We start from the raw sequence: 72,089 nt of genomic DNA on the forward strand, positions 1-72,089 counted from the left end.
AAAACCAATGATCGACAAGACGTTAAAAAAGAAGCTGTACTAGATGAAAGTGAAGAACTAGAAGAAGAAGACACTATACCTGAACACGAAGAAGAACATGAACAGGAACCAGAAGACCTATATCAAGACGAAAATGGACATACTGATGAAGAAGAACCTGGAATAAGAAACGAAAGATATAATCTTCGACAAAGAAACAACATAAAAAGACCCGTAAGATATGAAGACTATGATCTTAACGCACTTTTGACATACAATGAATGTATCAATGGAGATGAAAAAGAAAAATGGAAAATTGCAATAAATAATGAAAAAGAATCTCTGAAGAAAAATGAAACTTGGGAAATTGTTGACAGAAAAGACACTTTAGGAAAGCAAATTTTAACAACTCAATGGATTTTCAAAGTAAAAGATGATGGAACCTATAAGGCGAGACTTGTTGTTAAAGGATGTCAGCAAAAAGGGAAAATAGATTTCAAAGATACATTTAGTCCTGTAGTGGACAGTACTTCACTAAGATTACTTCTTGCTGTAGCAGCACAAGAAAACATGCATATACAAACATTTGACATAAAAACAGCATTTCTATATGGTCTAATGGAAGAAGACGTGTATATGTTGATACCAGAAGGTTTTTAAGAACAAGGTCAAGTCTGTAAACTAAATAAATCATTGTATGGTTTAAAACAGGCACCATGCTTGTAGAACAAGAAATTTACTTCATTTCTTAAAAGTCAAGGATTGACACAACTGAAGTCAGATCAGTGTATTTTTAAGAATCTCGATAACGATCTCTACTTAGCTATCCATGTAGATGATGGTATTTTGATTGGTAAAAATGAAGGAAAAATTGCAAACCTACTAAAGCAACTTGAAGATGAATTTGAGATGACGATCAGTCCAAATCCAACAGTTTATATAGGGATGGAGATCAAACGTAACAGGGACGGAATTTTAATCAGTCAAGAAAAGTATGCAAAACAAATTCTTGAAAGATTCAATATGAAGAACTGCAAAGAAGTAAAGACACCAATTAACCTGAAAGATAAAACTGAAACTATTCATGAAAATACTACTAAAGGAGCTTTTCCTTACAGAGAAGCAGTAGGAAGTCTGCTTTACCTCACTAACAAAACCAGACCTGATATGAGTTTTTCAGTCAGTTATGAAAGTAGACACTTGGAAAATCCTGACAAAAATGATATCCAAAATGTAAAGAGAACCCTTAGATATCTAAAAGGAACACAAACCAATGGAATAAGATTCTCTTCAATTAATAGTGACAAAATTGAGCTGAATGCTTATTGTGATTCTGATTTTGCAGGAGACACTCAAGACAGAAAAAGTATAAGTGGTTATGTAATAATGTTCGCAGGTGGACCTGTGACTTGGAGCTCAAGAAAACAGCCCATTGTAGCACTTTCAACAGCTGAAGCAGAATATATTTCCGCTGCTGAATGCTGCAAGGAACTAAAATATTTGAAAACTCTAATTAGTGAACTTACTAACAAGCCAGTGAAAATAACACTCAACATTGACAATCAAAGAGCGATGAAAATGATTCAATCTGGTCAAATGAACCGCAGAAGCAAACACATTGATGTACGCTATTTCTTCATAAGTGAACAATTTCATGAAGGTCTGTTTGCACTCCAATACTGTAGGTCTGATGAACAGTTGGGTGACATTTTCACAAAATCTCTTACTTACCCTAAATTTCAAAAGTTCAAAGAAATCCTCATTAAAAGTTTAGCCTAATTTTTAGTTGAAACTTAGAAATAAATAAGATGATGAGGTAAACAATGTACTGTAAATATTATTCATCAAATTAAATGGACAAAAAATAGACAATCTAATAAAAATAGTTTATTTTCAAATGTTAAAACTGTTTTTCAACTTTGTAAAACACGAACAATATTATTAACTAAGCTAGCAGTATGGGTTTACAAGAATCTAGCGTTGAGAAATATATAAAACAAATTTTTTCTTAAGGGGGAGTGTTAAATATAAAATAAAAATAAAATGTTTGTTTAAGCCTGCCTATACTAGAAAAAGAACAGCTGTAATGAACTTATTAGAATAACATTATAACAATTAAATGGTGTAAAACAAACTATTAGTAAAATGTGTTTAAGAAAGTTGTGTTAGTTTTGTGAATAATAATTTTGTTTAGTTGTAAAAAGTGAGTATTTATTTAAACATAAGAAGTAAGAAAAATTTTCATATGCCTCATAATTTTAACCTAGACCCACTCGTTTGGTGTATGTAAAGTTAGTTTTGAAAACATCCCAATTAAAATGTAATTAACAACACCTGTTACTTCAAAGTTAACAGCTTACCACAAGTTTACCACTAACTGAGAAGCATTCGTTCACCTACCCAATGCAACATGAACATTTTTGTGGCTTTTCTGGTGTTATTGAGTAAGTAGTCTGCTTTGTCTTACGATTTGGGTAAATGGAGTTATCTAGGATAAAACTATATATTATACTAGGTTTTGCCAAACAAAATAACAACAACATAGCGTATCAAACACAGTAAAACATTTACCAATAACGTAAAATCAGTTTATTTTGTTCATGTTCATACCTGTACATTTTGTTTTAGTCTTCTAATGATTTAAACCGTCTGGTACATTTAAGAAACGAAAAGTTGGGAGTTTATACTGATTGCTGTTGTTTTTTTTCTATTTTGATGCATTACTTCGCAGTATTTACATTTCGTTTAGTGTCTATACATTTTAAAGTTATTATAGTCGTGTTTATGCTTAACAATTTCTCTTATAGATTGTTATCGCTGTGTTTGTAAATCTGGTAGATCTTTTATACCATAGCTATTGTTTATGATTTGGTTCTGCTTAGGACAGTATGGGGTTAAAGAAATATTATTTTGGTGGATGAATTTTTGGTCGTGCTATTATTGATGTTAGATTAAAACAATGGCTGGAGTTGTGTTTTTTAGTCGTTGCATCGGCACATCTATTAGTGTAGCCGATATATTATTTGTTGCAGGAGTAGATATAATACCAGAATATGACCTCACTTTCGGTGTTTTAGAGTCACTTTTAGGGCACTTTTTATAGGGGGAAAATGAGAAAAATTAGTGGCTCATTTTTTTGGCCACTTTTTTAAAGACCAGGCTCTCGACCTATACACCCCTATATAAATTTTCTACTTTTTTAATATTAAAAAACACGTCTGGAATATGGCTAATTTTTTTGGCCACTTGTTTAAAGACCCGGCTCTCGGCACGCGAACTCGGGCGCGCTCTAGGCATGCTCTCGACCCATGGCGTGCTCCCGGTAGCGGGCGTGCTCTCGGCATGCTCTTGACCCATGGCGTGCTCCATGCTATGGTCGGGCTCCTGCCTCATGCTCCCGCTCCTGACTCTAATGAATGACTGAGTGTAACCCAATGACCCCAATCAAAACTAATTGTTAATTTTCTCTGCCTGTCTGGCGCCAGTCTGTCTGGGGCAGGTTTTTTGACAATTTTTGGGTATAAAAGGGGGAGATTCTATCGTATCCTCACTCACTTGGACCACCTCGCCCACCTGGACTACCTCGCCCGCCTGGACCACCTCGCCCGCCTGGACTACCTCGCCCGCCTGGACCACCTCGCCCGCCTGGACCACCTCACCCGCCTGGACCACCTCGCCCACCTGGACCACCTCGCCCGCCTGGACCACCTCACCCGCCTGGACCACCTCGCTTGCCTGGACCACCTCACCCGCCTGGACCACTTCACCCGCCTGGATCACCTCACCCGCCTGGACCACCTCACTCGCCTGGACCACCTCGCTCGCCTGGACCACTTTGCTCATCACCTGAATCTTCTTGTTTTAACATGTAAGCTAGACTAGTGTAGGCCTAATATATTGTCACGTGTCGGGTCATGGGATCAATTGGTTGCGTAATTGATGCTTGTACTCATACTCTGTATTTCTTTTAGTTTGAAGTTTAGTTTCTTTTAGTTCTTTTAGTTGAATTTAGTTTTGATTTAGAAAATTATAATTGCCAAATCTCATTGAGTGAAATTGTTTTGAATATTAAAATATAAAATTCAGATTCAAAATTTTTATTTTTATGAATCGAAATTTTTAAAATGTAATTTCTACTATATATAGAAGATGTCAACCTAGTTTTTTAGTTACATGTCAATTGTATGCTGCTTCTCTATCCAAAAAAAACAACCTTATTTTGTTATTACTATTTTTAAGCGAGTCAAAAATATATAAAAGTTATTTTTTAAAAACTTAGCTGAATTTGACTCACCTGGGGACTTTGAGTCAAAAATATATACAAGTTATTTTTTCAAAACTTAGCCGAATCTCAATCACTGGGGGACTTTGAGTCAAAAGTGTGTACAAGTTATTTTTTTAACACTTGGCCAAATTTAGACACCGAGGGACTTTGAGTCAAAAGTGTGTACAAGTTCTTTTTAAAAACTTAGCTGAAATTTAATCTGTATATAATTTTTTCATAGGTAGTCTTCTCTATATAACTAACCCTAACTCTGTATAAATGTAGACTCAGCATTCTGCTAAAAAGAGTTTTTATTTAAGATTTAGAATTTAGTTTTGATTTAGAAAATTACAATTGCCAAATATTATTGTATAAAATTGTTTTGAATATTAAAATTTAGAATTATGATTTGAATTATTACTTCTCATTAATTTAAATTGTAAAAATGTAATTTCTACTATATAGAAGATGCCAACCTATTTTTTAATTTCATATATAAAAATGAAGACCACATGTCAACATTGTTTCGCATCGCTCTCCAAAAAAAGCAACCTTATTCGCCACTACAAGTTAAAACATCAAATGAAGGTATGTAAACTGTGTGATTTAATCTGTGATAATAATGTGGCTCTAAAATCTCATATACACACAAGACACAAGACTTGTAATTTCTGTAAAAGAAATGTTGTTGGTCATTTTAAAAGACACGTAAATTCTTGTAACAAATGTCCATATACAATGATTAAATTTGTTGGTGAATCGATTAAAACTGAACTTAAAAGTACTCTTCAGTCTTGTCCTCTACCGATAAAATGGACTTTAGTAAGGAGAATCAAATTTATAAAATATACAATAGATCAAAATGGAAAATTAGTTAATGAGAAAGAATGTATTGCAGATTTCAGAAGCCTTACTATCCTAACCATTGAGAAGACAGATTTAAAGCCTCAAATTGAAAATGCTCTTTTAAAGATTGACGCTTCCATGCACAAATATCAAGCCGAAGGTAGTGGATGAATATATGACCACACTAAATATTGGCAGTTACACGTTTACAATTATAAGCCCCTAACTCCAACGTCATACATTCCCACACCAGAAAGCATTAAATTAACAAAAGCAGTTTTAAATATAAAAAATTCGGACAATAAATGCTTCCTTTGGTCAATTTTAGCAGCTTTATATCCAAGGAATGCTAAAAATGCTGAAAGGGTATCGAAATATGCACCCTATGAAAATCAGTTAAATATGACAAACATAAAGTATCCTGTTAAAATATCTGATATAAATAAATTTGAAAGCCAAAATAATATAAGTGTTAATGTATTTGGAGTTGAAGACCAACAATTTATATATCCATTAAAAACCACCAAACTAAATAGTAATATTCATATGGATTTATTATTATTACAAGAAGGTCGTAAATCATATTACTGTTTTATTCGTGATTTTAATAGGTTAATGCTGCGGTCTACAAAAGATAACAATAACGCCTCTTTCACACGAAGCGGCGCGCGCCGTACGGCGTCCGCCGCGTGGCGCTGCGCCGGACAAGCGTGTGTCTTCACACTAGTACGGTTTCGTGCGGCGCGCGCCGTACGGCACTCCTAAATATTTATTATTTTCTGTTCAGTTATGGCTTTTAAATGAATACTCCACTTAAAAGTTCAAATTAAATGAATAGGATAATTTTTAATATAATAAACTAGTGCACCTGTTGCTCGAATTTGAGCAATTGCAAAATATTAAAGGAGTTTTTTTACGAATAACTGTCACTATTTCCGTTGACGTGTGAGAGTCAACTCAAAGATAATGTAACCAACCACTCCACTCCAGTTATCGAAACTGGAAACGAACTCACCCTGAAAACGAACGCTCACTCCACTCCATCTATCGAAACTGAAAACGAAAACTCTTGTGTGTATCATGTGTGTACTATGAACAGCTGTAATTAATACAAATTATTCGTCCGTTTAACTAAACAAAATCTTGTCTTCATAAGATATACATTGGGATTTTGATGGCCTGAGGGGCAAAGCCCGAGGACTTTTACTACAGGAATTGGTGAAAGGGGGCGTGTACACAACAAATACTTAATTTTGACACATCGTTTGTAAAAATCGGTTCATTATTAACGGAGGAGTAGTATTTCGTAGAAATCACCTTCACGTATTATATATAAGTATTCGTCATATCTGAAAATTTGTATTCTAGAAGTAAAAAAAATGTTTCATTACGTATAAATTACTAAATTATTAATTTAATACTAAATATTCTCCTCTAGTTATTAAAGGAAAATTTTTGTTTTAATACTTTAAGTTGGTCGATTTGCATGGGATTAACATAAAAATGTATGTTTTGTAATAACTTTAAATATATTATTTTCCGATACAACGATATATAATTTCTTAATTAACTGTTGCACCCTCTTGGTCAGGTAGTTTGCCTAAAATGAGGCAGCGTAGGGGTTGGGCAAGGCCGCACTAGATATACCTATATCTAGTGCGGCCTTGGGTTGGGCCGTGCGGCGCGCGCCGGACATAGTGTGAAAGGACTCATATACTCCCATAGCCCTACGCCGGATCCGGCGGGCGCCGCACGGCGCGCGCCGCGTCGTGTGAAAGAGGCGTAAGAAGTATTTTTGCAAGTTTTGTTTACAACATTTTTACACCAAAGATAAATTAGAACGTCATATAACATATTGTAAGAACTTTGATACACAAAGAGTGGAAATGTCTAAACAAGATACATTACAATTTAAAAATTATAAATATCAACTTAAAGCCCCGTGTGTGATTTATGCTGATTTTGAGTGCTTTATAAACTCCAATATACATATTCCACCGGGATTTGCATTTGTCGTAGTAAAAGATTCTAAGATTATTTCTGAAGAGTTATATAGTGGTGCAAATGTTATGGATGTGCTTTTTGAAAGATTATTTGAGACTTATGATTTTATTAAAAGTCAAATGGCGATATATATTCCCCTTGTAATGACTCCTGAGCAAGAGGCATCTTTCCAAAACTCAACACATTGTCATATTTGTGAAAAGCCTCTATATTTTGATAGGGTACGAGAACATTGTCATTCAAATGGCCAATACCGTGGAGCTGCCTACAATGATTGTAATTTAAACTATAAAGTAACAAAGAAAATACCAGTATTCTTCCATAACTTAAAAAATTACGATGGACATTTAATAATGCAACACTTATGGAAAATATAATTGTAAATTAAATTGTATAGCCAAAGATATGGAAAAGTACATTTCATTCTCTGTTGATGATTTAGTATTTTTAGATTCCTATAACTTTCTGTCCCTTCCATTATACAAATTAGCTTCCAATTTAAATACATTTAGATTTATAGACAATCCACTACTACAACGCAAAGGCGTATTTCCCTATGAATATATGACAGGACCAGATAAGTTTGCAGAGTCTCTACCTCCAATTGAAAAATTTTACAGTACTCTAACTAAAGAGCATATCTCTTTAAACGAATATGAACATGCTAAAAATGTCTGGACCCATTTTAATATAAACAATTTATAAGAATATCATGATTTATATCTTAAAACAGATGTATTGCTACTGGCTGATGTGTTTGAGACATTTAGAGACCTGTGTTTAAAGGATTATAAACTTGACCCCGTACATATGTATTCACTTCCTGGATTAACATGGGAGGCCTGTCTTAGAATGACTGGTATAAAATTACAATTATTTCAAGATATTGACATGCATTTGTTCATAGAAAGTGCAATCAGAGGAGGAGTCAGTATGATTTACACACGTTACGCTAAAGCCAATAATAGATATATGGGCGAACATTATGATCCCAATCAAGAAAGTGTGTATTTAATATATTTAGATTGTAACTCACTATACTCCACAGCTATGTGTGAGACACTACCCGTGGATGGATTTCGTTGGACGAATGAGATAGACTACAAAAACAATCAAAATGATGAGTTTGGATATATTTTAGAAGTTGATTTAAAATATGATGATATGTGATATGATGGACTTTTACAAGGAAATAGAATGTGACTTGCACTATTTTGATACCTCTGGATATAGTAAAGACCATTTCTTATACTCTGATAAAAATAAAAAAGTCACTGGCAAGTTTAAAGACGAATTAGATGGTCATATTATGTATGAATATTGTGGTTTAAGACCAAAGTTATATTCTTATATTCCTTTAAAATGGTTATATGAAGAAGACAAGCAAGCTTTAGAGGTCAAAAAAGCTATAGGAGCTGATGGTGCTACAGTTAAACATCTCCTCAGACATCAACATTATTTAAACTGTCTTATAACTGGACAAAATTACTATGAGAATGTGACAAGAATTAAATCTACAAATCATCATCTTCAAACCTTAACTATGCATAAGAAAGTACTATCGTTTGACGATGACAAGAGGTTTATTCTGGAAGATGGCATCAATACTCTTGCGCTTGGTCATTATAAAATTGATCAAACATAAATCTATATTTGCCATTATTCTTTAACCTTTCTTTGTCTATTACGAAAAAGCCATATTTAGTTTTATCCCAACATTGATGACAGAGACTTCTAAATTGGTTAAATGAAAAATCATTACCAACATGATTGTTATATACGTGTTTTAAATTCAAATCATCTTGTTTAAATAATATTAGGAAATTTACATTATCACGTAAATGTTTGTGTACTTTGCTGTAAGATTGACACAAGTAAAAGCAGTTAATATTTTTATGTCGACCCATTGAGAAAATTTGTGTAATATTTGGACTATTTATGTCATCAAATACAACAACTGACTGTGATTCGACATCATTTGGTGTGATTTCACAGTCAGTAAACGTGTGTAATTTCACTTCGTCACACAAACTAAATATTTCAATCATTTTTTTATATTTTTCTTGTTCTAAAGATTTAGATATCAAATATAAGTTTGTAAATTTTAATCCTTCCTTTCTTACAAATAAATTATAAATTACAACCGTCTTCCCACTTCCACTTGGACCACAAATAACACATCGAATATTGGTAGGAAATAGACCCAACTTCTTTGGTATATTTTCCTTAGTATGTACTATTTTAAATTTGTGTTTTTGTTGAATAAAAGACATTTTTTATATAATAAAAATGGTAAAAAATGACAAGAAAACATGTAAAAAGGGCAAAGGTTTATTCCTAAAACCTTACAGGGGTCGAGGGTTATTGAATACTCTTATAAATAACCTTCCATTTAATTTGAAAATACCAACATATCAATACTGTGGACCTGGAACGAATATACGTCAGAATCTAGCTAAAAATGTACCTCCAAAAAATAAGTTAGACCCTTATTGTAAAGAGCATGACATATTCTACATGAATAATCCCGATACCGCTGTTCGGAACAAAGCAGACATGAGATTAGCAGACTTAGCTTGGACTAGAGTAACGGCGAATGGCGCAAATCTTGCTGAAGAGCTTCTGCTTATGGCGTAACAAATTTAATGAAGGCAAAGGCAAAAATGGGAATGGGATTAAAATTTAATAAAAAAGATGGACAACTACCAGCTGTTAGAGGTCGCAAAAGACGTGCCTCACTTCCGGGGGGTGTACCTAAAAAACGAGCTAAAAAATCTAACACCAAGAATAAAAGAGTGCGGAATAGTTAACTTAGACAGTTCATCTGGCACACATTGGACAGCATATCGTAAAAATAAAGATATTGTAATTTATTTTGACCCATTTGGAATCCAACCTCCAAAAGAAGTAATTAAATATTTTGAGGGACATAAAATCTTCTATACTACTGATCAAATACAAGATTTAAATAGTTCCATTTGTGGAATTTTATGTTTATCATTCATACAAATTTTGTTTATAAAAATGGATTCATTTACTATAACATTTTCGGGTACAGAGCCAGAGCTAAAGTCAGTGTTCTTTCCTCCCATAGAATTAAATGATGATTATGTAATTGGATTAGTAGATTTTCAAAGTTATAATTCTATATTTAATGTAAAAAACCTCTAAATACTTTAACATATTACAAAGTAGAGAAAACAACATTACCAAAGGGAGAGATCTTAGTTGATGATTTAAACCAGTTATTAGATGGTAAACTTAAAGTTATAATACATAAAAATGGAGAAGCATTAATTAATACTAAAGTCAAACTTTTATTCAAAGGGCTTATTCCAAAATTAAATCAACTTTAAGGCAACAAATTAACCATTGGAGAAGGTGATGATGTTTTCTATTATGGCCATAAAGCTCCAGTTACAATAGAAATTTCTGAAGGAACATATGAGGTGGTTGAGCTTGCAAAGGAAATTCAAAAGCAAATCCCAGACTTTTTCCTTACAGCTAATAATAAAACTATGAAAGCGACATTACTTTCTAGCCACGTGTTTGATTTTACCAAACCATGTTTAGGGTCTGTTTTATTGGGATTTAAAGGTGTTTCTACTCCTGGTGTTCAGTTTGAATCTACAAATAAAATAAACATTAATAATGTAAATGTCATTAGAGTAAAATGTAATATTGCAAACGGGTCCTATTTAAACGGAAACAAATCACACACCATACACAGCTTTTATCCAGAAGCTCCTCCTGGCTACAAAATTATCGAAGTTCCAAGAAATATTATATATTTTCCTGTAAATAAGAGAAGTTTAGATGTTGTTAGTATTACATTTGCCGATCAGCACGACAAGGCAATTGACTTTAACGGAGAAGAAACTACAATTACTTGTCATATAAAAAAGATATGAGAATTTATAAGAATTTATCCATAAGTGTACAAAATGCTAGGTTCCTAAAATCTATAGGACTAAAGTTAAAATTTTCTATTAATAAAAATGGAAGATTTTCTAGACGTTACAGGGAAATCCCAATTCGACGATAGTGTGGTTAAAATTACAAATCACTCATATGTTCCCCACAACACTTTAGCAATAAATAATTCTGATGAAATTCGAATATGTATTAATAATCAAGATTTGCTAACTCTCCCATGTAGGAGTTATCTGTATATTAAGGGAGAAATTGAAAATCATGAAAAAGGTCATTTTATAAATAATGCATTTGCATTCTTATTTGTTGAAATTAGATACGAAGTCGCAGGTAAAGAAATAGACATTGTAAGAAACCAAGGAATTTCTAGTCTTATGAAAATATTGAGCTCTTACAATAAAACCACTAAATTGTCAAATGTGGCATTTGATTCTGACACGAATTTAAAAGAGTTCCATAAAGGTGGCAAGTTTAGTACTTGTTTACCATTAGAGCTCTTAATGGGTGTATTTGAGGATTTTAATAAGGTACATGTCAAACAAGAATTGGTGTTGAAAAGATCGAAAATGATTTGAATTGTATTGTAACGAGCCAATTTTTTCAAGATACTTTTTTCCTTCCTCCTTAAACCTTACGACTCCTTTCCGCCGTCCCCAGTCAACTTCCGCCGCACCACACCACCTTCCGCCGCCCCATATATCCTTTCGCCACGGCCTCCGCCCATTTCCCTACCTCACGTCTCCTTTCCGCCGCCCCTAGTCAGCTTCCGCCGCCCCACATCGCATTCCGCGGCCCTACCTATCCTTCCGCCACGACTTCCGCCCATCTCCTTACCTTACGACTCCTTTCCACCGCCCAAGAGCACTTCCGCCGCTCCACATCTCCTTCCGCCACCCGAAACCATCGATACCAATACCATTATGCCAGTTCCTGATCCTATCCGCCGAACATAACCTCAATTTCAATCCCCATTTGTTTCTATGTTATCTTAGGAACCGTTCAGCTCTCCATGACAGCTGGGTTGCAACTGAGCAAAAACGCACTTCTGCGCATGCGCGACTTTCCCCCTCCAGGTGGACCAGATTTTCGCATAAAACCGCGGCAGCTGGGGACCTCAGTCTCTTTCGCTCCCGGGCAGTGGCCCAGGACACTTCATGGGAGGTGCACTCTCCTAAAATCCGTCCCTATTGCTAGAGCAATCCGAGCAATCCGTCCTTATTGCTAGAGCGATCCGAGCAATCCGTCCTTATTGCTAGAGCAATCCGAGCAATCCGTCCTTATTGCTAGAGCAATCCGAGCAATCCGTCCTTATTGCTAGAGCAATCCGAGCAATCCGTCCCTATTGCTAGAGAAATCCGAGCAATCCGTCCCACGTGATAGAGAAATCCCAGCAATCCAATTCTATCCTTTGGCTGTGATGAGTCAGGGCCATTTGGGAATCTGGTGATTCATTGCCAATATTCTGAGCCAATTCCAAATCCTTTTAACATCGACCCCTGGAATCAAAAACCCAGCTACGACTTTGCTATCAAGGACAAGTGTGCAAGCTGCAAATACGCTCCGTTCCGAAAGTAACGTCACAGTATATTAACAACCACTAGTGCTCCAGCCAGTGGCACTGCTGATACGATTCCCAAAATTACACTTAACTCTATTCAATGGGTCATGCCACATGTGATACCATCAGATGGAGAGAAGTTACAATTACAAAAGATGTTATTGCAAAATAAAAATTTGCAAATTGCATTTAGAAATTTGGAGCTGCATGAACTTTCTTCATATCCCAATACTACAAGACATACATGGTCAGTAAAGACATCTTCAAGTTTGGAGAAGCCTAGGTATATTATATTTGGTTTCCAAACAGCTAGGGATAGTAGTGCACGAAAAAGAACTGATGAATTTGATCACTGTAAATTAAAAAATCTCAAAGTATTTCTAAACTATGAATATTATCCTTATAGTGATTTAAATCTCGACTTTGAAAATGGAGATGTCTCTAAAGCTTATGAGATGTTTATGAGGTTTAGAGAGACTTACCATAATACTATCCCAGATCCTATGATTAGTAGGGCTGAGTTTATGAAGAAATATCCATTAATTGTAATAGACTGTTCTAGACAGAACGAAACAGTGAAGGAAGGAATTGTTGATATTAAATTAGAGATTGAAACTGCAGAAAATGTACCAGCAAATACATCTGCATATTGTTTGATAATACATGATAAAGTGTTTGAGTACAATCCTTTGTCAAATGAGATAAATAAAATGTAAGTAAAAGATGAAAAACATTCAACAAGAATTGGTTGACTCTGCAAATCAAATACGAGAGAAATATAGAGCTTTAAAACGGGGCAAGTTTCTAGAGGCTGAAGAGAGGTTTCAAACAATCCAACCTTTAATAGAGCCATTACAAGAATTAAAAAAAAATCGCCAAAACAGAGAGGCCTCGAATGGAGATTCTCCCAATGACTCCATCTAGAATACCAATAATACCAAGATTGCAACCATTACAGCAATCCACCCCACAGAAATTAGATTTTAGTCTTTTAGCATCAGACTATTTAGGAAATTACCTCAGTAAAAGTAGTATGACAGACACTACATATGGTATTAGACGAGAAGCAAATAAATTTTTTATTGGAAATAAGGAAGTTGATATTGCCAATGATGATGTTACAATTGCAAATAAAACCTACAAGGGAACAAAAGGTTTGTGGCAATTGTTAACTTTAAAAGAACCTGAGGATTATACTCCGGCTGATTTGCAAAATTATAAAGAAATTTTGGAAGCTACAAATGGACATTTAAAGAGTTACAAAGATGGTGCACCAATTTCAAGTAATAGACATACTAAATATCTTAATATAATTAAACCTCTATTTAAGTCTGTTGGTGAAGGTTTGAGACAAGTGACTGGTAATAAAATAGACTATATTTATTGGGATGATAATAATGAGCTTGTAGATAGATTAAGACTTCTTTGGCTAAGTCGCCAAGCCGGTAACTCAGGAGTGGATAATGAAATAGATTCCATTATTGAGGAATTGAGAGAAAGTGGAATTATTTATTAAATAAAAATATGTTTATAGATCAATTTTATCGTTTATATAATCCATATAATAAGCCTGCAGAACCCAGGGCTAGTAGTGAACCTACTTTAAATTTACAAGACGATAGTTGGAATTGTTTAAACTGTAAAATTGGTAATGTTAAAGATGGGGAGTTTGTAGATGATGTATCAATTTTGGGGCAGACATTAACTAGAAAAGGTGATGTCTTTTTACAAGGTAAAACTAAATATGAGTTTTTAGAATCCAAGAATAAAAATTGGAATGCTAAAAAACAAAAAATTACTAAAAAATTATTGGAAAGGGGTGAAAGTTTAGATGATGTGCCCACTTTACAACAGACTTTAATACGTAAAGATGGTGGTACATTTGTACAAGACAATAATAATTATGAATTTTCAGAATCAGAAAATGGTGTTTGGAATGCTAAGAAACGGAAAATTACTAATGTAGAAAAGGGTGAAAGTTTAAATGATGTGCCCACTTTACAACAGACTTTAATACGAAAAAATATGGTAAATTTGTACAAGACGATAATAATTATGAATTTTTAGAATCAGAGAATGGTGTTTGGAATGCTAAGAAACAAAAACTTAGCAATTTGATGGAAGGTACAGATAGTAAAGATGCTGTGAATGTTTCACAAGTTCCAAAAATGGAAGTAGGCTAATGGAATTTTAATAATAAAAGGTTAGTACGTGTTAAACCTGCCATTGATGACACTGACTGTGTTACAAAAGAACAGACTATAACTTATAATAAAAAAACTACATTGTTGGGATGCCAAAAATCAATTCATAAGAAATCTACCAGAGGGGGAACATTCGGATGATATTTGTCTAATGTCACAATCTATGCATTATGATGGATCAAAATTTGTATATGGAGAAAAAAATTTTAATTTGATGGAATGATTTATTAGTTGCTGACCCCACATCTTTGAGTGGATTTAAGTATATAGATAATAGACCATATACAGTATACCAGAAAACTATGTATTTAAAAGATTGGAAGATAATCTATTGATTGGGGCTAATGGTGATGTATTTAGAGTTACAGGAAAGGATGATGTTATAAAAAATGAATAAAATTGCATACGAACTTCATAAGCCTGCAAGAAAGAATTTCATTAGAAGGTCTTTTAAAGTATTGGGTATAAACGAAACCATACAAATAGATTTAATTGATATGCAAAACTATGCTAGAGAAAATTCTGGCAAATAAATATATTTTAACTTTAATAGATACATTTTCTAAAAAAGCTTATGCTGCTCCACTAAAGAATAAGACAGGGTTAGTGGTTACAGAAGCCATTAAAACCATTCTACCAAAGGGGGTTAAAAACATTCAATCTGAAAATGGAAAAGAATTTTTTAATCAATATTTTAGCAAACTAATAAAAAAATTAAATATTAATCACTATCACACTTTTTCTACAACTAAGGCTGCAATTGTGGAGAGGTTTCAGAGATCTTTAAAGAATTGGCTATATAGGGAATTTAGTGCTCAGGGGAGTTATAAATGGTTGGATTTACTTCCAAAGTTAATTCGAAAATATAATAATAAGGTGCATAGATCTATAGGAATGAAGCCTAACCAAGTGAGTATTAAGAATAGTAAATATGTGCATGAGAGGTTGACTTCTAAAGTAATGCAAGTTAAAAAGCCAAGATATAAGGTAGGTGATAATGTGAGAATTTCCAAGTATAAACATGTTTTTAGTAAAGGTTATACTCCAAATTGGACAGGAGAAATATTTACAATAGCAGAAGTTAAGAATACAAAGCCTGTGACTTATATCTTGAAAGATGAAAATGGCAATATAATCAGGGGAGGCTTCTATACAGAGGAGTTGTTAAAGACCAAGTATAAAGACATGTATTTGGTAGAGAAGGTAATTAGGAGAAAGGGTGATTCATTGTATGTCAAATGGCTTGGGTTCCCAAGTAGCCAGAACTCATGGATTTCCACTAAGGATGTCCAAGGGAGCGCGTCATAAGCCGGGAGCATGCCCGAGTTCGCGCACTAACCTCACATGATTTTGAAAATATACATGGGAATGGATGTGGATTTGAAATTTTAATGGAGTTTGAACATTTGTATGGGCTTGTATTGGACGAGAGCTAAATATAGCCGGTCTTTAAAAAAGTGGCTAAAAAAGCTCACCATTTCCAGACATGATTATTAGTATTAAAAAAGTAGAAAATTTATATAGGGGTGTATAGGTCGAGAGCTGGGTCTTAAAAAAAGTGGCCAAAAAAATGAGCCACTAATTTTTCTCATTTTTCTCCTATAAAAAGTGCCCTAAAAGTGCCTCTAAAACGCCGAAAGTGAGGTCATATTCTGGTATTATATCTACTTGCAGGGGGGCCTTGATTTTGTACATGTTTTTTAGTTTTCTATTAAATGTCCTTTTCTGGTTGTGCAATCGTAATTTGGTACTAATTATGGTAATTTAATAAATTGAGCTCCTGTATGTTTTATTGACTATTCTATAAGTAGCAACTCAGTGGCGGTGACTCAGATTGAAATGTTAGTCTTTGAGTCGAACATGGCTGGTTCGAGCTCTGTCCCTTTGCGCATGAGATTACCGTCATCATAAAAAGAAATAGTAGTGCTGTCTTCAGGGAAACTCGTTTAAACTTCAAAGAATATATGGGAATAAGCTATTATTACCGTAGTACTATTATTATCGTATTATTATCGTACTATTATTACCGTAACCTAAGTACTCATGGTAAGACCTGGACCCGGAACCGATTTATTTTTTTGTTTTGTGGTCCCGAGAGGCCGAAAACACCATCCGTTCAAATTCATATATATATATATGTGTGTGTGTGTGTGTGTGTGTGTCCGTTAGCATGTGACTCGAACAAATTGACTTGATCCACCAATGAGGCAAATGGAAATTCTCTTAGTCTGCTAGCACTTAGTCCGTGGCGGGGGTATTAAAATAATTGCCTCATTCATCGTATATAAAATTCTGTGTCGTCTACTATCTCTCCGTAAAACATTTTTCAAACACGAGTATTATGATATATTTTTAGTTTCTTAGTGCTCATCAGAAAAGAACTGAACTCTCCTTTTAGCGAATTTTCCATATAGGGAATAAGCTACTACCGTAGTACTCATGGTAATACCTGCACTCGAGACCAATTTACTTTTTCGTTTTGAGGTCCCTAAAGGGCAAAAACACCATCCGTTCAAATTCATATACAGTATATATATGTGTGTCCGTTAGCACGATAACTCGAGCAAAATTATCCGATTTTGATAAAATTTGGTACAAACGTGTAAACCTACAATTATTCGAACGAATTCGCAAACCAGCATGATCGGACTATGGGAACGGGGGTGTTTGGGGATTTTTTTACAAACTAATTGCGGTTGGTTTTGATTATTTCTAGTTTGTTGTCTTGTGGTTACAGTTCGTTTTAGTGTCTGTACAATATTGATTTATTATAGTCTTATTTTTGCTAAGCAATTTATATTATACATGTTTATCGCTGTGCTTGTGAATCTGGTAGCTCTTATTTGGATTGTTGCTTGTATTATTACTGTTTTTTTTTTGTTTTTTTAGGGAGAGGTGGGAAAATGCATTTATGCACACAGGTTGCTAGCCTGTAGTGTGGGACTCCAACGGGCTTAAGGCCCAGAGACTACCCACTAAAAACCTCCTCTGTATAGAGATTAGATTAATTAAAACAATGGCTGTAGTTGTGTCAAAAATCTATTCGTGTAGCTGATATATTGTTTATAGTTGGGGAGACCTGTGATTATGTTTTTTAAAATTTGTATTGAATGGTATTTTCTGGTTGTGCATTATTAATCATAATTAATATTACAAATGTGTATGTTTGTTTGTTTTTTGATTGTTTGAAGTTCGATCACGCAATAACTACTGGTCAGTTCGAGCTGAAAGTTTGGAGGAAGATAGTTTACGTTCCCGATTAACATATAGTTATACTCTTATCTCAAAGATAATTGAACTAACAGTAGTCTTAGATAGCTAAATTACTGTAATAAAAATCTCCGTGTAAAAGATTTTTGAAATATAAATAGTACATTTTTAGTTTCATCAGTACAACGGTATTGAACTGAACTTCCATTTGTATGATATATAGAGTGCGCTATAACGTGAAATAAACCAGTCGGGGATTGATAGGTTTGCCTTACATGCGATATGAATAACGTAAGGCCCAAGATCTGTGGTCAATCTATAAAGTGTGTTATATTAGTTTAAACAAAAATATTTACCTGATGAAAATCCCCTAATGACAATTTCTCGTTTTTCAGTGCTCACCGGGGCGGCCGTTTCAGGTTTGGATTGTCCCTTTCTCACTAAAGTGGTCACGCCACAATACGTCACGAACGTAGGAAATGCGGGGAATCAATGCCTCGAATGCCAGGGCCGCTTGCTTTCCTATACCAAAAGGATCTGCAATGAGGGCTTGGAGTGTGTCAAACAATTCCGTATTTATCCATATTACTTCTGTGAACCTAAGAAACGTTACTAAACGTGGTCAAGAGAAACTGGTGATGGTCAGTAGACCATTTTTACAGAAAAATGATAATTGCAAGAAAGTAAAACATATTTGAGTTTTTAACTGATCAGATCAAGCATTTTTATTTAATTTTACACCTTCTTTTTGTTATTGAGAACATCTCAACTGTTGTCTTAGACTCAATTATGACGTGTTTGAAATACAGTGAAGAAACCACGAATACTAGAAAAATACCGGTATGGATCATTTACATAAACAAATGACGTTGTTAACTGTCATTGAAATGTTTATGTTACGAGTGGTTTGTTAACAAAAATATTGTTCGTTGGTGTTTGCCTCCATACTATTTCACTTTAAAATGTAGATAGTTTGGTGGTTTTCCCCTACCGTGAAGGATCTGCGTTATCAGGAAATGTGTTATTTTGAACTAAACATCTCAAACACTTGCGTTTACTCAAGTTTTGTCGTAAATGCAATCTGTGTAAGTATTTAGTTTATGCAATGCAAATTTCAACTCATATTTGGTCTCTATAAAACTGTCAAATAAACTGCAGGGTGCAGCAGAAACCAAAGTCGACTCATACCATACCAACTATCCCCGTAGTACTGATGATTCAGAAACTTGGTCACTGACCAAAGAACCGAAAACCTTAATGCTGGGTTAGATAATAAAGTGCAGGGAAAATATACAGACCAGTTCCGGAGGTCGAAATAAAAAAGAATAGAGAGCTAAGAGAAATATGTTAACACCCAAACATAGGGATGCTTTCCAGAAGTAGGTAAAGCTTGGATGGACAGGCTGTGCATAAACTTTAAAAAATATATTCCAAGGAGTACCACACGATAGACGGGAAATATCAAGTTATGAAATTCATCCTCAGACTGGGATCTAAATTTTGAAGAGGCAGGTGATAGAAGAGAATCCTCATAACAGCTTCAGTGGTCACGGAGGTAAGATAAGGTAGAGTACAAAAGTAGCACAGTATGTAATTGGAGGTGGCATATAGCTACTCTACTCAAAACCAGTGTGAATCGGTCGCCAATCTCACTTCAAGATTTTTCAAATCGACTAAATAACTGATTTCAACCGATGACTGACTGATTTTGGTCTGCTAATTTAATGTATGAGGCTTAAATGAGTTTACGTTTGAAATATGCCAACCAAGAATGGGGAACAATATCTCGAAACCATGCCGTTCAGAAACACAATAAATATGACAAAGCAGCCGAAGACATCAGAGGAAGCTTCACACCATTAATATGTTCCACGGAAGGAGTCCCCCACAAAGAATATGAAGCGTTTCAGAGGAGAACAAGCGAAGCCCTGGCTGTAAAATGGAGAAAACCATACTCCCAAATTATCGGATGGTTGAGGATCCAAAGCCAGCTTTCCATCATTCGAGCAGTTTCGCTAAGGCTACGGGGAACTAGACGAAAAATTCGAAGCATTCAATTTGAAGATGGTGCCGCAATTCCCCCATTACTCTATTGAGCTTTCATTTTATTTTTTTAAACATTTATATTTGATTGAAAATCATAGTCATATGTTGAATTGTTTGAAATGTATAAATAAAGTTTTATTGTATTCTGTGTTTACGTTTGAAAAAATTAGGTTCCTTATGGACAATTTTTGCTTCTTCAAAATTCATACGATGATTTTCGGACCAGCAATGTTGAGCGATCTTAGATTTTTCCACTAAACCTTTTTTTGTGTTTTCTCTATGTTCTTTGATTCTAATGTTCAACGGTCTTTTTGTCTCGCCATAGTAAGGCCTGGAACAATCATTGCAATTTATTCTGTAAACACAGTTTTTAGTATCCTGAGTGTCATTTTTGGGTTTTGTTTTGACGAGACTCTGCCTAAGTGTGTTTTTGTCCTAAACGCAGTTTGCACATTAAATTTCCTAGCAACCCTTCTGATTTTTTCCGACAGCCCTGACACATACGGGATTGACATGTGGACAAGCTTTTCCTTGCGATTTTGTAAAGGTTCACGCGTAGCCCTATCTTTCTTGCATTTGTTTATAATGGATCGAGGGTATCCGTTACTAGCCAAATCCTGTTCTACTTTCTTTATTTCATCCTTTAACTCGATTGGAGCAAATGCTCTTAGCCCTGTCAAACAGAGAGTAAGCAACCCCCTCCTTGACAGAAATTTGGTGGTTTGATTGAAAGTTTAAATACTGCCCTGTGTGTGTGTCTTCTTTCTATGAACTGTTTTCTTCCTATAAAGACTGTTCAAATGTTTTTCTACGCACACATCCAAAAAGGGGAGTTTGTTTTGTGATTCCACCTCCATGGTTAGTTTTATGGAAGATGAAACGCTATTAAGGTGCTCTAAAAACTCATCCAATTTATCATCTCCATGAGGGAAACCCACGAAAGTGTCATCGACATATCTCCACCATATCTTCGTTTTGAGCCGAGCTGAAACCAATGCTTTTTGCTCAAACTCCTCCATAAAGATGTTGGCAAAGATAGGTGACAATGGTGACCCCATGGCCTCATCTTGACGGTATAATTTACCCTCTAATTTGAAATAGTTACACTGAGTACATAACTCCAAAAGTTCCATTATGACGTTAACAGGGAGTTTAGTTCTGTTTTCTAAATTATCGTCGTTTGTGAGAGGAGTCTCAATTATTTTTAGGGTTTCCGAAACGGGCACATTCGTAAACAGACTTTCAACATCGAAGCTGACCAGCTTGTCAGTATCAGCCAGTACGATAGATTTAGACTTTTCTACAAAATCCTTAGAGTTTTTGATAAACGAATCAGTGTTTCCTACTAAAGGCTTTAAAATCAAAATGTCCAGAAGGACTTTAGACAATTCCCTACAAGCAGAATCACGGGAGCTAACTATCAGTCTCAGTGGAACGGTAGGTTTATGGATCTTAGGTAACCCGTACATGTGTGGAATTTTGGAATGGTGTGGTGTTAACCGAGTCCTTGGTTTGTCGCTAAAAAACATTTGTGTTTTCTTAGAGTACTAGGGATTTTACGCTTAATGAAAATAATACAATTTGTAAACTATTCAGAAAAATAAAGCACTGTTATCTATCTATATATCTATCTAACAAAAAACCACTAAGTGGTAACACTTTCCCCGCCAAGTCAGCAATCCAATAAAGATAATAAATCATTACTTTTTCCGCCAAGAAAAACAATGTAATGTATGTAAGTTTGGCAACTTGGCGGCAGACTTTTGTTTGGTTTTTTTCATTAAAGTTACGATCGTGGATAATTTCACAAATCAACTTCTCTAATTAATTAGCCCAACTAAGTATAATAATTTCGAGGTAATCAGTTAATATAAAACCATCACTATTATGATTTTATGAAATGTGGCACAAATAAGGTAAAATTTTGTAAAATAAGCTCTCACCTAGCAATGTACTAATGGGAGAGATACTTGCTCAATGAAACTAGTTTTATGGTACTATATTTTTTAAAGTGATCGAGCAAAAGTCTGCCGCCAAGTTGCCAAACTTACATACATTACATTGTTTTTCTTGGCGGAAAAAGTAATGATTTATTATCTTTTTTGGATTGCTGACTTGGCGGGCAAAGTGTTACCACTTAGTGGTTTTTCGTTAGATTTTATTAATTTTTTTAGAAAATTAACCGTTAAAATGAAAATCCTCTTTTCTCTGATATATAGACCATGGCACAACTATATAGCCTACATCTCATTTAATTTCAATAATATTGTTTGTGTAGAACTAAATTCTACATTTTTGGTCTTATCTGCTTTAAACCGATTAAAAACTTTTTGGCACACGTACCAAAATTACTATTTAACAAACCCCCTGGGCTTAAGGGTTTGTTAAATAGTAATTTTGGTACGTGTGTCAAAAAGTTCATCAATGGTCATCTTGAACAACATAAAATGCGTTGGTGTTACATAAGTGTTCTGATAATTAAACCCGTATATCTAAAGACTAGGGTAATTTGAGCCCTTATTAGAGAAGTAAAAATGTAATCAAACAGATTAGGTTTGTTAGAAATAGCATAAGGCAAAACAAATATTGAAAAACTCATTTATCCTAAATTTACATATCACTTTTCAATTGCTTGTTTAACATACGTAGAGTGATTTTCCCGATTGTTTTATTTGTTTTAGTGTATGAAAACATAAAATAAACCTTAGTACTAGTTTCAAGTTCCTAGGTTTCATATGTTTTGATTAGTAGTATTAAACCGTTAAAAACGACGAGCTGCTGTACCAGTGTACCATCGGTACACTGCATTTTTCAATGGAAAGTATCGGGGAATATCACTGCTCTAAGTAATTTTATATAGTAAGTAGTTCAAATCATTCGGTATACCTGAAAAAAATACTTTATAAAAGTTTTAAAATAATTTGTCAGCTGTTCCTATGAATTTCTCTAACATTTAAATTAATTGAGATTCATTCGCAGCTGGTCCTTCTTTTGTTTTGATTTTAATCCCATGTTATTTAAATGGGCCAAAATCGTACTTTGAGGGCTTGCCAAGGGTCAATGCACCGACTTGAGACCCTCAAAAGGCACACTACACGTTAAGGGCTTTCAAACAACATAAAGAACATTAAAATTGAGCCAGTGATTTTAGTGCAGTAGAAATAATCGAAAATATAGCTTAAGGTGGAACTAATTGCAACACAAATGATTCTTGCTGTGAATGGTAGGTAGTATGCTTCTAATCAACATACTAAAAATATACATCCGTACTGTGGCGCAAAATACGTTTTTTGGCCGCCATCTTGAAAAAAGTGTCAAAATTTTAATATTCGTAAAAATAACTTTTTGGGTATCAAATTATAGGAAATTTAATGCTGAAAAATGTTATAATAGTGGTTATAAGCACTATTTAGAAATACGATCGTAGTACAAAACACCCCCGCCGCAGCAAACCTGCAGACTAAACGAATTTCCATTTGTCTTAATTGATTTTCAATTAAATCTGGTAATTCAGTTTTAAAAATCTTTGTACAACTAAATCTAGAGTTCTACTGGACCGATTCTATAACCTAATGGGTCATTGGAAAGGAATTAGTGTAGATTTTCAAATAATTATTTAAGTTTGATTTTTTAAGATTTGCTAGGTGAAACCCGTCAACGTCGACAATTAGCCTAGGTACTGTTGAGTTTGCAAGTAAGATCTTTTAACTATAAATTGATGATAGATAACTCCATTTTTAAACAATTTGGGTCGTTTATAATTTAGCAGTGTGCTTTAGGTACGTCCAATCTCAATAATCAATAATTCTAATGGAATCTGGTATTTCACTGAAGATTTTTAGATAAAAACATATAGGATAATGTAACTGCTGGAATACATTTTTAATTGAAGTAAAAATTGAAAAGAATCCAATTTAATTGTTTTCGTAGGGTTATACATTTGATAGATTAATTATGACAAATATGTGCTTGCATAGCTTTGAGACCAAAATCATGAAAATCGGTCTGGTAGAAGAGCCAAACGAACTCGAAAAAAACAAATTTAACTCCCGTAAGTAATGTACAGGGAGGCAGTTTGTGCATAGCTCAAAATATACGTCAAAATGAGTGCTGATGCTTAATAGCAAATCTATGGTGTGTCTATAGCTTTTAGTTTAAAGCCGAATTTACACTATGTAGCAAAACCTGCTATATAGCTTTTGCTATATAACATTGCTTTATAACTTTTGCTGTATGAAAAATTTACAAACAATTTTAGTGATTCTGGTGCTCGTGCTATATGTTATATGTAGCACAACCTCATTCGCATTCCATTGTAAACAAAGATCGCTGAGCAAAACCGTTCAGCGCTACATATAGCAGATGCTAGAGGAAAAATATATGTATATCATTGCTACATATGGCAATGTTAGATGTAGCACGTATTTCTTTTGATATTTACCGACTCCCGATGGATAGCACAATTTTAGCTATATATAGCAGGATCTGCTACATATAGCAGTGTTATATAGCACTTTTGTAAAGTTACTTTTTCTACTTCTAGCAAATGTTATATAACATTGCTAGATGTTACACAAATCTGCAATGTAGCAGGTTTAGCTACATAGTGTAAACCCGGCTTAAGGCCAAAATTATGAAAATCGGTCTTGTAGAAGAGCTAACCCGACTCGGAAAAGAAAAACCAATTATTTTTATAGATGGCAATAATTGATTTACCAGTATGCATAATCTAACCATTCGAAAAATGAGTTGATAATTTAACAGCTTATTGTTATATTGTTATTTAATTAAATTTTCTTTGATTAAATATTGTTGTTAACAATTTGCATTTGTGTTTAAAGTGTGTTTCTTATGTTAAGTGTGTGATTATAATGTTATGAGCTTAATATGTACCAAATATTAGTGAGTAAAGTGGTGTATGGATTTCATAACCATTATTTTACTAGAGACCGTTGCATTAATTTAACCACAATGGGCTCTGTTGCTAGTCTATTAAATAAATAACATTAAGTTTAACGAAACGAGTACCAACGTTTGCTGCTACAAGGAAACCAATTAAGTGTGTTTTTAGTAAAATATTAATTGTTTAGTATAAAATAAATAAATCTTCAAAGTTTTATCAAAATATATCCATAAACAAGGAAACTACAACTTTTTACCATATTCTCCATAAAAATAACATGGGGATTTTAAATTTCCAATTTTTTGAATTTTTCCCGTTACCAATAATCGTACAAAACCCCTTTGATATACTTAACTATTTGTTTTTTAAGCTCTTTAAAAAGGTCTAGAGAGAAATTGGGAAATTTTACGTTTTAAGGGTCAAAAATGAAAAAAACAAATTTTAAAAGTATAAAATAACTTATAAATAAAAAAACTTTTCAAATGCCACGTTTTTAAACGCACCTTTTTCGCCCATAGTGCATCACCGTTAACAGTATATTTTAAATTCAACCATTATATTCTTTGCCAGCATGAAATGTTCTATAATTTAATACCAAACCAGATTTTTTAACAATAATTTAAAATTTTACACTTTTTTAAATGGCGACCAAAAAACCGTATTTTGCGTAACAGTACAAATGTATATTTTTAGTATGTTTTTTAAAAGTGTATTACCTACCATTTCTAACTGGAATAATTTCTGTTGCAATTAGTTCCACCTCAAACCCTATTTCTACTGCACTATTTGGGCTGTAGGTCCGTCAACATTCAAGGAGAAGGAGAAGAAGGAGAACAAGGAAAATTTGTGAATTTTCAAACTAGTTTTTCTTGGCTCAAACACAACCGTTTTTTTTTTTTTGTTGAGAATGAGTGCCCCAATCCAGTAGATGAATAGTTATTTTAATAGCTTTTGTTTCTTCAGAGCTATAGACGAGTAAAAAAGCCACTTTGTCACGTCATGTATATATACACTGCAGCAGCTTGTACCGCTGGAGGACTTGGCCGGGCGGAACGCTGCCGCGTTCCTTAAGAGTCTTCCTTAGTGGTAGCCATGTTGGATTTCTTCCCCATAAGAACAATGTTAAACATTACATCATTTGTGGACACGTAAGGGCGTTATTTGTTAAGATATAGCTTTGAAATTTATAATTTGTATTTTTAACATAATAGACTCGTGACTGAGGTTTTTGAATTTCGAAAATCCATTTTCATTTCCTTTCAATAATTAGCTTAATTTTAAGCTAATTAATAATCAATTATTCATTATACAAATTAAAAATTGTGAAATAAAAAACGTCAATCTCTAGAGGACCGCAATTCCTTAAATTTAACTCCTTATCCATAATTATATGACCATTTGCTGATGAGATATTTGGACCCAAAGTTAACATTGTTCTTATGGGGAAGAAATCCAACATGGCTTCCACTAAGGAAGACTCTTAATCTGTCTATAGCCATATCCAACGGCTATAATAGCGGGCTTGTAGACAAACTTAACACATGATAGAGAGGTCAAACAAAAGGACGAACGTAAGAAGTACGTGTGTGTTGAATATTCCTACACACTACAAAATTGCCTATCCAAAGAGCTTCGTAGGTAGGGAATCGAATTAACACTCAAAACTACAAACCGTACTCGTAACACCCTGTCACAAACTGACCGATCAAGAGATAAAATCGAAATGACAGGTGTTTACATCATCAAATGCCAAGATTGTCTGAGCCAATATGTTGGGCTAAAGATCATGGGTTCGCTACTCGCTACAACGAACACAGGCCCAAACCACGTTTAATCAAACAGAATTCAGCGTTTGCCCAGCATTTAATCGACCTAAACCATAACATGAGTGAGATTGCTGACGGTCTTGAGGTGCTACATAAATGCAGAAAAGGTAGTAAACTAAACACGTTAGAGGAATTTGAAATTTACAAATTATACCACAACAACACCGCCAGTGGACATATCCTCAACGAAAAACTGCAGTTCCAGTCACACTCTATTTTCAATGTGCTAATTCACCAATTGTCGGTTCGTCATTTGTGTTCATTTTAAATTGTCGATTACGGCAATGGTGTTTGACCGTTACGCTGAAAAATAAATTACACCTATGAAGGTATACCTACATTTGGTATTTTAGAAATAACGTTTTTTTCAATAAATACATAGGCCTACGGGTTTTCACATTGTAGATATAACTAAAGTAGGGACCACGAGAGTCTGCAGTTGGTTACAGCCAATCACAACACAAGGGTAGTACGACATTGCCATATCGCCTGTTCACGACACTAATTAAAATACTAAACAATATTTTCAAATCAATTATTAGATGATACTAGTGTACCTGTTGCTCGAATTCGAGCAATTGCAAACTATTACAGGCGTTATTTCAAAACGAATAACAGTCATAATAGATTACTTAAAAGAGTCAACTGAAAGATCATGTAACCAATTCAGTTATCGAAATTAAAAACGAACTCACTCTGAAAACTAACGCTCTTGTGTGTATCATGTGTTTACTATGAACAGCTGTAATTAATACAAATTATTCGTCTGTTTAAGTAAACAAAATATTTTCTTCATAAGAAATACAATGGGATTTTGATGGCCTGAGGGGCGAAGCCCGAGGACTTTTATTACAGAAATTGGTGAAAGGGGGCGTCTACACAAAAAATACTTTATTTTTACACATCGTTTGTAAAAATCCGTCCATTATTAACGGAGGAGTAGTGTTTCGTAGAAATCGCCTTCACGTATCTAAATATAAGGCAAAGCCCTCACTGACTCACTGACTGACTCACTCACTCACTCATCACTAATTCTCCCACTTCCCCTTTTACCTAGGAGGCTGAAATTCGGTACACCAATTCTTTGGGCATTGAATAGGATTTTAAGGCGGGGACACACTTGTCATACACCCTTCCGATCCTACTACGATCCGATTTGCGGGATTCCAGAAGGATCGGTGCGGGATCGGAGGGGGTGAACACACATGTCATACACGCTTCCGAACCGGCGACCCATCTCTGATTTCCTCCACCGGGTATCAACACTCGCCAGTCTTGATTCGTAAACGTAAACTACGTGCAGAAGGTGATAAATACTGTATGTTCAAAAACTTTGGTATTCAGGATTTAGCCATGGTGGCGGTTTGTCTAGATGAAGAGGAAGAAAGTCAGACATCTCTGGAGGGCAGTGGAAAACGGAGAATTTGGGTCCATTCTGCATGGAAGGAAAGCAAGTGCCCATTATATATATTATAGGTTTTTCTCTCTCGAGTTCGTTTAGCTCTTCTACCCGTCCGATTTTCATGATTGAGGTCTCGAATTGAAGGTATGCACGCACAGATTTCAAATCAAGCATCGGCATATATTTATCTTAAACCATTGTTCCTAAACCTTAAGAATAAAGGTGGTTTTTAAGAAACAACCCGTCCTGCATCCGACAAACGAATAGACTGCAGTGTCGGTGCGTGATCGGAACCAAAATCGGAGTAGGATCGGAGTATGACATGACGCGTGTCGGAGAGGTGTGAACAACTGCGTTCAATGTTATGTACCATTCCCCTCTCCGACAGTCGTACCGCAGTATGATCGGAGTCGGATCGGAAGGGTGTATGACAAGTGTGTCCCCGCCTTTATTCTGATCGGGCTTTCGGGCTCCGCCCCAGTGGCTCTGGAGTTTCCCATGTTAACCTTATGTTTTTTCATATTTAAAAAGAATTAATGAATCTTAACAGCTGTTTCAAATAAACAAGTTGGTTCTGTTCTATGATGTTCAATAGCATTAAAGTTACAAGGATTACCAACAGGGTGCAGCACTATTAATTTTTTAACTCTATGACGACAGCTAATTTGCAACCAAAAGGTGAGTGAGCGTAGCGAACGAACTTCAAACCTGGAGGCGAGTTAGCGTAGCGAACGAGCTAACCTGAAGGCAAGTGAGCGCAGCGAACGAGCTCCAACCTAAAGGTGAGTGAGCGTAGCGAACGAACTTCAACCAGGACGTGATTGAGCCATGCCGAATATCACTATATGGGTTCGTATATGTCTATGTGTTGTGTGTTGTGTGTCTATGTGTCAATGTGTTGTATATGTATATGTGTGTCGTGTGTGGGGGTGTATATGTGTGGTGTATGGGGTCATATATGTCTATGTTGACTTATGAAGTTAAACGGGGCAAAGCCCGCGGGTACAACTAGTCCTTATAAATAATACGTGAAGGCGATTTCTAAGAAACACTACTCCTCTGTTAATAATGGACGGATATTTACAAACGATGTGTCAAAATGAAGTATTGATTGTGTATACGCCCCTTTTCAACAATTCATGTAATAAAAGTCCTCGGCTTTGTCCCACAGGCCATCAAAATCCCAATGTATTTCTTATGAAGAAAAGATTTTGTTTATACTTAAACCACTAATAATGTTTATGAATTACAGCTGTTCATACATAATCAGCTGTAAACACATGATACACACAAACGCGTTCGTTTTCAGTTTCGATAACTGGAAAGGAGTGGTTGATTACATTATCTTTGAGTTGACTCTTTTAAGTCTTTGGAAATTATGACTGTAATTCGTTTTGAAAGAACGTCGGTAATACAATGGTAATACTTTGCAATTGTTCGAATTCGAGCAACAAGTGCACTAGTTATATACAAGGATTGAAACAACGAGTGGTCCTCATTGGCTACTTCGAAGTCACGTGGTAAATAGGCTTATCCCTTAACTGCAGAATCTCGCGGACCGTACTGTAGACATTCCACTTCTATATTGGAATTTTAGCCAGTTCAGAATAAAAATATATATTGTTTGATTGAGCCAATATTAGACCGTTCTGCTGCCAATCAATAATATTTGTTTTAGGTCTAAACCAAAAATAACCAAAAGGACATCAGATTTTTACCTATAGAAAATGTATACAGAAACAACCATCATCTGAATGTAAAGTTAATGAGGTTCACGAACTTTTGAAAAAAAAACCCGTAAGCCGGTCTATCAACCGCATACATGAATGAACGGTAAGAAATGTCCCGGAAATGTTTTGGTTAAAAACTCCACTCTTAATTACACGAACCAATTGAGTTGGAGTTTTATTTAAACACAATCCATGCACAGGGCCGTGGTGAGCAAATTTAAAGAATACCAGAAATTAATGTGAGCTTATAACTAATTTTTGAATCTAAAAATAATAACACCAATATTATTTAGGATATATAGGAGATACAGGTAACGTTTAGCAAGATATTTAAAATCAATTATTTAGAGGCAATATTATTGTTGCAGATTTAATAAGAATATCTTTTACACTGTTAAATTAATTCAAAACATGTTAGCTTATATTTTCCTGGCCGATGTATATACAATTAATTAACTTAAGTCCTTTAATTTTTCACGACCGTTCAAACAAGATTTGTAAATACGATAATTTGGACTGTAACTTTTGACCAGACGCTTCATAATATTACATCAATAGTTATCTCCATCACTTCCAAGAAAACATTTATCAATTATAAAAGGTGACGTGCCTTGACGTCCACAACTCCTCAAATGACCTGGACGTCAAGGTACGTAACCTGATATAATTGATTACCAATTCCGGTACACATCAACATGAACAACATTAATATATCGTTTATTGCCGCATTTTCTAATAAGTCTAATTTTACAAAATAAATTAAATCAGTTGGAATACACTAATATAGGGAATACAAGGAAACGAACAAAAATTAAATAACTGTATCATTTATAAACATGTAAATATGAACAAGAGGTAAATAATAATTCAAGAGATTTTGAATTCCGCATATAAAATGCTTTACAAACATCGTCGTGCATTTTACCATATTAAGATGGGCTAGGATTCGGAACCAAAGCTTTACATTAGGCAATTTTCGATTGCAATTCTGCATTGAAATATCTGTTTTATCCTATGAATTAATTCCATAACTTCCCTATACAATGTAATAACTTCCATTAAAAGTGCACCAGTTTTACGATTTACTTTAAAAGAGATGTGCGTAAAAATTCGGACCACCTTGGATAGGTACTAATAACGTAGCCTTAAAAACTGCACAACTAGGTGAGCACAACATTCTTCAGGTGAGCTAAGAACTTTTCAATTTTTTAGGTTTCAAATGTTTATTTGAATTTGTAAACAATTAAAGCTACCCAATGAAGAATGGAAGCGATTGAAAATCACACCAATCTCTACAGAAATCGCGAGATAAAGACTTATCTAAGATACATTCAGTTGAAATGGACGGTAGTAAATATATAGCCAGTCCATATTGCTGAGCATGCATTACTTGTCAACAAGGAAGATACATATCAAAGAGTCAGACTCAGACACATATTTTGACGGGAGTTTTATGAGCAATTTACATTTTACTGCCAAGAGTTTTAAAATATTAAACCCTGTTGTGAGAGGTTTAAAACTCTATAAAAAGGTTATGGAGTATTATGGACGGAACTACCTCCTTTGCCAGTATGGGTCATTATTTATATTTGATATTAATTTAAACTTATATATTACGCTTTATACTGAGCTTAAAACCTTGTTCTATCTAACTCAAAGAGAAATTAAAAATTAATACTTGTGTATCAGGAACCCATTATCACGTAAATGTTTGTGTACTTTGCTGCAAGATTAACACAAGTAAAAACAGTCAATATTTTAATGTCGACCTTTTGACATATATGGTGTAATATTTGGACTATTCATGTCATCAAATACAACATCTGACTTTGGCTGTGATGTGAATTTTTGTGTACTTGTTTACTTCATCACACAAATTTCACACTATTTTCACAAATGTCACATGAATTGTGAATTTCACTGTGACTGTGACTGTGATGTGAATTTACGAGTATTTCGTCAAACACATTTCACATAATTTTTATAAATTTCACACAAATTGCACACAATTTGACACACATTATAAAATTTGTGTCAACATTATTTTATATGGGTACAAATAAAAGTTACTATAAAAATCTTCAAAGTCTAGACTTTTGACATTTTTGCACACCTCGAAATTTTCTAAGTCTGTAAAACTGTTAAAAACGCTTATATCTCGAAAACGGCTTGAGATACAGCAAAACGGTTAAAATTCTGGACACATAGTGGGTGTCAACAGGTCCATGAAGTTGGCATACCCATATTAGCGTATCCACTTTTGATAATACCAATCGTTAGTTCATCGATAGTTCTCGATAGTTCCCAAATGTTTTCGTTAGTTCTCAAAAAATAAAAAGGTTATAGCCGATAATAAGTGGGTACGCTAACTTCACACTTCCGGGTTCTAGCGCGCGCCGTTTTCTGATGAGAAATGTACACAATTATACAATTTCCAGCGGGCACAGTTTTCTGACTATAAATGCCTATATCTATATACAAATCGTTAGTTCTTCGTTATTTCTCAATAAATATTCAATATTTACGTTAGTTATCGAAAAATAAAAAAGTTACGAGGCATACAAAGTGGTTACCGGTACGCAAACTTTACAATTATAGAATTTCCAGCGGGCACCGTTTTCTGACTAAAAATGGTTATATCTATACACCAATCGTTAGTTCTTTGGTAGTTCTTTAATATTTATGTTGCAAGATCAATTAACTTTGTAATTTTGATAATTAATTTTGAATGTTGGCTCAGCTATCAGTGTAAATATTTATTGTTCTTCTACTGGTATTCTATGTTTATACAGTATATATTTATGAGATATTTATTGGTTGTTTATTGAATTATTTATTGCATGTTAATATTTATATGATTATTTATTTGCCTAGTTATTAGTAAAACTTATTTACCAACCTTGGTTATTTTGCATGTAATTGTATTTTGTAAATGTATTTTTTGATGTACCCCTTGAGGGAAATCAATAAAAGGATGATGATGATGATGATGATGAAGATCAATTAACAAATTGTTACATTTAATGACAGCAATATTGAACTTTATGTTATTGAGCAACGTTAACCAATTAAATTGTATATATTTTATGTATTTGTCGGTATTCCATGTATTTTAACTTGTGACTGATGTATCGTAAATAACTGTACATGTGTTGTAATGTTGCAGGATCTATTTACAAATTGTTATGTGTAATGGCCAACATGTTGAATGTGTTATTGAGTAACTTTCACCAACATGAAGATGTGTTTTGAACAGATAAAAAGGTCGATATCGTATTTTACTTAGTTTTATTGTAATTCAAGTAAATTTGATTTGCATTGTTTTGTTTTTTGTTTAAAACATTTATACTGTATATTAGGCCTACATATTCTTTACAAGTTTCAATCAACTACTGAAGACCAATTAAGTACGTTAAATTTAATATTACATACACATTTCAAACTTAACATTTGTTGTACATTTCCTGCTTTCCTTTAGGACTTAATATTATATCAAATCATCAATCGAATTATCAAATGTAAATCTAAAAGTATTTTAAAATGTTTATGGAGAGTTTGTTATGAATTTAGATACTGAAACTCCTATATTACTAGATTAGAGTGATTTTCAACTTTTCCTAAGCCGTGTCAAACGCCATTTGAAGTTCTTCCGTCAACAAAATAAGTTGTCTCCAGACATGCGCCGTGCGCCACTCCCAAAACACGACATATTTGCCGTTCGACGATCTAGCTGTCTTGCTATTCGACGATTAACGAGTAAAACATCTACACACATGTGATGTTTTCCCAAAACACGAGCACAAGCATTTGCTGTCAAACTACTCGCGAGCGTGGGTACAGTCTGGAGCCGGCTATAGGCATGGAACTTGAATAAAAAACCCTTATTGCAAATCATTTAACTAAATTTTAATTAATTTTTTTATTATAACTAATTTTTATTTATTCACAGAGAAAATATTTATTCTCGGAATATATTAATAATCTAACACATTTATTTTATACGTATTTCATAACTGTTTAAGAACGATGCTGTAAATGTTTGAAAGAATAGTTGAGTGTAGGTTTTTGAGAACTATCGAGAACTAACGAAGAACTAACGATTGGTATATAGATATAGGAATTTATAGTCAGAAAACGGTGCCCGCTGGAAATTGTATAATCGTGAAGTTAGCGTACCCACTTTGTATGCCTCGTAACTTTTTTATTTATTGAGAACTAACGTAAATATTGGAGAACTATCGAGAACTAACGAAGAACTAACGATTGGTATATAGATATAGGCATTTATAGTCAGAAAACGGTGCCCGCTGGAAATTGTATAATTGTGAAGTTAGCGTACCCACTTTGTATACCTCGTAACTTTTTTATTTTTTGAGAACTAACGTAAATATTGGAGAACTATCGAGAACTAACGAAGAACTAACGATTGGTATATAGATATAGGCATTTATAGTCAGAAAACTGTGCCCGCTGGAAATTGTATAATTGTGAAGTTAGCGTACCCACTTTGTATGCCTCGTAACTTTTCTATTTTTTGAGAACTAACGTAAATATTGGAGAACTATCGAGAACTTATGAAGAACTAACGATTGGTTTATAGATATAAGCATTTATACTCAGAAAACTGTGCCCGCTGGAAATTGTATAATTGTGAAGTTGGCGTACCCACTTTGTATGCCTCGTAACTTTTCTATTTTTTGAGAACTAACGTAAATATTGGAGAACTTATGAAGAACTAACGATTGGTTTATAGATATAAGCATTTATACTCAGAAAACTGTGCCCGCTGGAAATCCAACAATTGTGAAGTTAGCGTACCCACTTTGTATGCCTCGTAACTTTTTTATTTTTTGAGAACTAACGAACAAATTTGGGAACTATCGAGGACTAACGAAGAACTAACGATTGGTATATAGATGTAAACATTTCTCATCACAAAACGGCGTGCGCTTGAACCCGAAAGTGTAAAGTTAGCGTACCCACTTATTATCGGCTATAACTTTTTTTTATTTTTTGAGAACTAACGAAAAAATTTTGGAACTATCGAGAACTAACGATGAACTAACGATTGGTATGATCAAAAGTGGATACGCTAATATGGGTACGCCAACTTCACGGACCTGGGGCCCATTTCATAATAAAGTACAAACTAATATTATTAGTAAATCAGCTGATCGCCCAATGCAAATCTTATGGACATTACAAGTTACAAGTTGTAACTTGTAACTTGTAGTTTATTATGAAATGGGCCCCAGGTGTCAACTTTTGATTATGCACAATATTACAACATAAAAATATCAAAAAATCCAAAAAAATTAACATTATTTTATATAGGCGCATTTACAGTTACCACGAAAATTTTCAAAGTCAAGACTCTTTTGACATTTTACACAACTCGAAATGTTCTAAGTGGGAGCCTACCAGTAGACCGACAAGATACTTGGTCGTCTGGCCACTAGACCGTCTTTTTTAAATAAATAGATAAATACTGAAAACCAGTACGTCGACAAGCTATTTCGTCGTCAGCCCAGTTGACCGGCCTGTAAAACTAAATTATTATATGCGAGAAACAAACTGCTCGGCAATCGACCCGGCCGACTTACAACTTGCTCGTCTTTTAGGTGGAGATAGGGGACAGAGTGGGAGGAGCTAACCGGGATTACCCAGGAGTTTGATGCGCTTCCCATGGTCGAACCACGTCGCTCGAGGCTAGAATCCAGTATTGCCAACCGAAAGTATCCTAGCTCCGTCGAGAAGTACACACGCGGCGTGTTTATACAGTCTGGCGTTTAGTTGACGTTGCCGCGCAATTCTAATGGATAGTTTCGTCGTTTCTATAGCAACCGTGACGTGACCTCGTTCTCGCGCATTCCTCTGCCTTTGTATTATTTAATCTGCTTTGAAAGATAAGACTCGCTTATGTGCATTGACTATTGAATCAAATAACAATATCATTCGGGGTTTTCGATCGTTTGTTTGGATAAAACTACGTACCGTATATTGTAGAATTAAATTTGTAGTGTGGTAATATGGTATTATGGTATATATATATCTATATAATTATTACGCTACATGAAAATTTATCGGTTGAATTCCTCCGCCATTTCTTAACCGATTTTATCCATTGACGTCTCATTGGAAAGAGCGTGTCGCGTAGATTTGCAAACTGGCCTTACATTTTTGACAAATTCCCTTGGGTTCTGCCCCAGTGGCTTTGAAAGTTCCCATGTTATCCTTATGAAGAACATAATTTTTTACATTTTGTTCAGCTGTATAATTTAATTGCTGTTATTTATTTTTCGATTCAATCAAAAGGCATTGAGTAAATGTATTTACTATTCGAGTTTTAAGCTTTTACACGCACTGATCTCATTCCAAAGATTATTCGTAGAGTATATTTTTTGGCCTTATTATGGCCAGGTTGTTGTTTTAGAGTAATGCAATAAGAGCCAAAATTGTTGTTCGAGTACAATGTAATGTTAAATGTAAATTCAATCTTTTTGGGACGCACGGTATCTGGAACCGAACCGACATTTATTTATAGTTTAGTAATTGGCATTTGCACTATATGCACTGACCTTTGAGTAATACTATCTCCGATCCTCAGTGTTTCTCCAGTTGTCGGCGTTGAATTTTTGGGGTAACGACGCTCCGAGGTTCAGGCGTGATTTGTCATTGTTGTGGTGGACCGGCGTCACTACTGACGTTATAAATTGATTAGTCTTTCGTGCGTAGTCCGTCGTTACTAATACCTTACAAAGCACGTTCTAGGATGGTAGTTATGATGGAATTAGTTATAAAAATTATTTTCCTCTGCTAAAATTCAATTCAATATACTGTAAATACCTGCCTAACCACCATCGGTGCCCTCATGAGTGAAATTCAAAAACGTGTGTATGAGTAAAAATACCGAAAATGCATATATGTATGTGTGGGTTGGCACTACTGGGGTGATTATGAGAGGTAGAGGAATGCATTAGTTCCGCTTTTAAGTTAATATTTTACCGTATTTTCAGTCGGACATATAACATGTTATGTTGAGTGTACATTACACATAAGTGTACAAACTTATACTGACTGATAGGTGTCGTGCTTCGAGCGCCGCGGCTAAATTTGTGGTGCGAGCGCCGAAGCCATAAATCTAGTAAGCGTCTGCTCAATGAAGCAGAAGTGACGAGGTTAACACGAGCCTCTGTGGTAGGGCTTATCAAAACTCCGCGCGGTGGTCACTTCGGGTTCCCTGCGGCACATGATCAAGTTCGGAGAGCCAGCTGTTATATTATATAAACTAGCATATATTATAGTTATATTTCCCACTAGCATTTAAGAGTATCGGGGAAAATCAGAAGCTAGATCCAAAGATAAGGGAAATTTATGACAGCATGAAAAATAACACGAACTCAGACAGATTCTCGCTAAGTAAAGGGGTAGTTATGTATAGTAGATCAGACAAAGACAAAGGAAAAATATACCTACCCGAAAATTTACTGGATATGGAGTACAAATATTATCATTCATCTGAACATGGTGGTCATCCCGGAATTAATCGAACCTATCAAAGGATAAGTAGTATGTTTTACAGGCCTGAACTGTTAAAGGAGATTAAAGATAGAGTTTCTAATTGTGATCTATGCAAGATGAGTAAGCCTGCATTGAGAATTTATGAAGGGAAATTAATCTCTACACCTTCAAAACAATGTTTTGAGAGAGGTTACATTGATTTTGCCGGTCCATTTGTAAGATCAAAGCTTGGAAACGCCTATGTGTTAATCTATGTAGACCATTTCAGCAAATATACATTTTTGATACCAACTAGAGACAGTAAAACAACTACAGTTATCAAGAAACTAGATTAAATCATTTTTAAAAAATTTTTCAATGTGTAAATATTTAGTAACCGATAATGCCAGCTGCTTCACATCGAATTTAATGACTCAGTACTTGTTCTCAAAGGGGATAACGCACTTCAGGATAACGCCGTACAAGGCTAGCGGTAACATTGCAGAGCGGTATATCAGGTCATCTAAGGCGATATTACGGGCGTTGCACCACGACAAACAGACCAACTGGGACAAATCATTACCTTTAATCCAGAATTCACTGAATTATTCTTTCAATCAGGCACTAGGTAATAGTCCTTTTCATATCATGTTTAACCACAAGCCAAACTGTGAGTTGTCTAATTACTGGGATTTACACAGTATTTTAGAAAATGATCTTAATCGTGAGGAGATAAATGTAAAGCTGGAAAAAGCTAAAGTCTCTCAAAGAAAAGCATACTTAAAAAATGCTAAATCGGAGAGGTATTCTGAGGAAAAGTCAAAACACCCATTTCAAGTAGGAGATAAAGTATTTCTTGAGACTCATTATTTATCTGACAAGGCAAAGAAATTTACAAGTAAATTGGCACTCAGATATTCAGGACCATACAGAATTATTTACTTTTTAAATGATGTCACCGTTTTATTACAAGATATGGGAGATGTATTTAACGTAAAAAAGGCTCATATTTCACAGCTAAGAAAGTAAGGAAATATTTTGGAATGTTTTTATAATGTTTCATAAATACAGTATTATGACATTAAAACTAATCTACAGAAATATAAAAAAATATTCTAATAATTAGGAGCTCAGTCAACACATCCGCTCAGTCTAATATCCGAGCTAATCTAATATCTAAATTTATTAAGTCTAAACTACAACTATTCAGCAAAGGATACAATTAAATGGCACTGTTGGTTTTGCTAACACTTCACAAGGAATTTCACAACTTAGACACTACTTATTCACTAGCACTACACACTCATGATGAATTAACACACTCGGATACTTCGACTATAAAATGACACGACTATTTGCACTTATATGACTAACTATGAGGCGCCAAATAGACATCGACTTATTGAAAACTACACACACTGAAGACTGGCGCTTGTGCGCGCACATGTGACGCGCGAACAGCTCTACGCACATGCGCCTCAATGTGTGGGTAAATGTACCCATGCTCGCGACGCGCATGCGATGTGCCTAGTGCCTGCCGCCGGACCTTCGAGCATCGTCACAAGTGCGCGAGCTTGTTATGATGCGCGCCAGTCTGTGGGAAACAAAGGCACATGTTCGCAAGCTAGCAGTACTAACCATAGCTGGATATACTGTAAATCGAGAAATACAAGGTCTGCGCCTGAGTGGCACAGTGTAACATTAACTGCCCCACGTGTTGTATTTTATTTGTCCTTGTTTTTAGGTTATAAACTTCTTTGTTGTGCGGTTAAGATGTCCTGTAATGACATAAGAAAGTTTTGGTCTAAGTTTATAGAGCTGTATAGATCACAAACGTGTTATTAGGACGTGAAATGTGTAAACTTTTAGAAACAAAAATGAGAAAAGAAATTAAGAAATTATTAATAACAAAATGCAAGGGGGTGTTTCCTGACAGTGGCGATAAGTTTGTGGAGACTGAAATAAACTCTTTAAGAGCTTCATATCGACGTGAACCAATCAATTAGAACTAATTAAACGAATTAAATCTAAGTCTCTAACCCTAATACTCTAAATACGACCCTTATACCCTTATATTAAATAATACAACCCTCATATTCTTTAATACCTTATTTCTCACTCTTTTAGGCCCATAAGCTTATTGTAAACACAAAAACCACAATACAGTACATACAACTAATAACTCGCCCTATCAATTGAAGTATAATCACGTCTGATGTATTTTTGAAGGGAAATTTGATTCTTTAGTGACTTTGCTTGCAACTTTAAAAAATTTCCTTTGTTAAAAAAACCCCAAAATGAAAAACAAATAGTAGGTAATAATTACAAGGGGGCGATCCAAAGGAGTTTATTAGAATGATTTCAATATAACATATATATGTTGAATTTGCTGTTATAGTGTAACAATTTCTCTTGGGCTGTCACAACCTAACTTTGGCTAGCTCAGATAGTTCAGGGTGGTGGGTCAGTTAGATTAGTAAGCAGGTAACCAAAATTCTTAACGTAAATGTTAAAGTGTCGATCTGCCAGGAAAACAAACTATACTGTTAAAGTATGCAGCTATTTATTTATTTATTTTTCCTAAGAAAGCATCAGGAATATATATATCAATATCTATAGAGAAATACCTGTAACAATTAGCAAAACATAGGCCTAATATCAATAAATACTTATTTTACATTAATACAACAGTCCATCCGCTGAGACGAGACAATAAACAGGTCCTGGATCAAAAGTTCACACCTAGAATATGACGATACGCACAGGTCCTGGATCAAAAGTTCACACGTAGAAATAATAGTTGAAAAGTCACTCACCGATTTGTAGAAATATCTCTGAGCTCAGAAACAAACCAAATTTTACGGTAGCCGCACAGACAAACGGTTGCGCTTGACTCCACCCAAAAACCAAGAGTCCAGTAGAGGTACAAAAAGGTAGGTCAGGTGCAGACAGTAGTGAGGCGTAAGTGGGTGACTCAATAGTAGCCTCCAGGTCCAACAATGGTGTAGTCCACAGCACATCAGCCAGAACTCAAGATCCGGAACAAAAGACCCTGCGCATGATACCACTTTTATAGTTTGGGCCCTATTGTTACACTTAATTCCAAAATATAAGAATAAAAAAAAATAATAAAGTCACAAAATCAGTTTCAGTTACTATACAGCAAGAACATTTCCTTATGACACAAAGATAAATTCTTTTCAAAGATAAAAACAGGTTCAAGGCGTTATCTAACTCATATCAGAACATTGGTAAAATTATTTCACTTTATGAAATTAAATCTGTTAATTTTTTTGTGTACAGATACCTAATAAAATGTACTGTACTTTAATACAACTCTGCCATAGTAATGAAGTTTTTTTTTATGAAAATGTATAACATACATTACCACAATATACTTCTCACTCTAACATGACTAAATTGTAACAAAGTTTGACATACCAGTTGAATTATAAAACCATTTTAACATAGACCATTTAAAAATAGAACATTTGAACATAGAACATAAATTACTTTTACTTTTACTAGTGTGAAATTTCAAGCATTTAATTCAAGATTTAAACATAATTACTGTGAATCACTAGAAACAAAATAAACTTTCTTTTTGACTCAAAAATACTAGTATTAAGATTTTGTTTGCTAATCAACTCATTGATATACTAGTTTGGTTTAACTGCCACTTCATTAATTAATACGAGAGGTCGTCCAGTGGTCGAAACTCGACCAAAAATATGTAATGTACTCACTTAACTATTTTCACCCCACACTGTAAATAAAACATGTGATTGGAGTTTCCTCCATTTGTTTTGATTTTCTGTTTATATTTCGTTGTTATTTCGTAACCAGCATAGCAACGCATAAGATCCATGTTAATTTTTTACAACTTTTAAACTTATTTTTTGTGCTTATCTTTGAGCCTATTTAAATTTATAAAGGGATTCTGCACACCTACAGGAAAATAGCTTTCCAACGGTATGCGTAGATTTTCCCTACGATGCACACGAGCTGAGAAAAAAGGTTTTAAAGAAACATGCTTGCCTATTAATATATAGATAGATATGCACTTGTTTATCTACCACAGAGAAAATATTCTTTAAATACACAATATTACATTGACTGACAAAATAAACACTTTAAACATATAACATATTATTTGATAAATTGTAACCATAATCTACTTTGTGATAGGCTAGAGAGGGACTAACATTTTCATTAAATTGTATTCACAAGAAATAGCTAGATGACAAATAGACATTTTCAAAGTAATATTTCATATTTAACAATTTACTTTTTTTTATTTATTGGACATTCAAAACAACTAACACCTATCATTAAATCAAAATTCAATTTAATGTACAACAGCTCAATAAAAATATTAATTTACAGAAAGTCATTTTTTTTAGACAAAAATTGTTGTGAACAAATTTAATGTTTCTCAACAAGGATGGTTATTACAACAATTAAATATTCTATGATTTTATAAAAACTTTACTTTAGGATTTCAACATTGCATGATATTGAAGGTTTAAACATGAAAACTAATCACATGGGAACAACCTCAACTTTTAAAGAATTATTTCACAAATACAGTATTTTGTACAGTTAAATTTAAAGTAACATAAAAAGATGAACATATATTTTAGAGACTAATAGACCTTTTTGAGAACTTAAATTAATTATTAGGGCAAACTTATTTTTTTTTTTGTATAGCAGAGCAAATCGACAGTTTAACTTTTAATTTATCAGAAAACTGTAAATTGAGGCCTAATTGGATGTAAATGAACTTTTTGTCAGCCAAAGCAAAATAATATTTGTTGGACACCTGCTCACCTCTAAAAATCTTCTTAGAATTTTTGAAGTTCCACTGTAGTGTAGAAGGTCTTCTCAAGGTTCTTTGCTGGTCCAAGGAACATGTAGAACTGGTCAACTACAGGATTGTCTATGCTCAGGATTGAACCTGGTTAGATATCAGCTGGTCACCAACTGCTGACCCTATGGGACTTTGTCTCTATGACTCTTATCTACAGGGTAGGGAGGATGTAATTGTCACCAGCTAGGATTTTAAATTATCCAACGTTGTTTGCATGCTGAACAACTAGATTTTATTAAAGAAGGTGATCAGTCTTCTTTGGAATAAAAGTTTTTTTTTCCAGCTGGAAATATTTTATTACAATAGCCCCCTATTTGAATCGTCAAAGACGGTGGTTTGCGCGCATGTGTCTTTAGTGTGTGGTTACCAATTGAATCGCACATGTGCCACGAGCCGCTCGCAGTCACCTCACCACGAGCCACGCAAGGCACATGCGCGCTAGTGTGTGGGCCGCTTTAGAAATCCACAGGAATGAATGGAATTTCTTATCTGGAGTGAGCAGAACGGAACATGTCAATTATTGTTTAGCAACAAACAATATCTTCAATGTTTTCAAACTGGATTTCCTTGTTAGGTAATGGAGAAGTCAGCTGATAACATCGTGTTTTAGACTTCCTTGGATTAAATAGAAGTTGCAACTACGGAAATGAAATAACCAATTTGGTTATAAAAATAATGTGAGATGATGAAAATTAGAGAAATTTAATGGCCATTAGCAGGGACCCAACCAAATAATAATAAACTTGATATTGAATTAAGTTTATGTTTGGATTAAGCATAAATGCTAGGAAATGAGATCTCTAAATAAAAACTGTTTAAAAAATAGAATTTTAGGAAAATTGTAAATATTGTAAATATGTATATAGAAGTAGCTTATAATAAAATGAGAATAAATCCATAAGAAACTTTTAATGTGAGTATTTAATGCGATGGACTTTAAGAAAAATAAAATGATAATTAAATAAGAGCCCATTAATAAAATCTCTAAAACGCGAGACTTGAAAAGGAGATAAACTTAAATATTTTGCATAATTGAGTAAATATTAAATAAAAGAGATAAAAAAAGAACGTGTAGGCCCTAGGCCCTCAAAGCTGCTGTGTTTGGTGTGAGGACTGTTGATGCCGGCTACAGCAGAGAACACACCAGGAACAACAAAGACGTCACGGACCGCACAGTCAGGGGCGAGGGCCACCACGAGGAGATGACACCTGGACGAGGGGAGAGTCTCGCGGACCACTTCGGATCTCCAGATCTTCAGCACTTTGGATCTTCGGAACTTCGGATCTTCGGTCTTCGGATCTTGGGCCATTGGATCTTCGGTGAGCGGCGATGAAGAAAGAAGACTTTGTATAATGAAGCATGAAGAGTGTACATAGCTTAAGAAAAAAAAAATAAAATTATTTTGTTTACAAATTTCTATTTCAGTAGGAGGGGGAAATTTTCTAACATGGTTTAGTTTCATATAGAAATTTGAGAAAATAATTTTCATTTTATTTTTTGTTGTAATGATTTGAAATTAAAGTTTTACATTCACAATTGTCAAGAGTAGCCTGCAGTAGCAAGACTTCTTGATAAGAAAGCTCTGGAAGCTTCCTTATCACCTGGTCCAGTGCAAGTGCTGGCCCGAGTAGGGGTAGAAGGTTCCAGAACTGAGATATCTTATATAAGGGAGCTGCTTCCACGTGGGGTTATTAGTTCAAGAGTGTAGATGTACAGTGTCCAGACCTGGGGTGAATTTTCTGCAGCCTACTCAATGAGTAGTAAGTTTATTTTATTTTTTGATGTTATTTTAATTCATTCGATTTTAGCCCTCTCTTTGCTAAATATTGCAATAACAAGGAAGATCATAGATGTTTTCTTATTCAACATTTAAACTTTGCTTTCAACTATAAAAGATGTAAATATAAAATGCAACTTTTTATTCTTTTAGAATTTATTTAATAGAGTTAAATTTGGATCTAAAAATAATAAATGCTAATTAAAGTAAAGTGTTTAAAGTTTCTAGAAAAGATTAGCAATTGTAAATTTTATTTAATTCAGGAAGAAATTAATGTAACCTAATTTAATTTCGAAGGATTTTAATTTAATTGTTTAGCTTTTAATTTAAAGAAGTTTGAATTCAATTTAAAGAAGTTTGAAACATTAAAGAAATATGTATTTGCATTGTAGACAGATAAGCTAGGAAAGGGTTTGTTTGTTCACAGGGCTCAAGTGTGTACCAGGAATTGATGGTTTTAAAATGTCCTATAAATATTAGCCGAATGTTTTAAATTTGTTGATTTTCTATATTTAAAAAAAACTAATGGAAGTAAATAAATTTCAGTTTGATTTTGGGTTTGGTTTAGAAAGTGTTTAGAAGAAACTGTTTTATTTTAAATAAACCATGACTTTTGTAACAATGATGCATTTTTATTTTGGGTCTCCTCTTAAGGCCAATTGCACTAAATGAAAGATTATTGATCTTGGAAATAACGTTACACTATAAGAAACAGTTACAACACACTTACCAGGAAACATATAGGCAAAGGCTCAATCGTGCTTATTGATTATTCTCTCAATGTATTACAATACTATCATTTATATGGTGTATAGCATTTAAAATAATATGCTAAAGTATAATTCATTACCCAATTGGCACCAAGAAACAATTCTCCTTGTAAACAAATTAAATTAAATAGCAGAACAGCATTTCTGACAACGGCTGGAGTTTTATAACAATGTTTGTTTCCCATGTTAATCTTATAGAGAAAAATGAAACTTTAAAGGGCCCCAGGGCCTCATTATTTAATTATTTAGCTAAAAAGAAAGTTGCCTGCACAACTACATGTTACGCTCTTTCCAATGACACCAAAATCATGTCAATCGGTTCAGTAGTTTCGGAGGAGTAATTGTCACAAAAAACTTGCTTGCGTATTAAATAAGTACTAGTGTCCCTGTTGCTCGAATTCGAGCAATTTCTAAGTATTAGAGGCGTTATTTTAAAAGGAATAACGTTCATAATTTCTTATGACTTTAAAGGATTCGATCCAAAGATTATGGAAATATTCAAGATGTACATAACAGAATATATCAATTTATCCAGGATCTCTCGCTTTTTTCAATTGTAATATTTACGCTAACCCGAATTCAAATACAGTAATAAATATTTCACTTCAACCAAGTCAGTAAATGTTTGTAGCAAACTGTAAAATTAGCAAACTTATTGACTGTTTGAAATTAACATATGTTTTTCTTCTCACTTTTAATTTTTGACAACAGCTGGAGTTGCATAACAATTTTTGTTTCCCATGTTAATCTTATGGAGAAATATGAAACTTTAAAGGGCCCCAGGGCCTCCTCTCTGATTATTTCCCTAAAAAGAAAGTTTCCTGCACAACTTTATGTTACACTCTTTCCAATGACACCAAAAACATGTCAATCGGTTCAGTAGTTTCGGAGGAGTAATTGTCACAAAAAACATGCTTGCGTACTTATGTACATGTTGCTCAAAATCGAGCAATCGCAAAGAAGTACAGTAAAGGAGTTATTTGAAAACAAATAATAACTTATTTAAGAACAAAAATATAAGTCATAAATTCCGATGAGTTTAAAAGAGTCAACTCAAAGATTACGTAACTAACGATAATACTCACAATATACTTAACGGTTCAATATAATCAACATTTCATGTAAATATTTTATCATTGTTCCAAAGCTGATCTGGCTTTTAGTGTATTGTACAAATGTTTCCCACTTATAGCCGCAATAGGTTGTCAATGTTGGTCTTTATTGTCAATTGATAATGTAGTTTGCATGGTATCACCAATTGTCGCCAGTAAACAAGGAGAGAAGATCGTTTTATTTGTTTTGGAGTATGAAAGTAGGTGACTGAGTGAGTGAGTATGGTGGAAGTTGGTGACGAGGATTCTCCCTGTGAAATTTGCAATATTTTAATGACTGCGATGGTCTATTATGCGATGGTTTTTGTAAAAAATGGTATCACGCGAGTTGTGTAAATATAGACTCTAAGAAATACTCTGGTATTAATGAACTGGCAGACCTTATAAAGTGGTACTGCAAGCAGTGCTCTGCAAGGTTAGACAGGCTTATGTTAAGTGTCTGGGACGTTGATGATTTGATTAACACTCGTACTACCTTAGACAATCTTGTAAAGGTAGTGAAAGGAGTTGCAAACGACAACCTACAACTTAATAAACGTGTTGACGATGTTTGTTGTCAAGTGAGGTTAGGTCTGAATCTGAATCCTAGGTCTGTCGACACTTCAAAAATTGACAGTGTTAGCGCTGTAATTGAGACTGATGAAACTGTAATACATCTTCCTTCAGAAGACCATTCTACTTTAATTGACCATTCTAACAGTTCAGTGAACCTTGTGACTCCTGCTGTTGGTGATCTGAATATAGACAAACATTCTCCACCATTGCCGACAAAGACAAAGGTCAGTGCTCGGGCTTCTCCTTCTACTGATAACTGGCAGACACATGTATCCCGAAGGAACAGACGCAAGTCCCATAGGCTTGGACCAATTATATTTATAGGCACCAAGTCTGTGGATGTAGGTTCTGTCGCTAAAACTAAGGTTAAAGCCGTTGAAAAAAAGACGTGGATCTTCCTATCTCGTATAGCCAATGATGTAACCAAGGAAGATATTGATAATTACATCTCTGATGATGGAATTTCAGGTGAGTCTATTCTTCTAAAGTCGAAGTTTGATAGGCCTTATCGGTCTTTTAAAATAGGTGTCCAACCTGCGGATGCAAATAGACTTTTACAGGCTGACTACTGGCCTAAGGGTTCATTGGTCAAGGAGTTTGAACAAAAATTTGTCCCGAGACACAAGCCTCAATTCGTACAATCACGCACTTTTTTAGGGAAAATGCAGCCCCGTCAAACTCAATCCTAGGTTATGGGCCTCAGACAACCTGGACGTCAGACAAACCTTTGTTATTAATTGTGACGGAAAATGTCCACAATATTCCCGTAAAAAATATTAATGCATTATTAATTAAAATTCATCAAACAATACACCTTGGCTTTATCATTTTTTTATCAAGACGTTCACAATGTAAGCAAGACATTGTTTGTTTACCTGTAACCTCACTGTTTCGCGTTAGTGTCGCCGAGTAATTTACGACTGTAATATGTCACTAGCGAGAATGTTTTGTATGTTTACTGCTGCGGGAGAAATTTATGATAATGATGGATCCGTCATATCTGTATTTTGACCTGAAACTTTACTGAGTGCGATGACCGGGTTTTGAAATATGTACGAAAAACATGTCAAAAGTGCTAGTAACTGCTAGTAAAGTGCTAGTAAGTGCTAGTATTACTAGTATTAGTAGTAGTATTACAGTATATACTACACAAATTGAACATTTTTCCTAATTAGGAACTGGTTTCAAAGCAACAATTCCCCAATTTCTCAAAATATGAAAAATATTCATCTTCGCCGAATAATTTTTTTTTCATTAGTAATTAATTGTTTTAATGAGAGCTCACACACTATCAAAGAAAGCTAAATAACATTACACATGATTTAGTGTCAGCGATGGATAATAAAAAAAACTTTAAATTACCGCTCAACGAGGCGTTGATGAGTATACAGAGCATGGATTTTAGCTAAAACTGCATTAGGCTCACTTTATCCAAATTGAATTTAAGAGAACGTCAACCATTATTATTTTATGTTCCAGACAGTTGTATACCGAAACAGAAAAACTATGCAACAGTGTTTATTTTGATAATGGTGCGAATATTGTTTTCTACTTTCAAATCATTGTCTATGATGAGGTGATTTATTTTATCTTACGAACTAATGATATCAGATTCAAACTGATTTGTTGTTACATTATCTTACTTGAGGGTTGAAATAGAAAATCGTTAGTTATGAAAAAGCATTAATTGAAGGTAACAAATTACCATATTTTGTAAGCAGCCACTAATCGAAACCCGTATAAGCAGGCAAATTTTTTACAAAGAATTAGAAATTCTAAGTAATCATAAGAAGCTAAACGACATCTTAAGATAAACGTTAATGCCCATATTTCGTCGTTAAGCCAACTATAAATTGTCAAAATTTTAGTTTTAGTCGACTTTTCCTTATGGTTGTTCAAATGTAAATTGATAGTAATTATGTACAGCGTGCCTGTAGAGGCAAAGTAGTTTGTCAAAGTGACAGGTTAAACAAATATGTTACTGGCTGCTCGGTTATGTATCACACATTCCGAGAATCAACATTTTATGTTTCACGAAACCAATGTGAAATTTAACTTACCTTCATAAATAATGAAAATGTTTGATATTGGTTTTGACATTTAAGGGCAAATTCAACTGTATCCTTCGGAAAGCTAATTTCTCATATCAGAGCTGAAAAACTTAACGTTTCTATCTTGTTTTACTTTTGAAATAAAGACTTCAACCAACCTTACTGAATAATTGAGATCTTCAATTTTTGACAAAAATTGTTAAGACATTACATTAGTTTTGTTTTTTTTTTTTTTTTTTTAGGGTGAGGAGGGAAAATGCTTTTACGCACACAGGTAGCCAGCCTTTAGTGTGAGACTCCTGAGTTTATCACAGACTACTCACTAAAAAACCCCCTCTACTCTGTTGGACACAGACCTGGAATTGTTTGTCACATTACTTCAAGTCAGGCCAACATGTGACCTAAGCCCACAGGGCTCGCACCGTTTCTGGCATTATTTATTTTTTTTACCTACACCGCATCCCGGTCGAGGTCGAACTTCTTGGCGCGGAGAACACCCTGGATGTAAAGTGACACACAGGTCCAATTGTCCTCACCCTCCATCATCATCGGTATGACCGTGTCCACCGACAGCAGTCCTACGAACTGTTGAGCCTCTAGGCGGGGCCTTTCCCAATGCTGGCAGTGGAAGAAAGTGTGTTCCACGTCATCGGGAATGCCTGGGCAGTATATGCAATCGGGTGACACGGCTTTGCTCATCCTGAACAAGTACGACCGGAAAAAGCCGTGACCCGTCAGAAATTGGGTGAGGTAGAAGTTCACCTCTCCGCACCGCCGATTAACCCAAGGTTGGACCCGTTGTATCAGTCGCCTGGTCCAGAGCCCCCTTGTCTCCTGTTCCCAGCTCTCCTGCCACAGCTGAAAGGTCCGGGTGCGTTCCTCAATTCTTGCCTGGTCCTCCCCACGGCGCTGATAAATTGCCTTCCTCTCCGCCGCCAAAAGTTTGACGGGGATGACTCCAGCAACCACCAGGACGGCGGGTTCGGACACTGTTCGATAGGCAGATGCTACCCTTAGTGCTGCCTGACGCTGCACTCGGGCGAGTCGCATCCTATATATCTCCTTATTGAGAGCGTCTGCCCAGACTTCCGCACCGTACAGGAGCACGGACTGGACCGTAGACATCAACAGCCTTCTGCGGCTGGACCGCGGACCTCCGACATTGGCCATTAACCGACTAAGGGAAGAAACCATTTTAGCGGCCTTGTCCGCCGTACGGGTGATCTGGTCTCGCCAGCTGAGCTTGCTGTCCACCATGACCCCAAGGTACTTTGCGGCACGAGTGGTTTGGACTTCAACGTTCCCAACCATCAAAGGCACGATGGTGTCAATCCTCTTTTTAGTCAGAATCACAATCTCAGTTTTGCTCAGAGCGAGCGAGAGACCATGTTCTGCCATCCATGCGTTAATGGTTCGCATGACTCGATTTAGTTTCAGCTGGGCAAGCTCAATGCTACGTGCAGCTATTAAAGCCCCAACGTCATCTGCATACCCAACTAGGACAGTTTCCTCAGGCATCTCGGATCTCAAGAGGCTATCGTAGGCGACGTTCCAGAGGTCCGGGCCCAGTATGGATCCTTGAGCAGCACCAGAAGTTACATCCATCGTCCTGGAGCCTTCTGTAGTGTCGTAAATGATGAGGCGGTACCGGAGGTAGTCCTCTATCATGCGCATGAGGTATGCCGGGACGTGGAAAGTGTTCTCCAGTGCGTCCAGCATATCGCACCACCTCGCGGAATTAAATGCGTTTCGCACATCAAGTGTTACAAGCAGCACAACCCGACGAGAATAGTTGTTAAACTCCTTAGCTCTCATTACGGCTCACTTTACCTCCTCAATAGCGTCAACCGTTGACCGTCCCTTCCTGAAGCCGTACTGACGAGGGGATAGATTTCCTGCAGCAACCACGGCTGAATTCAGTCGGGAACGGATCAACTTTTCCAAGACTTTCCCAGCAGTGTCCAACATACAGAGAGGTCTGTAAGAGGAGGGTAGGTCTGGGTTTCCTTTTCCCTTCCCCACGAGCACAAGCCTAGCTGTTTTCCAGCAGAAGGGAAACTTCCCCTCGGCCAGACAGGCATTGTACGTGCTCAAAAGGATTTGTCGATTTATTGAAAAGAATTTCTTCAGGGCCTCACCAGGTACCCCATCCGGTCCAGGAGCCTTGTTGTTCTTCAGGGATAGAACGGCCGCCTCCAACTCCTCGAGACTGAAAAGCGGTACGTCGTCCACCCTTCCAAACTCCCGCAATGGGTGCAGTGTGTGAGTCGAGAAAAGGGACTTTACGATCCTCTCCATAGAGGCCCCGTCCATAACGGAAGGTGGAGAGCGGGTGCCAAGCTTCTTGGTTACTATCTTGTAACCGAGGCCCCACGGATCGGAATCGACATCGTCCCTTAATTTCTCCGAGCAACTGCGTTTGCTCCGGTTAATGGAACGGCGAAGAGACTTCCTAGCCACCTTGTAAGCGTCAGACTTAAGATCTTCAGGTTCTCTGGCCCTGGTAGCAAGACGTCTGGCTCTCAATGCTGCCCGTCGTAGTTCTGCGATCTCGGTTGTCCACCAGTACACAGGTCGCTTATCGCACCGGGATCTCCTGCAAGGCATTGACTCTTCGCAGGCCCGCGAGACTATCAGCCTCATCAATGATGTAAATGATGTCTCTGCGTGAGCCACGCCAGATGCAGCAGGTACCACTGGCTCTCCCCGTAGTATGACTTCGGTGAATTTGGCCACGTCCAGCTTTTTGGTGTTCCACCGAACGGGCACCTGCCGAGACACGGTAGCTTGTCTCTGATGACTATCCAGGACATCAAAAATGATGTACTGGTGGTCACTGGCAGTATAATCCTCTAGGACTCTCCAGGCTCGTATCTTCGGCAAGAGGGACTCAGATGCAAGCGTGATGTCTGGGATCGTTCCCCTCATTCCGGGACGCTTGAAAGTTGGCGTGTTGCCCTCGTTTATGACAACAAGTCCAGCCCTGGCAGCAAAGTCCAGGATGTACTTTCCCCGGGAATTAGTGAGAGTCATTCCCCACTCGACAGCCCTAGCATTGAAATCCCCCGCCACGACAACGTGCCCGGCGGTATCGCGCACGCTCTCTTCCAGGCGATCTATCTTTCCACGAAAGTCGCGGATAGCCTCGTTGGGGGTGAGGTATACACTAAAGTAAGTGACATCCCCGCACCGGACCCAAACGAATCCTCGGCCCTTCGCTTGACTCCTCACCTGCACTTTAGCTGTATTACGAACCCAGAAGACATTACATTAGTACTGTAGTGTAAAAACCAAATAATAAAACTGAAAATATGAATAGAACTGAAAAACATTATTAGTTCAAATAGTATTCTATTTAGTAACAAAAAAGTATGTTAGTAGAAAATTTGACATAGGCAATTTATTCTTTGTACTTTTCAATTACATTAACGACCAACAAATTTAAATGATTTTTTTCATGAGTAGACTACAAACATTAAAGATACACAAAACAAGGTTTGAAGTTACCTCACCTTAAACCGCTTTTCGAACAATTTATAGAGTACAAAAAGTATAATTATGTGTCTCAAGTGAGAAGAAAAAATTGTTCATTTTAAACTCCTTTCACTGTAGCCAGACGACAAATTACAAAACTGTTACGAAATTAAGATTGACTAGTGAACCTGTGCGGCTCAATGCCCCGCAAAAACATATGAATTTAGAAAACAAATTCATCGTGTTATATATTGACTCGTCGAAAATTAAATACAGTAATAATAAAGCATTAGAAGGGAAGCAATCCAGCCATTTTCTAGCTGTATGCGTATTATATTTAGTAAATTAATAAGTGTTCAAGTTCAAGTATGTTACAGGGTAGTTATTTTTTTTTAAGATTCTTAAAAACACAAACAAAACATTTTATCATATCAAACCAATAGGCAGTGAATGTAGTATATACCTATGTAGCATATTTTGAGGGTCATAAAATGCTGCTTGAAGAAAACACTTTTAAAAATAAACACTAAAAACAATATTTTTATCACAAAAGCACTTCCATGAATACTAAGATTTTAGTCTTAAAGTTGCCTTCAGGAATATTACCCTGGTCAGAATTTTCCGTAATGAATATGCTTATCCTACTATTAAAAGATGTAGCCTTACTTAAAACAACCTATACAGTATATAGTTGCTCATGACTGAAATTGGTCTGGCTAAGAACATTGCTGCTCTTTAATTAAAGTGATTGTGCTGCAAATGCCAAAGATAACAGAAATTAGCATCTTTCCATTTTAAAAGGTAACTTTGTTTCAGACGGGCAAATTTTATATCCTCAAAATCAAAGTATGTCCTTACTCACTTGTTCCATGTTAGGACTTTACATTCTACTTTACATTGTTGTTAACCGTTCTGATCACATGAAGCCTTGTGCCATTAATGAGGCCCTTTTTGATGTATTAATATCAATAAAACCACTGCCTCCTTTTATTTGCATAATCTGTGTCTTGGCAATCCACTGACCTTAATATTTAAAAACTCAGTTGGATTTTCTAGATGGGTGCCTCTGCCTTCGACTGTTTTCGAGGACCCACTCTTCCCCTTGGCATACTGACAATTAATTACCTAACTTGTTAAGTTCATGTAGTAATTCATTAATACTGTTAGTTTATAAAAAAAATTAGATAAAAAGTACTTAGCTTGGTGCTTTCATAACTGCAAACTCAAAATACACCCACAAGTAAAAAATAATCAAGTTATTGGTTAAAAAAAACTATGTTTGTGTAAAAACATTATTCACATGAAGTAGATGATTTGTTTGATTTCTTGATTAGCGGTTTCGTTTCTAATGAATTAATAATGTCAAAAAATTGTGATTTTAAATACATCATTTATTATAGTAAAGTTTTTCTACTTATTATCTTATTCTCAATTAAATTTTACTATTCCCAGCATGAAAATAAAGTAGTGAGATCCATTATGAGTAAAGTTTAAGGCACACAATCCTTGATTGAAATGTAGTATACATTAATAGTCATATTACACAGAAATTATTATGTAGTAGACTTTGACCATTTTCAATTAACAAACATATGTTTCTGTAAATAAAAATTATCTCCCTTGTTATTCTTATGGAGAAATACGAAACTTTAAAGGGCCCCAGGGCCTCACTCTCTAATTATTTCCTTAAAAAGAAGGTTTCCTGCACAACTTCACGTTACGCTCTTTCAAATGACACCAAAAACATGTCAATCGGTTTAGTAGTTTCGGAGGAGTAATTGTCACAAAAATCGTGCTTGCGTATTAAATAAGTACTAGTTGCTCTGCCCGTGCTTCGCTACGGGGTGAGAATGCAGAAAAGAATAATTTGGTTTTACTTTAAGATACTATAATATACTATAAGGAACAGTTACAACACACTTACCAGAAAACATATAGGCAAAGGCTCAATCATACTTAGGCCTATTGATTATTTAAATGAATATCTCTTAATGTATTACAGTACCATCATTTTATATAGTGAATATGATTTAAAATATATGCAAAAGTATAACTCATTGACCACATGACACCAAGAAACAATTCTCCTTGTAAACAAATTAAATAGTAGAACAGCATTTCTGACAACAGCTGGAGTTTCATAACAATGTTTGTTTCCCATGTTAATCTTATGGAGAAATACGAAACTTTAAAGGGCCCCAGAGCCTAACTCTCTAATTATTTCCCTATAAAAAAAGTTTCCTGCACAACTTCACGTTACGCTCTTTCCAATGACACCAAAAACATGACAATCGGTTCAGTAGTTTCGGAGAAGTAATTGTCACAAAAAATCTGCTTGCGTATTAAATAAGTATAGATAGATATAGATATTAGATCTTAACGGCTATTATAGAACATATAGCTTAAAAGCTTAATCGTGGGTAATTAGGGGACTTTGTCACAGAAACTTTGTCATTGTAGTAACCACAAAACTCGTTACATAAACTGAATGGATATACAATGAAATAACTGCCCATACTACAACTGTAAATACAGCAACGAGCGATAACTGGGCCTAACTGCCTTCGCTAAGCGTCTTCTAATTCCTGAAGTCATAACTCTTTTAAACAAACATTTATTACTGCATAAATGTTTTTATTACTTTAAATAAATCAGTAACTAAGATTGCTTCATAAGTTTGGCAAACCCCACTTTTTAATCACTTTTTTGTAAATAAAACTTTGAGGTAAATGTTTGTCTTGAATTAGTATTTTTCAAACATTAAAGAGCATACAACTTCAAAGCCCTATAAGTCCTCATTTGGTTAGAAAGATGTTAAAGGCTTAATGCGAACAACACTACATCTGAGTAATAGGGATGCAGCGTGCACTAAGCCCGTTGATAATTTACGTCCACTTTATTGCGAACGTGAAACTGCATACTTGCATTAAATGAACACGGTGTTTTAGCCATTACGGATTATTTTTAATTGTACTTAAATGAAAAATGTTTTGGTAGAATCTGCATTATTTGAATAACCGTGTGACGATTCCAATTCAAATAGCCATGCACACTCAAAACTGCTGTTCTAATATGATCCAATGTTCTTTTTTGTGGGCTTTGTGTTTTATATTGAACGTCTGAAGATTTACCGAGACTTCCCCGGTGTTTATTTCATGTTGGCTGCTGAGTTTTAGATACAAACTGGATCGGCCACAAACTTAACTTCCTACGAACGCGATCAATCGATGTAAATCTGAATTTTTTTCGTTATGCGAGATCACCGTTCCCAAATCAATCGACAACTTAATCCTTATGGCAGACCAGAGTTTAATTATTCATTGGCAACCTTTAACCTTTCAATGGCCAGATGATGCTTTCTAAATATGTAGCATCAACAAGTAGGATTTAACCCTTAGTCTATTGAAAATGTTTATCTCAATATTTTTGTCATGTGCGTGTATAACTCTTTCCAACAATGCCTATGGTGCTGTAACAGGCTGCTGGAAAAGTGAGATTTTCTTACGGTTATTGTTTTTTTTTATAAAACGACGATCACAGCTTTTAAGACGATAAAAGGCGCCCCATCAAACAAAACAAACATATGACAAAATGTTGATTGGCGTATTTTTTAGCACAACACAAAGTATCCCTAAAGCAAATCGTATTTTGAGTCTCTGACTTCTAACTCAAGATGTTTTCACTTCAGGGCTCACAAAAATGTGCCTTAAGAACAAAGCCCACCCTAATAGGTTTAGAGAAGCTATTTAACTAAGTAATTCAAGTATTACTGTTTGTTAACTAAACATTCACTACCACAAACAATACACCTCTATACACTGTTTTAACAATACACCGTTGCTTTATCATTTGTTTATCAAGACGTTCACAATGTAAGTAAGACATTGTTTACCTGTTATCTCAGTGTTTCGCGTTAGCGTCGCCAAGTAATTTACGACTGTAATATGTCACTACTGTAGCGAGAATGTTCTAAAAGGTTTACTGCTGCGAGAGAAATTGATGTTACTGATGATTCCTTCATATCTAAAATGTGAACTTTTTAATACGCGATACGTATCAACATTTTCAGTAACAGTTTATGTACACATACTAGAACTATTTATATTTTTCAGTTATAGAAGTTAAACCCCACTGTCACTATTACGGCAGCTGCTCACTCTTTAATCTACAGGACTAATACATTCATGTTATAAAGTTTATCCTTTGATAATTGATAGATTTAGACATTCTATCCACATTTCAAATGTGTTACCAGTTTTCAAATCAAAATTGACGTAATGAAGTAAGCCACCAACAGATTGAGAATAATGATACGTTTGAAATAATTTCCCAATAATCTGACAATTAACATTTCTATTGTTTAATTAAACAGAAAAAGGAACTTGGGTGTATTATTCAATATTGGTGAAGATACCATGAAGCCCAAAGGGCTCGAATCCTTCCTTCCCCAATTTTGTACGTTGAATAGCTTAGAAAGTTTCTGATCTACATTCAGACTACAGTAAACGATTTCACTTACAGTAACAGAAACACCCTGGAGGTTATATCAAATGTGACTGACGGATCAATTACCTGACTGTCGTAGTTGATGGAATATACACTGAAGTGTGTCTAACACCTTGCAGATTATATAGGGTGTCTGGTCATAAGGGTTGGAACAATGAAATTATGTGTCCAAATAAATGATTAGGCTATAATAATTGAATTATAGCTACATTTGAAAATCTGATTTTCAGGACAAAACTAAAGTGTTATCAAATGTGAAAGTAATAGCATACTGTTGATCGACCTAAATACTAAAAGATTGAATAACACTTTTCCTTAAAGATGATGATGACAACTTTAAATTTAGAATGATAGTTATACCTAAACGTCCATTTACTTGAGTTATTTATTATTGATTTTGACTTTTGACATATTCATTTTTTAGGTCTACAGTTAAATCTAATGTTTTTTACGATCAGTGGAAAAATGTTTAAACGACAATTCCACCAAATGAATATTTTTACTCAAATTAATTTCCTTCTTCATCCATCAGACAGTGTCAAAGAGACTGCTTGAGCATACAAAATATTCATTAGCTTTTCCTAACGAATATTTACAAAGGGAAGATTAACCATGTAAAAACTCATTTCATTTTGAACAGTTTTAGTGTGTTCCTCCTTTGTTCGTACATTTTAATACATTGTATCTTTACATAATTGTACCTTGCAACTGCAGCAGAGTTTTACTGAATTCAAACAATTTTATAAACATAGGAGAATGGTTTTAGTAAACAACAATAGCCACAACCACTTTGCTAGGTTGTTTTAACTTGTAGTCATCCTAATTTATCAATAAACAAAATAAAATAAAAAGAACAAATCAATAGGTTTGATTATCAGTCTTGGCGAATAAAAAACTATTCTATTCTATTCTTCTTATTCTATTGTAAACTCACCAACTTAAATTTCATTACCACTTTTCATTAAACTTTACCAACTAAACATGATTTGATTTCGAATACATTGGTCTATGTTATGGCAAGGTTATGGATCAATGGAATTCCAAGAAATTTAAATTCGCAATCTTTGGTAATTTAATATTCGGTGATAACTTAGATTGTCTTGGCCGAATCTCAACATCATCATCCATCCTTTTTAAATCTCGACAAAATTACAATGTTTGACATGTTTTTCCCCCTTCTAGCTTATATTTTTAAATTATTTATAAGTAGTAAACGTACAAAGTACACAGGTCGTTTCAGAAGACACCTTTAGTTCTACTTACACGCTATAGCTCACCTTATATTCGTACGACAAACCCAAATAAACAGTATCATCAATGACACATACTTTCTCCCATTAGCTTGTCAACAACCTTATCATGGATGGGTAGGTAGCAGGGGATGTGGGAGTCACAAAAGTTGCAGCAACTTTTGAACCGTAATTGTGGAAGAAATAGGGTTTTTGTAATTTGTTTAGATAAGGACCATAGTATACTAAATCCCAACCAAAATCGGTCGAACATTTCTTGTTTCAAAAATCTGTTGTTTCCATTATTTTGTTTTTTATATGGGAAAACTACATAAGCTGCAATAGCTTTTAAACAATGATTTGTATGTGGGTGGGAGTAATACTGATTTACTCGCCTTTGGTTTGCTGGGGGCCCCTAGGGTGATTGGGGGATTTTTGGAAATATCCCCCGGGAAAATATTTTACTGAGTAAAATAATACAATAATAAGGTGGTAAAATACTAAGCACTGTAGTCTAATGCAACTAATGGGTTTTTTATACAGAGAAATTAGACTGGAGGGGTTTGGGTTATTTCGGTGTTCGGGGGGGGGGGGGGGGGGTGTAAATTGTATACACTTTTCTAAATTACAACTGTAAAAGATCTCAAATTATTACCACTATTGAAAGACAGTGTTTCAAGAACCGGTTGGGGGGGGGGGCGTTCCATTAATTTCACCAATTCCTGTAATAAAAGTCCTGTTTTGCATATAAAATTACATTACGAAGTTAGTGGAGAATTCTTTTATTACAGAAACTCTTACAATTATTTCTTATTGAACTATCTTATATCTATTGTACGGTGTCTGCCTTTTTGACCATTTTTGCCAATATTTTGTCATTATTCAAGACAGATCATCATAGGTTCAAGAGATTATTTCCATACATGTTTTCAATTATTGGAAAAGTTGTCCATATTATGAGCCAAGTCCATATTTGTTAAATTAATACAGTAGTGGTTTACAGCAACTGGATTTTCTAATAAATTTTATGAAGAAATATGTGCATGATTTAGAAAGTCCTTAATCTGCAAAATTGTTACATCGATGTATTCATTCAAGCTTAGTGAAAACACAATAGAGCCTTTGAATGTTATTAAAAGTAACGAAACGGGTTGTACATAATTACTACTAGTGCTACTCAGCACAACAAAACCATTTAATTTATCTGGTTTTGTGCACCGGTAACTTACCCAGATACTTAAAATGGTTTAAAATACCTGCATATAGTAATCCTGTGTTGCTGATTTAGGCAACTAGTTTCGGTTCTTGTTTTGAACCATCTTCAGGCCTCAAGGTGTCAAGTGATCACTTCATTCGAAGGTCGTTAACAGAGTTCAATAAATAAAACATATACAAAACACGATACACGGAACGGACACACATTACAAAAAACACGAAAAACACGAAGGGACATTGACAAACGGTAATGTTAAAAAATCAGTTTGTCCACTAGACCGATGAAATGAAAATGAATACCGATGAATCAGACTGATTATAATGAAGAAATAAACACGATAAAATACATAGCAGTCGCAAATGGCTTTCACTCCAGTCTAGTGGACAAACTGATTTTTAAACATTTAAATAAATCTCAAATTAAATCCACAGAAAAGAAAACATATATTTCAGCAATTTTTTGTTCACACATCAGTAACACATTTAAAAATATTATGGACAAAAATAAATTCTCCGTATCGTTCAAGACTAACAACAAACTTGGATCTCTATTAAAAGATAAAACAGAAGTTAATTCATCCATCTACGATAAGTCTGGAGTCTACAAAATAAATTGTAATGACTGCACGAACTACTACATTGGCCAGACTTCACGCTGGTTTAAGAAGAGATTTAAGGAACATATGCCCAGAAAGACAACAGCTCCCCAAACATCAAATTTTGCATAACATCTAGTATCACACAACCACAATTATTCAGATATTTAATAGTAATATGGAAGTTTTACATTTCTCGCAGGACCGTCTAACCAGAAACACATTGGAAGAGTTTGAAATATACAGAGCAGTTAAAGCTGACCATCAAAATGTTTTGAACGATAAACTCTCCTTCCAATCCAACTATATTTACAACACAGCTATAAGGATACTGGAGGGAAACAATGAATGAATGAACACGCACCGGTGATAAGAAGACAGAGACAACGCCATAGACCACTTTGACCACCAGTCTAGACTTTACCTCAGCCTGGTCACGATCGTTTGTCAATGTCCCTTCGTGTTTTTCGTGTTTTTTGTAATGTGTGTCCGTTCCGTGTATCGTGTTTTGTATATGTTTTATTTATTGAACTCTGTTAACGACCTTCGAATGAAGTGATCACTTTAACACCTTGAGGCCTGAAGATGGTTCAAAACAATGAAACAATGCCCTCGCGCCTGCACCCAGACTAACGAAAAGGAAGCGTGATCCATGCGCAGGCCCGAGGAGCGGCTCACAAAACTTTACTTAACAAAATGAGAACCATGGATGGAGGCTCAAGAACAACACGCCATTTGAGAGAAACGAGCTGTAATTAACCATTTAAAAGAATAACACAACAACAATAATTAACAATAATACATGAATTAAATACTCTCAATTAAACTTTAAAAAAATTTGATACCCGTTTACCCTACTAACTTACAATTATTTCATTAATCATTTTCAAATAGGCTAAATTTCAAAAATAAATCTTACTAGCTTTTACCTTTCAAAAAACTTTTAAATTAACAAATTACAACAATGATATATATAATGACTCTTATAATAAATTCATTTTATCTGGTAACTATAGAAACTTTAGGGGCCCCAAATTAGAATTCAATAGAATATTTAATAAAATTATAAAATTTAAAAAAGATCAACAAGTAGCCTAAAGAATTAAAATTTAAAAAGAATAACAATTAATAAACTATGTATAGGCCTATAACAATAATAATTTCAAATAGTCTCTTGGGTTGCTTTTTTTTTATAAATAAAATCAAAAAACATAACGACAGTGGGTAACTTGCGGTAGTGCGGTTGGGTTTTGGGCCAGGTCTAGAAGTTCAGCACCGGAGGGGGAACCAAGCAGGGCGGAGAGGGGGCCAAGGTCTACGAGGCAGCCATGAGTTACAAATTTCCTCCGCCAAGGTCGAAACGGTCCAGTGCATAGTCCTCCTCACGGGCCCTGAGTAACAAATCCAGAAACACAGTAGTACCAGGAGAGCTCAAGTCCATATCCGCAAAATTCACTGTCACACACATTTCACTATTTTCATTTAGTTCCAAACATTTCACTGAGCAGGCCTAACATATTTTTTCAGGGAAAAAAACTCTAAATTTTTACAAGGTTTGTCTCTCTATCACAGCTCTTTAACAATAAAAACATTTTAAACAATAACAATAATTTAAACAAACAATTAACAGGTGAAACAGTACAAGATCGGTAACATTAATACTTGCGGTAAAAATGCCAGCAGGCTAGACGGGTATGTGACAGTGATAAATTTCACCAATAGAGAGAAAATATTTAAATTGCCTGGTCCAAAGTGGCCAGAAGAACAAGTTAACAGAGAACAATTGACACTTAAACACAGAAAAATACTTTAAAATTGACAAAAAACGTTCCATACAAAAATTTAGGCCTAACGCAACGACTCATGTATTTTTGCTAATTTCTCCAAAAGTTGTGATCAGAATTTGTTCGGAATGGTCTTAAAAGCTGGGGGAAATGTTCCAGCAGCCTTTCCAGACCATTCCAAACCTTAACTCAAAGGCAGAAACCAGTTGGCCTTTGGGTTACCCAGTTCAAACCTGAATGGAGAATTGCCAAACTCTTGATTCCTCATAACTTTCTTAAAACTTGAATAAAATGACTCAAACTTTCTGGGGAGCTTTAAGAGCAGTTAATTCAACTTAATTTAACTAGTTTGGCAAGGACAAAGCAAAATAAAAGACTTTAACCTTACTTGACTGGGTAACACAAACTGAACAATTTACAAGACAAAACAACACTAAAAATTGTACGGGACACAGAAACAAAAGACTACCAGAAGTAGTACCCTAAGACATTTACATTTACTGAGCAAAAATTGTAAGCCTAGGCCTACCACAAAACAGTCAGAAGGACCCAAAACTGACTTGGCAGTTTCTCTCAAATAGCGGCTTTCCAACAAACATTTCTCAGTCAATTCTAGGCCTAGCATTTCGGGCAAAGCCCTGAATTATACAAAACAACAGAGAACAGGGAAACTAACTATCAAAAGTCTTCCACGACCCCAAGACTAGGTTCCAGACCTAGTGCAACCATGTGCAAAAACCTAACCTTAGAAAAATGTGCAAAACTCACCCAAAAGGCGCGCGTGGCGCGATAAATTTACACCATTGCGTAGCAGAACAAAAGTAAAGAACAATTAACAAAACTGCTTTGCAAAAAATAAAACATAGAAACAGATGTTAAAGGATAAATTTGTTCTGAAAATCCTCTGCGAGGCAAACGGCTCTGACGTCGCTGAACCTATGAGTTGCTGGCGGAAAGAGTAAGAAAAACAAGACTCACAGCCTTGTTCGGGGTCGTGAAAGTGACAACGAAACACTGAACTAGCCTACTATAAAAAAAACACTTGAACCATTGATCATGAGTCGTGACATTCGCCCGGTGGAAATAGTCACGGCTCAACCTCCCTCCCCAAAAGAGGACACTCCTCTCCAAAAGGGACAAACAAACAAGCCTCTCCCCCACTTCCTGAAAAGAGATTGACCTGAAAGACAACTCAAGTGTCTGTGGTGGGGAACGCCAAGGGACTTCCAAACTGAGGGGAAAACTCACCCCCAGGGTTTGCTCTGGCCAGAGCTGGAAAATTTTGTGAGGGAAATTCCTTCGCAGAACACAGGGAACAGGAGAAGTGATCAGGTTCTCTGGCCCAGTGCACTTCCCACCCAGACACAAGAGGAAAGAAAATTGCCTACGGAAGAGTTCCGCGGAAGGGCTTGAGAGGAGAAATGTGCGCCCTCCGGAACACTTTTCCAGTCCGCGGATCTCCAAGCTCCGCCGTGACAGGCGTCAAAAACCTCAGGATGCGGTGGGGACCTGACCACCGATGACACAACTTTGCAGCTCTCTTGTCCACAGCCGAACTGGCTGGATGAGCTTTACAAAACACCAAATCCCCCACCTGGAAAGGGTTGTCTACTCTGCCACGATTGTGCTTCCTCCGGACCAATTCCCTAGCTCTGATCAAGTTTCTCCTGGCCGCTTGCCAAGTTGCCTTGACATCAGCCGCACCAGGAGGTGGCAGAAGGTCGCCAATTCCCCACACATTCGCTAACGGGTTGTTAGGCGGATAGCCTAGAAACAGCTCGAAAGGGACCGCCTTGTGACTCTCATGGTGAGCAGTATTGAAAGCAAACTGAAGCCAAGGGAGTTCCTGATCCCAGGTGGTCTGCTTGTCAGCATGGAAAGCTATGAGAGCGGAGCGAAGATTGCGATTGAACCTTTCAGCATGAGAAGGCTGTGGATAGTAAGGGGAAGTAGTCACATGGCGGATTCCGTGCCCAAAGCACATTCTTTTGAACAGATGGGAAACAAACTGTGTTCCGTTGTCGGAAACAATGGTGGCGGGTATTCCAAAATGTTGGAAGAGGTGTGTTCGAAGTACCTGCACGGTGAGCTGTGCAGTGGCATTCCTTAAGGGAAAAAGCCAACAAAACTTGGAGAAGGCATCCACACAAACAAGTAGGAACTTATTTCCTGACTTGCTACGCGGGAGAGGCCCTACATAGTCAATGAAAACCTTCTCCAAAGGTCTTTCCGCCACCTCAGATGACAACAAACCAAACTTAGAGTTTTGAGCGGGCTTGCTCAGTGAGCACGTTTGACAAGAACGCACCCTAGCAGCAAGATCCCGATCCATACCCTTCCAGATGAACATTTCCCTAACCTTCGCAATGGTCTTGTGGATACCTAGATGCCCACCCACAGGAGAAGAATGAAAATACTCAAAGACCATAGGGATTAGAAGACTAGGCAGCACAACTTTAGGTTTACCTCGCTGCCGAGCGCGACAGCAAAGGGCACCCTGGGACAGAAAATATGGGGGGTGGGCTCCCCCATTTTGAAGCTCACCAATGATCTTTGCCAGCTCAGGATCCTTCAGCTGATGGGGAATGAAATCAGAAAAGGCGAGTGGAAACTCCAAGAGCACGGCACAACCCGGTTGCTCTTGGTCAGAAGGAGGATCGTCGGGTGAATGGTACATCCTAGATAGTGTGTCCGCAATCACATTCTGAGTGCCTCGAACGTGTTGCACTTGGAACTTAAGGGACGATATTTGGACAACCCAACGACCAATTTTCCCAAGCTGGCGTGGATGTGCGAGAAGCCACGAGAGTGCCTGGTTGTCGGTTTCCAATAAAAACTCTTTGTGCTCCAAAAAGCGTCTGAATTTATTGACTCCAAACACGACAGCCAAACACTCGAGTTCATACACAGAAGAGCTTTTCTTTTCGCAGGGACTCAAAGTGCGTGAGGCGTACGCAATTGGCTGCCTAACACCATCCACCTCTTGTGACAACACAGCCGCAATTGCGACGGAGGAAGCATCTGTTTGCAAGACAAAGTTTTGATTGAAATCCGGCATCGCCAAAACAGGGGGCTGCATGATAGCCTCCTTGAGAAGGTCAAAAGACGTCTGCTGCGCTTCACCCCAGACAAACTTGGCGCCCTTCTTCCGAAGCTCATTGAGAGGAGCCGCCAATTCAGCAACATTGGGTATGAAGCGTCGGTAAAAACCTACCATGCCGATGAACCTAGCAATACCCTTGACATCTCTGGGAGGAGGAAACTCCCTGATAGCCTGGGTTCTAGCGGGGTCGATGCAGACGCCTCTATGAGAGATAAGATGACCAAGGAACGAAATTTCCGGCTTTGCAAAACTAACCTTGTCAGGATTCACGGTAAGGCCAGCCCTATTCAATCTACTCATGACTTCTTCAAGATGAATCAGGTGATCTTCGAAGCTCTCACTGTACACCAAGAGATCGTCGAGGTAATTGAACACAAACTTGAACTTGACATCATGAAAGATGGAATCAAGGAGTCTGGTGAGAGTCTGGGCCCCCACAGCAAGACCCATCGGAACTCTTGTGAACTGATACAAATTCCACGGAACGCAGAAAGCAGTGAGAGGTCGAGACTCAGGTTTCAAAGGAATCTGATGCTAGGCCTGATTCAGATCAAAAACAGAAAAATACTTGGCCTTACCGAACCAATCAAACGCAGAATGCAAATCGGGGAGAGGCACAGAGTCGATTTCAATTTGCGCATTCAATTTGCGATAGTCCAAAACCATTCGGGACTTGCCATTGGGTTTTGGGACGAGAAAAGCTGGACTAGCGTAGCTCGAACGGGAAGGTTCAATGACACCATTTTCCAGAAGTTCGTCAATGATTTTTCTGAGAGTTTCCATTTTGGGTGGAGCTAATTTGTATGGGTGAGAGCGAACGGGACGGGTATCTGTTAGACGAATCTCGTACTCTAACAGGTTAGTGACTCCAAGCTTTGGCGTCAGCACATCTGGGAAACGAGAACACAAGGTTCTGATGGCTTCAGCCTCGCAAGTAGTCAGATGCCCTAACGGATCAATTGTTGGCTTGCTGGGTATCTCAGGCTCGACTACCGCAGCACCACCACCAATTTCATCAGCAAAAGATATTAATACCCGTCTCGCAAATCGGAAAAAACACTGACCTCTGCCTAAATCCAAAATTAGGCCAGTGTGCTTGATAAAATATGCTCCCAAAATGACAGGGAAACAAAGGTCCTTAGCCACCCAAAAACTCCAAACCCAAGAAAAATGTTCAATTTTGAACTTGAAACGGGCTTCATAGATGATGGGAAGGGGTGAATTTGACGCAGTCCAGCAGATAGGGGTTTTTCGCTCAACTTGCTTGATAAGCCCAGACGATTCAAGTTTTTCAAAAAGGGACAAGGAAATGAGGCAACGGGCTGACCCAGAATCCACTAGGGCCTTCTGCACCGTGGAACCTATGAAGATGTTGAGACGTGGGCAAGTTGAGCGCGCCGCTTTCACGCCCATGGTAGCAAGGCCCGCAATCCCCCGCAGCAGAGGCTCGGTCACAGACACAACACTCCCAGAAGGGGAGGCAACAGAAACATTAACTGACTTTAACTTAGACTTTGACTTACTTGAAAAAACATTCAAATTATTGCCCTTTACATTATCACCAACAACCTCACAGGAAGGATTGGGCAATTTTTCCTCCTGTGAGCAAACTAGTTTTTTGGACCACGTCCAAAATTTCCACCTTGACGGCAATGCCGCCGAATGTGACCTGGTTGCCCACAACCAAAACAAACAACAGGTTGCCTCTGCCACTGCGGCGGTTCAGGACCCAACCCCACGGGTGCTACGACAGCATGATGACCAGCTAGGGGAAGATGCCCCGCCGCTTGGTCTCTCTGAAAATCAGCGTCCTGGACAGATCTCGAAAGGATGGAAAGTCTGTCCAGATCCGCAAAAGATGAAGGCCGTGGTGCAAAAACCAGACGGGAGCGTTCCTCAGGCTTCAACCCCTGAAGCACAATGTCAATGAGCTCAAGCTCACTGATCCCCAAACGCAAGACCCTTTCCACCGTGCGAATGTCCCCCACGTACTGGCTGAGAGACTCGGCTGGCTGCTGAGGACGAAAAACTCTCTCAACTTTCAGCTTTTCCATGACCCGACGGGGCATGAAAAGCTCCAAAACTTCTTTATGAAAAACATCAAAGGTGACGCCTCTGCGCAAACAATCAAGCAATCTGTCCCCCAACGGTTTCAGACAGTATGGAGCAATGAGTTCCATCAAAGTTGCGTCTGACATGCCAGGGTATTCACGCATGCGCAAAACACTCTCCAGAAAAAAACAAAGACCATTCACATCTAACCCGTCCACCGGCCGGAAACCACTCAAGACAGAGGCAAGGGGATGGGGAAGTTTGCCAAAGGAGTTAGAGATGGAAGGGGAACTATGAACTTGAGAAGGAAAGGGAGATGGGGACTGGACATTCAGCGTAGCCGCAGCCAAGGTGGACGTGTGAGAGGGGGACGGTGTGACATTTGCATTTGACATTTGAACATTTGCAGGCAACTGGAGCAGTGTACTTGGCGTAGGCGGAGCCTGGGGGGTACCCACTGGAGCCACAACTTCAACAACAGACCTTGGCACTTCGTTTGAAATTTCCAAAGAACGGTTGTCTTCAAAAATTTCAACTTTCTCTTTGACAGACTTTCCTGCCTTAATACTCTCCAAAATACCTTCCAGCTCAAGGATTCTGGCCTCCACCCAACTCTTGTCTTCATCCTGGATTTCAGGTTGCCCCAAAACCAAGAGTAGACGCTTACGCCAGTGCGTCAGCTGTGTGATAGCCGAACCCTTAGCTGAGCCCATAGGCAAACTACTCCAACTATTAATTTCCCCACTTAGCTCTTCCATCCTCTCTTTACATGCCTCCAGTTCCTCATCCAAACTGAGCGACTCAACCCAAGCTTGAGGCATGCTAGTAATTTGTCTGAACTGTGTACGCAAAGTGCGTACATCAGTTCCAGGAGTCTCTCCCCGGGACCGCACCTCGTACACCAGCTCCGGCTTCCTCAAATATTCCGGCACAATTGACGCCATACCGAGTCTCAACCAGTACTTGACTCAAAATAGACAACAAAATTTTTTTCACAAAACAAACACAGAAATTTAATTCCTAAGGCTTCTGGACGTTGATGCCTACGCACCTGATGGGACCCACAAGAAGAACCTGCCCATTCATACCCCAAGTACCGCAAGAAAAAACAACAACAAAAGACCCACGAACGTACACACACACAAACATACACCGATACATACACTAGACAACACCTAACACTTGTGTGATGGGGTGTACACACAAACCTTTTTTTTTTTTTTTTTTGACACATGACCATGCTTTTGACACTCTTGCTCCCGAAGGATGCAAGTCATTACCACCGATTCCACCCGGTGCCTCGGCCAAAGGGCGAGCTCCTAATGAAATGTGTTTACGCCCCACCACAACAACAACAAGACCTTTTTCCAAAACTGCCAGGCCAGAAAATTTCCAAGAAACCAATCCATCCACGGCTCTTCAAAACAAAACAAAAAACAGAACGCGGACAGTGATCGCATCTCTAAGTATCCGAGTCGTGAAACCAAGTTTCACGACAAGGCACCCAGGACGCAACCCACTAACCACGCTCTGCTACCAGATGAACCATGCCCTCGCGCCTGCACCCAGACTAACGAAAAGGAAGCGTGATCCATGCGCAGGCCCGAGGAGCGGCTCACAAAACTTTACTTAACAAAATGAGAACCATGGATGGAGGCTCAAGAACAACACGCCATTTGAGAGAAACGAGCTGTAATTAACCATTTAAAAGAATAACACAACAACAATAATTAACAATAATACATGAATTAAATACTCTCAATTAAACTTTAAAAAATTTTGATACCCGTTTACCCTACTAACTTACAATTATTTCATTAATCATTTTCAAATAGGCTAAATTTCAAAAATAAATCTTACTAGCTTTTACCTTTCAAAAAACTTTTAAATTAACAAATTACAACAATGATATATATAATGACTCTTATAATAAATTCATTTTATCTGGTAACTATAGAAACTTTAGGGGCCCCAAATTAAAATTCAATAGAATATTTAATAAAATTATAAAATTTAAAAAAGATCAACAAGTAGCCTAAAGAATTAAAATTTAAAAAGAATAACAATTAATAAACTATGTATAGGCCTATAACAATAATAATTTCAAATAGTCTCTTGGGTTGCTTTTTTTTTATAAATAAAATCAAAAAACATAACGACAGTGGGTAACTTGCGGTAGTGCGGTTGGGTTTTGGGCCAGGTCTAGAAGTTCAGCACCGGAGGGGGAACCAAGCAGGGCGGAGAGGGGGCCAAGGTCTACGAGGCAGCCATGAGTTACAAATTTCCTCCGCCAAGGTCGAAACGGTCCAGTGCATAGTCCTCCTCACGGGCCCTGAGTAACAAATCCAGAAACACAGTAGTACCAGGAGAGCTCAAGTCCATATCCGCAAAATTCACTGTCACACACATTTCACTATTTTCATTTAGTTCCAAACATTTCACTGAGCAGGCCTAACATATTTTTTCAGGGAAAAAAACTCTAAATTTTTACAAGGTTTGTCTCTCTATCACAGCTCTTTAACAATAAAAACATTTTAAACAATAACAATAATTTAAACAAACAATTAACAGGTGAAACAGTACAAGATCGGTAACATTAATACTTGCGGTAAAAATGCCAGCAGGCTAGACGGGTATGTGACAGTGATAAATTTCACCAATAGAGAGAAAATATTTAAATTGCCTGGTCCAAAGTGGCCAGAAGAACAAGTTAACAGAGAACAATTGACACTTAAACACAGAAAAATACTTTAAAATTGACAAAAAACGTTCCATACAAAAATTTAGGCCTAACGCAACGACTCATGTATTTTTGCTAATTTCTCCAAAAGTTGTGATCAGAATTTGTTCGGAATGGTCTTAAAAGCTGGGGGAAATGTTCCAGCAGCCTTTCCAGACCATTCCAAACCTTAACTCAAAGGCAGAAACCAGTTGGCCTTTGGGTTACCCAGTTCAAACCTGAATGGAGAATTGCCAAACTCTTGATTCCTCATAACTTTCTTAAAACTTGAATAAAATGACTCAAACTTTCTGGGGAGCTTTAAGAGCAGTTAATTCAACTTAATTTAACTAGTTTGGCAAGGACAAAGCAAAATAAAAGACTTTAACCTTACTTGACTGGGTAACACAAACTGAACAATTTACAAGACAAAACAACACTAAAAATTGTACGGGACACAGAAACAAAAGACTACCAGAAGTAGTACCCTAAGACATTTACATTTACTGAGCAAAAATTGTAAGCCTAGGCCTACCACAAAACAGTCAGAAGGACCCAAAACTGACTTGGCAGTTTCTCTCAAATAGCGGCTTTCCAACAAACATTTCTCAGTCAATTCTAGGCCTAGCATTTCGGGCAAAGCCCTGAATTATACAAAACAACAGAGAACAGGGAAACTAACTATCAAAAGTCTTCCACGACCCCAAGACTAGGTTCCAGACCTAGTGCAACCATGTGCAAAAACCTAACCTTAGAAAAATGTGCAAAACTCACCCAAAAGGCGCGCGTGGCGCGATAAATTTACACCATTGCGTAGCAGAACAAAAGTAAAGAACAATTAACAAAACTGCTTTGCAAAAAATAAAACATAGAAACAGATGTTAAAGGATAAATTTGTTCTGAAAATCCTCTGCGAGGCAAACGGCTCTGACGTCGCTGAACCTATGAGTTGCTGGCGGAAAGAGTAAGAAAAACAAGACTCACAGCCTTGTTCGGGGTCGTGAAAGTGACAACGAAACACTGAACTAGCCTACTATAAAAAAACACTTGAACCATTGATCATGAGTCGTGACATTCGCCCGGTGGAAATAGTCACGGCTCAACAAGAACCGAAACTAGTTGCCTAAATCAGCAACACAGGATTACTATATGCAGGTATTGAAAACCATTTTAAGTATAATACAGTAATCCGGAGGCTAAACAACTATTTTTACCCAGATAGTAACATAAACAAAATGCCCAAACTCGATACTACAAAAAAGTTCAGGCCAGAGCCTTTTTAATGCGCTTGGATTGTGACATTTATTAATCCAGCTTATCTTTCTCTTAACCAACGGATTATTTATCTGCAGAAGAAGTTCATTGTGCTCTTATCGTGTCTAATAACATCCAAACACAGACACATTGCCTAAAATAGTGCCTATATCTTTACAGATGGTTTGCAGTGGCCAATTACGGACCGTGGCCCACTTGGTTGGCCTTAAGTGAGATTTGGGATAATAACACTACACTTCGACTGTAAAACAACTTTCACAAAGAGTAATAACCATTTAAGCAGTTACAGTCATGACAGAAAGGTCGTGTTTCTTTTGAACTAGATAAACTAGAACTAAAAAAAGAAAACAGAATACAATTTAAAGATTCTTCCAAAAGCATTCTTCATTTTATTATACAGTATATTCATCAAAAAGAAGAGCAACCAGTTAACATAGGAACAATAACACCTATGACAGACGGTATAGGAAATATGTTATTCATTGAATGATCAACCATATATTGTAACTAACGCAATTAATAGTCGTTATTGTTTCGACACTTATTTATTACTCATTAAACAACGCTAAATGCTCACATTTTTTTATAAAGTCACTCTTTATATAGCAGTTAGAAGAATTGTCGTAAGCCTTAAAAGCAAACGTCGATTTCGAGGGGTTTCACATAGTATTGTAAAATGTCACTTTTCGAAAAAGGCGCAAGCGAGAAAACGTGATTAAGATCGAAACATCTATGGTGGCTATAGGATAGATATCCCCCAGTGAGTCGGTTACACAATCGGCTGTATAGTTATATAGATTTATATTTTAGAGTTTAAATGTACCACAACATACTAAACTTTAATGTAAATCGTTCAAGTTATTGACATTAAGTTTGATTTTCCTGTTAGTTTATGGTGTTTTATAAGAAAATCTACATTTAATCCAGGAGATATCATGCATACCTTACCATATCCTCACTGAAGTGACCCACATACAAAATTTCATAGGAACGGATAGTGTTTTTTGCCTCTGGGGACGTCAAAACAAAAAAAATTAATCGGTCCTTAGTCTTGCGATGTGACCTGCGGTAATATCAATAGCTTACTCACTATTCCACATAATTTAAAATGTATATGCCTCATAATTTTTACCCAGACCCACTCGTGTTGTATATTTAAAGTTAGTTTTGACAACAGTGACTTTTAGAATTTGAACTTAGTTTTTCATAGTTTGAAAAAATATGTTTTGCGAATACGTGAAACAAGTCTATCGGGCTGATTAATACCCAGCCAAGTGCACGTGCGTCATAGCTCATTCCAATTAAAATGTCATTTACAACACCTGTTACCTTCAAAGTTAACAGCTTATCACTAAGTAAGAAGCATTCGTTCACCTACCCAATGCAACATGAACATTTTTGTGGCTTTTCTGGTGTTATTGAGTAAGTAGTCTGCTTTATCTTATTATTTAGGTAAATGGATATAACTGAGATAAAACGAAATATTTTTCGTTTCTAGGTTTTGCCAAACAAAATAACAACAACATAGCGTAACAAACACAGTAAAACATTTACCAATAACATAAAAACAGTTTATTTTGATCATGTTCATACCC

General features: G+C 36.2%; 1 long non-coding RNA gene across 1 annotated transcript; it reads left to right on the forward strand.

Annotated features, from left to right (window-relative positions):
- The first annotated feature begins 2,319 nt into the window (after positions 1-2,319).
- Positions 2,320-18,711, forward strand: LOC128995026 (uncharacterized). The gene is made up of 2 exons (XR_008490945.1): positions 2,320-2,423; positions 18,394-18,711. It is a non-coding gene; the product is annotated as an uncharacterized LOC128995026 (long non-coding RNA).
- The last annotated feature ends 53,378 nt before the right edge of the window (positions 18,712-72,089 follow it).

Source organism: Macrosteles quadrilineatus, unplaced genomic scaffold (assembly GCF_028750875.1).
Source record: "Macrosteles quadrilineatus isolate MER2022 unplaced genomic scaffold, UCM_ALF_1.0 Scaffold_5__1_contigs__length_97177068, whole genome shotgun sequence".
In the NCBI taxonomy this organism is placed as follows: domain Eukaryota; kingdom Metazoa; phylum Arthropoda; class Insecta; order Hemiptera; family Cicadellidae; genus Macrosteles; species Macrosteles quadrilineatus.